The 72089-nt window shown below is 37.8% G+C and overlaps 5 protein-coding genes across 8 annotated transcripts in view; 4 read left to right on the forward strand and 1 right to left on the reverse strand.

Annotated features, from left to right (window-relative positions):
- LOC145575248 (uncharacterized) overlaps positions 1 to 780 on the forward strand; it is a 4536-nt gene extending 3756 nt beyond the window's left edge. Inside the window, exon 5 of the mRNA XM_081633139.1 lies at positions 1 to 780. This exon is cut by the window's left edge and continues 36 nt beyond it. Coding sequence (XP_081489265.1) covers positions 1 to 780 — 780 coding nt within the window.
- Positions 781 to 12034: 11254 nt separating this feature from the next.
- Positions 12035 to 13370, forward strand: LOC145575249 (uncharacterized protein At2g34160-like). The gene is made up of 5 exons (XM_081633140.1): positions 12035 to 12145; positions 12257 to 12305; positions 12686 to 12748; positions 12861 to 12925; positions 13233 to 13370. Exons 1-5 carry the CDS (start codon positions 12035 to 12037, stop codon positions 13368 to 13370), a joined length of 426 nt encoding a protein of 141 aa, XP_081489266.1.
- Positions 13371 to 15402: 2032 nt separating this feature from the next.
- On the forward strand, positions 15403 to 25212 carry LOC145574608 (flowering locus K homology domain-like). Of its 4 annotated transcripts, none has more exons than XM_081632437.1 (7): positions 15403 to 15530; positions 15885 to 16482; positions 21004 to 21259; positions 22108 to 22256; positions 22340 to 22618; positions 24355 to 24552; positions 24791 to 25212. In XM_081632437.1, exons 2-7 carry the CDS (start codon positions 15895 to 15897, stop codon positions 24980 to 24982), a joined length of 1662 nt encoding a protein of 553 aa, XP_081488563.1. In that variant the 5' UTR covers positions 15403 to 15530; positions 15885 to 15894; the 3' UTR covers positions 24983 to 25212. The 4 variants fall into 4 exon arrangements, with proteins under 4 accessions (XP_081488563.1, XP_081488564.1, XP_081488565.1 ...); XM_081632438.1 differs by having other exon boundaries at positions 24358 to 24552; XM_081632439.1 differs by having other exon boundaries at positions 24367 to 24552.
- A 1648-nt stretch (positions 25213 to 26860) lies between these two features.
- LOC145576357 (uncharacterized) lies at positions 26861 to 30938 on the reverse strand. The gene is made up of 2 exons (XM_081634125.1): positions 30722 to 30938; positions 26861 to 29504 (listed from the first exon to the last, which is right to left on the reverse strand). Exon 2 carries the CDS (start codon positions 29400 to 29402, stop codon positions 27126 to 27128), a length of 2277 nt encoding a protein of 758 aa, XP_081490251.1. The 5' UTR covers positions 29403 to 29504; positions 30722 to 30938; the 3' UTR covers positions 26861 to 27125.
- Positions 30939 to 64842: 33904 nt separating this feature from the next.
- On the forward strand, positions 64843 to 70668 carry LOC145576358 (myosin-binding protein 1-like). The gene is made up of 4 exons (XM_081634126.1): positions 64843 to 65158; positions 65630 to 66849; positions 67770 to 69294; positions 70230 to 70668. The coding sequence occupies exons 2-4, from the start codon at positions 65745 to 65747 to the stop codon at positions 70231 to 70233; spliced, it is 2634 nt and encodes an 877-aa protein (XP_081490252.1). The 5' UTR covers positions 64843 to 65158; positions 65630 to 65744; the 3' UTR covers positions 70234 to 70668.
- The last annotated feature ends 1421 nt before the right edge of the window (positions 70669 to 72089 follow it).

The following is a 72089-nucleotide window of genomic DNA, read 5'->3' on the forward strand; positions in this document are numbered from 1 at the left end:
CACCCTACAACTGATGGTCAGACTGAAAGGACCATACAGACCTTGGAGGACATGTTGAGAGCATGTGTATTGGAGTATCAAGGTTCATGGGAAGACCACTTAGACTTGATTGAGTTTTCATATAATAATAGCCATCATGCAAGTATTGGAATGGCCCCATTTGAGGCCTTGTATGGAAGGAAATGTAGGAGCCCAGTTTGTTGGAGTGACATAAGTGAAACGGTTGTGCTTGGGCCTGAAATGATTGAGGAAACTGTTAAGCAAGTGAAGTTAATCCAGGAGAAAATCAAAGCAGCCCAAGATAGACAGAAAAGTTATGCTGATGAGAAGCGTAGAGATGTAGAATTCCAAGTAGGAGAGAAGGTGTTGCTAAAGATATCTCCTATGAAGGGGGTAATGAGATTTGGGAAGAGGGGGAAGTTGAGCCCAAAGTACATTGGGCCATACGAGATTCTTCAGAAAGTTGGAAAAGTGGCATATAAGTTGGACTTACCCAACGAGTTGGAAAGGGTGCACAATGTCTTTCATGTGAGTCAGATCCGCAAGTATGTTCCTGATGTTGCACATGTGCTAGAACCAGAGACAATTGAGCTAGATGAGAGTTTGACCTATGAAGAAAGACCGGTGAGAATTTTAGATAGTAAAGTTAGAAGCACCAGAAACAAGGATGTGAAGCTTGTCAAGGTTCTATGGTCTAACCATAAGGTTGAGGAAGCTACTTGGGAAGCTGAGGCAGAAATGCGAAAAAAGTACCCAAACCTATTCATGGTGAGTGGTTAAGTTACGGGGACGTAACTTCCTTTTAAGGGGGGTAGAATGCAATAGAGTTTCGCGCTTTCCTTTTATGTCTTTATTAAGTGAGTCTTCTGAGTCAAGCCCTTAGGTTGTGCATGAACTTACTATATTTTAACTAATTTGGAGTATTAATTCAAGTTATTAAATAATTTTAAGTTTCGGGACGAAACTTCTTTTAAGGGGGGTAGACTGTAATACCCCTAATTTTTGGAAATATTTTCTTAATTAGTAATTTCTTTAATTAAATGAAATAATTAAATATTTCTAAATTATGATCTTGGTCGGTCCATACTTTATTAATTACCGTTATATTCCGTTTTTAATTTTATTTTCCGGATTTTATCTTAATAATACTCAACAACTTTAGCTTAATTATTATCTCATGAATTACAACAAATCTTAGTTTTGATATTATCTATATATTTTAACTTGATTTAATTATCAAATCTAATTATTTTATTTATTTAAGAATGATTTTCGTTTTTTATTTAGAAAAAAAAAACGAAATGAAAGGGCCGTGAGTTTTGAGTAGTTATGAAGTCATTGTTATCATTATCCTATTTTAACTTAAATCCCTTAATTTCTCTTAATTTATCTTAACCATATTAGCATCTATCCTACTTCCATCCCTAATCATTTCCATTGTATTTTCCCACATGAATTAACCTAGACTAAATTTCACTCATATTCATTTAACAAACTTACATTTATCATGTTCCCATGCTAATCTCAACCCTCCTTTAAATCTATCTTACTACCCCTTAAACACTATAAATAGACCCTCAACACTTCACAAATTCCTCACACCAAAAATCAGAAAACTCTTTTCTCTACTCTCAATCTCAAGCCCTCCTCTATTCCTTTCTTGTGCTCAACCAAACCACCATTTCTCCCAACCATACACTACCCTTCTCTCGTCAACAACTTGTGTTGACCCATATTAATATCGTTGCCGCAAGCTAGGGTGCTACGCACCCTTCTACTTATTGTAACTTGATTTTTTTTATGTATCCATAATACTACTATTATTTATTTATTTATTTTTACTACTACCCTAAAGATAATACTATTATACTTTTATTAATGTTATAGTTTTAATGTACAAATTATACGTACTAAGAATCATCATTTTAAAGGATTGGTTTATAAGTTAATAGTTTGGTAGTTCATGCACTAGTGGAGTATTATTTATAGTTTTGTGTTAATTTTGTTAACCTTATATTAATTAAGGTTATTTTAATTGTGTAGGAGGAGTCCCTCGATCGTGGTCAAGTTTAGTGATCGTACCTTAATTGTTCTCGTGATCAAGGTACGTATAGGTGGCTAGGCCCTTGATGCAATGCGTGTTTTGGTAAATGTTTGTTTGGATGATTGTTTGAGTAAACGTATGAATTTTTAAGTTAACGATGTTCATAATAAGTTGAAATATATAATTTCACGATTTAACGGTTTAATCTTTAAAAGTGTTGATCGATTTAATAAAAGTTGTTGATTTATAAATTACTTGATTCAATTAATTTGCAGCTCATTATGGGCCTGAGTATTTGGTATTTTAATTGTCCCTCTACCCGGGACTGGTTAAGTAAGACCATGAGCTTTGTATGATCTGGTCTTTCCTCGAGTATAGTATAACTTGCTTGGGGGGTGTGCACACTTAGGTGAGGAAAATTGGTTTAGGAATATATCAAAAATTGAGAAGTTTATAAATTGAAAATCTATTGGTTTGGAAAGCTTTTATTGATGAATATTACTACCCTTGGAAGGTTTAATTATTTTTGGAAAGTTTAATTTTGGAAATTGACTTGTGACAATTAAATTTAATGGGTTATTTCAAAAGTATGTTTGTCTAATAAAAGTATTTACATGTCTTGCACTTACACGTACTTAGCGTTTTTGCTAATCTGTTTTCCTTTTTGTTTTGGTTCGCCCTTTTTACCATTTTGGTAAGCAGTCTTGATTTCAGGTGTGAAGTTGTTTGTGCGCATACTAGAGTCGGGATTGGGATCACATAGTTAGGAATTAATTTTATTTATGGACAAGTTTTTATTAGTTTATTTTGAAACAGTTATTATGGTTACTCCTATTATTAATAAAAGTTAGTTATTTTTCCGCTGCAATTTGAGTAATTAATTAAGCCTTACGTTTTCACGTGGCGGTAATACGCCCAAGTCTATCTCTACGGTATTTGTATACGTATAAATATAGTATTTACGTAGAGGGAGATTTGGGGGTGTTACAGTTTAGTTTCATCGTTTGTTGGCTCTAATTTTTATAATTTGAGTTCTTTAAGTTTTTTCAAGTCTGTGATGGATTTTGTACTCATTACATTCAAAATTTCAAGTCTGTGCGCTGCTCCCATATTATTTGGGGTTCATAATATACTATCAATCATGAATTTCTTTCCTTTAAAAGAGAGAAATCAAGTTACTTGTTACCATGATATTACCTTCCTTTCGTTTCTTGCTTTGGTTTTGTTTTTTCAAGCTCCATAGGTTACAAAGAGTTTCTACCGTAGTCAATTACCCAACCTTCTCCCTTGGTGGAAAAAGGACACGGGGAATAACATGTAATGTAGGCTTCGACTCGCTAGAATCAAGGCGAGGCTATCTACACAATGGTTCCAACACTCAGGGGATAACTATGAAAGCAGCTTCTTTTAAGTTGCTTTGTTTTCTAGTGTTTATATGAGCAAGTGTTGCTCGTAACTTTGTTATAAAGGTCTTAATAGGCCTATTCTTATTGTTTTAGCGTGAACTATTTTAATGCATGCAGATTAATCCTTTATCAATAAATATATATAAAAGTCCATTTAATTTAATAGGGTATTTGGAATTATGGGTGTCGGTTTCTTTAATTAGTAAATAAATTGATTAAAAATAATACTTCGTATTAATAAGAAAAAAATAATTACGTAGAATCTTGTTGTAAATTCTTACATATTTTCAAAATATTAATATTTTATCATTTTTTATTGAAATTTAGAGATATTACCAATTTGATTTATATGTTGACACACGTGATGAAAGAGTTGTATCACCTAATTTGAACTATCAAAGTAAGTATCAAACTATCAACCGAACTCTAGCAAGTGTTTCTCCTTTTGAGAAACAAAAATTGGGCCAAAAAGGGGTGTTGTAGTTCCATAATGTCCAATAGCCCAAGATAGTTTCTGCCCAAATTTTTTCTAGGGAGTCCAGAATTAGAAGTTCCAAATTTCACGTTTGTCCCACCTTGGAAAAAATTTGATTTGCTAGTTGGGTTTTGTGTTTGATAATTGTTGCTAAATGAGTTATGGTCTTTGTTTTAAAGAAGAAGTTTCAATTTAACCGGTACAACATATGTCAACCCAAAATTTTTTTAGTATCGTTAATTAGTTAACAATAAATATTGTGTTATGAAATATAATAATGTATGTCCATTATGTATAACATTGTAACCTCCTAGGCATTATTACTTCCCTAAGTAATATCTTGTGTAACTCCTTTCAACTTACTGTATTCCTTTTGTAACCCTTGCTTATAATGACTTTTCATTGCTCTTGGAGAGTTACTATGTCCTCATGTATATATATATATATATATATATAAATAGGCATTGCTTAATAAGATATGAACAACGATTAACACTTCCATCTTGCTCTTGTATTTTACTATTTTTCTTTATTTTATAACATATTGACTATTTTTTATTAATAATCTTTTTACTTCCTGTCCCAAAAAAAAAAAAAAAAAAAATTATTATACAAATTCTTGTATGTGGTTGGCCACACCGCGTAGCAAACTATCATGATGGTTACTTCATTAGTGTTTTAAAGGTTATTTGATTAGTGTTATAGATGGTTACTTAGTTTGTGTTAAAAAGGTTATTCAATCAATATTACAGGATTACTCGATCAGTGTTGTAGGGGTTATTTTGTTTCCTACAAGTGCTCACATGGTGTGACCAGCCACGTATAAAACACGTTGATAATGTTATGATTTGAATAAAATTGTATAAACAAATTAAATAATACAACAAATAGAATAAACTAATAAGATTAATATTATTCGTTTATATTACTATATCAAAACTAAAACAGAATTGTTCTTCAACAATATTCCCGTACTAGCTTTTGATAATAATATAAAAAGTTAACTGTTGTGTGGCCTAGATAATGTACCGGGTTTTACTTTATATATCAGTATATATTATTTGAGTAATAAAATAAGAACTATATAAAATATAATATGTATAATTTTTTTTATAAAAAAAGCAAACAATAATAACTATTTAAAATAGATAAGCGTTCTCAGCCGAAGTTATATACAAAGTATTTAGCATATTATTATTGAATGTGAAATACAATAAAAATATAGCAAAGATGGTAAGAATGATAACTCATTTCTTATTTGTCTTGAGTTTAAAGCTTCAAAACTTGTGATAAACATTTATATTGTCATTAAAGTATGTTTCTAGTAAATGGATGATGTGACATATTTCTGATACATTAGAAAGGTGTCACTTGTCAGTTGTCACATATACTTTGTTAGGAAAACTGCTTCTTAGTGAGTTTCTAGGTCATGTACCAAGATTTAATTTTCGTAATTTTCTTGTTTAATAATGAAAATTTAATTTCACATTATAACGTGATAACTTATTACTTAACCCTTGAAGAAAAAACTATTAAAAGTTTTGGAATAAATAGTTTATATTAATATAATTTCATCAATGAATTAGTATCAATGAATTGAGGTATAGTGTTGCTTGTTTCAAAATAGTTTGAACAACTTTTAAATGAAGGGTTGGCATAAATTTGAAGCCTTTACCTAAGTACCTAAGAGGAGGGTGTCATGTGGCACAAAAATCTTTTTAAGAACACCTTTTAATATATTAAATAAAAGATAGTGTGTGGACTTGGCGTTGTATCGGGTTGTTACTTTGAAAAACAATTAATTAGTATAAAAAAAAAAAGAAAAAAAGGATTTAAAGAGAATAATTCTCTATTGCCTTGGAATTGTTAAGGCTAACGATCTGTTCTGATTTACTAAAATGAGGTGAACTGAACTAAACTGAACTGAATTGTTTATGAGAGAAGGAAATTGGGAAATGAACTTAATTGAATTTAACTGAAATTAAGCTGAAGAGAACGAGTCCTAATTGTCTTTTATTCATTTTTTTCGGGCTATGCTTATACTTAAAGATATCAAGTATTTAATAATGTGTAAAAAAACATAAATTCCTATTGGCTAAGATGGTAATAATTGTAATCTTATATCCATGAGGTTTGTTCAAAACCATGGGACGTTTTTTCTCATTAATAATAATGACATAAAATAATTGTTGTAATACTCAATGCTAGTTAAATGATGACGTGATACAATGCTAGTGCAGATTTACGTGGCAATGACCTAAGGACGCAACATGATTTCCTTTTTCCTGAAAATATGTTTTTGAACGTACGACCACAAACTACTCAACACTATTTGACCATCATCCATCAAGTGTTGGATTTTTCACGGACAGTTCAACTACCTGTAAAATATTGACAATAAGTGATTATCAATCAATAAAAATATGGGTAATATCATAAGCAATAGTTAGAAAAAGCGAGTCCATTTTAGAGTGTCACGGTTTCACCAATAAAAAGGGAAGTGGAGACTGCCGATGTTGTTGCCTAAATGATCTTAATATATTTTATTTTTTGAAAGGTAAAATACACGGTTTAATAATCTACCTATTATGGGAAAGGATCATTAAAATCTAAAAGTCCACCTATAAGAGGATTGGACTAATAGATTAGGATTAAAAAAAAAGAAGGTACAATTAAAAAAGTTAAAATTACAAACTAAAGCTTCTCAAGGAAACTATGCAAAAAGCTTCCATAGGAAGCTAAAAAAAATTTACTATAAAATAGAAGCAAAAAAGATCCAAATTTAATACTTCGTATGACCTAAGGAGGTTTGCCGACAATCAAACGGAGGTCGAGACACGAAGGCGATAGTGGTGGAGGCGGCTGAAGGAATTATGTCTTCGATAAGTGCAATTACTAGATATATTAAGGATCATTATTATGGAGATAATAAGTTCATTCTTTTGGGGCGTCATTGTCTGTTGCTAGATATGATAAATGAACTTTGGACTAGTCAAATAGTCCAAAGCCCAATAGAATGGATCCTATAAGGTGACACAACAAGGGTATTGGGTTAAACAAGTAAGAGGTCCATTAATGAGCCTCATGAGATTATGACAAACCATATGGAGTGTTGGGGTAGAGTAATTTGATTAGGACAAGGAGTTTGGGCTTGACATGGACTCTTATTTAGAGATATGATCTATAAATAAGATCCATGACTTAGATTGAAATAACAATTCACAAGTCAGTTAATTGTAACTCAAGCAACCAAGTCTCAAACCCTAATCTCTCTCTCTCTCTCTCTCTCCCCCCGTCCGTACGGCCGGCCACCCTAGGTGGCACGTGTGGTGCTTGTTCGCGGTAGATCGTGGTTAGTCAGTGTCTCTCTTCTTCGTAGAAGGCTGATTCAAAGGTTCAATCACAACTAACTAGCATTAGTGTAGGTTTAACCTGTGCCTGTGGACTAAGTAGAGGAATCACGTTTGGGGTTCTTTGTCTCCCGTTTTTCTTGCTCGATTACTAGTGGAATCATGCTTCAAAGGTATTATTAATTGTTCTTTATGTGTTATGCATTGTTTTGGTGTTTAGATGCTTATGAATATGATTCATGCAATTCCTCTTATAGTATCTAAAGTCCTACAGTGGCAGTGGTGACGGTGAAGGCGGCAGAGTCCTTGGAACCAAGGCCTTTTGAATTCCACCGACTTGAACCCTAGATTTCCAATCAACCACAAATTGAAGTGGATTGAAGCAGAGAAAACGAGATCAAAGGAAAAACCCATAATATCAAAGCCATGCATGATATAATAAACAAGACCTGAAAAATCTTGTTAAATTTCCAACCATTTGGTAATCATCCCTTTGAAACTAAAGATAGATTAAGAAGGGGATGCTTCGGAGGAGCAGCCGGTATTAGAGGAGGTTGCGCGTCGTCAGCAGCAGCGACGGAAACAATGGTGGAGGAAGTGGCGGTGGCGATGAAAATAAAGTAAGGAATACATGCTTTAAATCAAGAAAAAGAAGCCAAGAAAGAGAGATCATGGAAGAAGAGGAGAAAACACAAGAGGAAGATCAAAGGAGAAGAGAATCTGAAAGAGAAAACAAAGAAGAAAAACAAAGGAGGTGGTTTTTAGAGAGCTAAAAAAAACCCCTTTAGTTTAGTTTAGTTTGTATTTATCGATCAAGTTTTGCCTAAATGATCTTAATACAACCTGTCTTGTGTGCGGCTGACTACACTGTGTGGACACTTAAAGTAACCCCTTTAACATTGATTAAGTAACCCCTATTATACCGACTGAGTAACCTCTATAACATTGATCGAGTAACTCTATAACAATGACAAAGTAGCCCCTTTAACACTGACCAAGTAACCCCCATTACACTAGCGAAGTAACTCCTATAGTGACTGGCCACACGGTATGACTAGCTACATATAAGACTTTGTGATTTTCATATGTATGATCAATCAGTATATACATATCAAAGTTAGGCTTGTATAAATTTTAGAGAAAAAAATAGAATAATTCATATCATGCGTTTTTTAAGGTGCAAAAAATTTGACATGTACATCTTAATTGAGTAATTTAACTAGTTCTTACTAATTACTACATCTGTTACATATTAGTTGCAACTTTTACCATTTATGGGTGCTACACATTAGTTGCAAGTTTCCATTGTTTTTTCCTTTTTCAATAAATTTTTTTCAATGAAAGTACAAAAATACCTTTACTAAAGAGTTCATAAAAACAATTAGTTACCTAAATCGGATTTCATTAAATTCCTAATCTAAATTATTTTACATAATAATATTGTCACCCAATTAAATCAACAATCATAAAAAATCACTATCTATCTCCTATCTTTATCTCCCATGAAAAAATCTGACCATCGCAACACCCACCATTACCATCGTCGTCGCTATATCTAACCACTACCTTCAACGTTGTTGATGCTCATCGCCACTGTCAAAGTCGCCTCCTCATCCTTGTCATGTGTTCCTTTTCCTCTCTCTCTTCTTTTTTTTTTTTTTTGAAAAAAAAAATTGTTTAGATCTGATGGTTCACTACTAAAATTCGGCCAAATTGCGACCGCCTCTAATGGTCGTAAAAAATAGCAAAAACGGTCGCTAAAAATGATTGCGACCGTCAGCGGTCATAAAGGGGTGGTCGTTATTTACTTGGTCGCAAAAAGTCAAAATTACGACCACTTGGCGGTCGCAATTTTATTGTGGCCGTTTCCTTTATTTTCAACGACCATTTTAACAACGGTCGCAAATATTATGATTTACGACTGGAATAGCAGCGGTCGCAAAACTTACCATTTGCGACGGCTTAAGGCGGTCGCTAAAAATAAAAATAAAATGAAAAAAAAGTCGAAACACCCAGCAGATCCAGCAGGCAGCAGCACCCTCAAGCCTCAACCACCTGTACCACCCATCGAAACCCAGCATACATTTACACCCTAAACCCCCTGTACCCACCACCACCGCCAACCGCCTTCCCTAAACCTCGTCAACCCGCCACCAACGCCAACCGCTTTAATCCAAAAAACACCAGAAAACTAATCCCTCAAATTAAACCCAAATTACCAGAAAATTAAACCCATAAAAAATATAACCCACAAAATTAAACCCAAATTACCAGAAAATTAAACCCATAAAAAATATAACCCACAAAAATAAACCCACAAAAATAAATCCAAAAAGGAACCACAAAACAAACCCAAATTCAAAACGAAAATCAAACCCAAAAATAACAAATATCAAACCCAAAAACTAAAAAAAAAAAAAAAAAACGAAATCGAAAATCAATCCCAAAATGAACAAAAATCAAAAAAAAAAAAAAAAATCAACATTCGTGGAAATTCGAACAAGAAATGCAAAACAAATTCGGAAAAAAATCAAACAAATAAGTATAAACACGATAACATACCTTAAACCCCAAATAGACTTCGAATTTCATCTCAAAATTGGTTTGGAAGGGCAAATTGGACCATAAAAAGTCTAGATCTAGGCTTTTCATGGTTCAATTTGAGCTTAAAAACCGTTAATTAACATGTTCAACCATAAGATTATGTAGGTGGAGATCGTGGTGGTGGGCTCGTGATTGTAACGGTGGAGGTCGTGGTGGTGACGCGGTTGAAGGTCGTGGTGGCTTAATGAAGAAAGGAGATGAAGAGATGAGAAAGAAAGAGGAGATGAAGAGAAAGGAGGGCGTGAGAAAGGAGAAGGAAAGAGAAGATGAGAGAGAGAAAAAGATAGGTTGGGGGTGAGAAAAACGGCTGCTTCCAACAAAGAATAGGGTTAGGGTGGGTTATGCACCACTTTTATACTCCATTTTATTAAAAAAATCATAACTTTATTACGACCGCTCTTAGCGGTCGCAAATGGCGACCGCTTTTATAAAGGTCGTAATGGTCGCAATTTGCGACCGTTTTTGGTGGTCGCAAATGGTCGTAAATTGTGACCGTTTCTATAACGGTCGTAATTGTCGCAATTTGCAACCGTGTGTGGCGGTCGCAAATGGTCGTAAATTGCGACCGTTTCTATAACGGTCGTAATGGTCGTAATTTGCGACCGTTTTTGACAGTCGCAATAGAATTGTTTTAATTTAGAATTATTTTTAACATGTATATTATTTTTAAGAAATTGTTAAATACTTTTGCGACTGTTAAATAGCTTAAAAACGGTCGCAAATCTGCGACCGCCTTTAAAACGGTCGCAAATATTATATTTTGCGACCGTTTTAATGACGGTCGTAAAAAACGGTCGTAATTTGACCGAATTTTAGTAGTGGTTTGAGGGGTGGGTGCAGTGGGCTAGTCTGAGGTGGCTCAAGACGGTTTCTGGGTGGATTAGGGTGACTGAGGGTGGTTTCAGTGTGGTTCAGGGTGAGTAGGGGTAGTTTTAGGGCGATTTAGGGTGTATGTGGGTGGTTTTTGGGGTGAGTGAGGGTGGCTGTTCTGGGATGGTTTGCGCTGAGAAGGTACAGTTTTAAGGAGGTTTGAGTTGAGAAAGGGTGGTTTTAAGGTGGTTTGAGCTAAAAGGAGGTGGTTTTGGGGTTTTTCGAGCTAAGAAGGGTTGATTTCGGTGTTGTTCAGGTGAAGAGGGAGTGGTTTTACGGTTGTTCGTGTGTGTAGGGGTGGTTTCAGGCTGGTTCGGGTTGAGATGTGGTGGTTTCAAGGGTGAAGTGGGTGGTTTCGAGGTGGTTGGTGTTGGTCGATGGTGGTGCGGTGGGTGTTGGTGGTGGTGTTTAATTTATTAATTACCTTTACTCTCTCACCCCTATCTTGCTTAATTACCTATCTTTAATTCATTAATCAACCATAATGAAATTTTATCTTAAAATCCGTGTCGAGCTCAAAGTTGCAACTAATTCGAAATGGAGATAGTAAATCATTTTGTTTCAAGAAGTACATTGTCCATTAAATTTTGGCTAACGATGCAACAACAATAAATTAATAAATAAATAAAATAAAACAACATTGAGTAACATCATTGGAATTGATATCAAGTACTCCGTAATACTTTCACTTTAATTCTTCTTAACATTGTAATGATATTTTTTTAACTATGTATCGACAACGATTGTTTTTTCGACGAATAGGTGCAATTGTCATAATCAATATTCATTTGAAATCGTTTAGGCTTTTTATTCTAACTTCTGAGATACTTTAATGAAGATAAGAATTGTGCATATAATCAAGCTAAGGGACAAAATTTACAAGGACAAAATTCACATGTAGCCTTTCATTTAGAGATAAATTGTCTATAATAAGCCAAAATGCTTAGATTGGACACTATATGCAATATTACAAGAAATGTAAGATAAATATTTTCTTCATACACTATTTAATAAGTGCTTCTAAATATGATTAATTAATAACCCCAAAATAACTTATATTTAACCAAACACGTGGTAGATGAATACTAAGTAAAAAAAATGCATATGTTCCCACCTTTATTAATAACCAATCATTATACATTCTATAATAGAATTTAATTATTAACCCTTTTCATAATTTTTTTACCAAAATCAAGTTGAAATTCTTAAAAGAAATTTCTCTCTCATTTCTATCAGTAAAAGGCTAACAAGAGGATAAAACAAGAAGGATACAAAGAGAGAAAATATGGCATCCACAGAAGTGATTGTTGTAACTCCCCTTTCACCCACAAAGAAGAACAGAATTCAAGTATCAAATACCAAAAAACCTTTGTTTTTTTATGTTAATCTTGCAAAGGTTAAATATTTTGTTCTAGTTACAACATTTTTATATTAATTATGTCATATTTAGTATTTACCTTGTAATGTTAATTAGTGTTTATGTGTTTGTTGTGCCTTATTGGTGTAGAGATACATACAACAACATAATGAGGTCGAGCTTTCTGCATTGGGCATGGGTACGTTCTTGTGAACATATAAATTCTTTATAATTCCTTTTATTGTCCTCCAATTGGAAAATAATTAAAAAGGAAAATGATTCAAACTTTCTTACTATATTAGCACTTATAATTACACTTATGTATTTATTTACTAGGTTTCTAATCATGATTCTCAATCATATATGTTGTCTAATTATATCACTAACAACTTGATAATTTTATAGTAAATGTATATTCAATTAAGACCACTTTATTATACTACCTCTGTTAACTTTTAGTTGCAAGTTTGGGATATTATTTATGAGATATAAAATATTCCTAAGTTGCAACTAAAAGTTAATGGAAGTAGTATTTCAATTATCAATAAAATATTCACATTTTGATCTTGTGTATTACAGCAATTACAACTGTTGTCACCATTGCTGAAATTCTAAAGAATAATGGTTTTGCTTGTCAAAAGAGTAATAAGCTTGCTCTACCTCTTCACTTCTATCATTTTAACTTATATTGTTTTTCATTGATTTTTAGTGTATCTTTCATGTACCTATTGTTTTTTTTTTCTTTGGAGAATAGAGGTATGTACATCCACTATTGGCATGAAAGATGAAAGTAAAGGTCGGATGGTTCAAAAAGCCAAGGTAATTTTTCTTTTGCCTTTTAAAAATATGATAATCAAATGCAACATGTCTTTCATTCACCAACACAAATCAATTATTATTAGATTAAGAAATTATTATTAGCTTTTTCCAAATAATGGAAAAATTATAAGTACAAAAAATGTCAAAGATTATTTTTTATAAACGATTGATGATATTGCATTACTTGTAAATGTCTAAATGGTTGTCTAGTACAAAAGATGTCAATGATTATTTTTATAAACGATCGATAATATGGTTGTCTTATATTATAATTTTACCAATGACTTATCTTTGTATATATTTCCAGATCGAAATAGTGTTAGAGAAAACTGAAAAATTCGATTCTTTGATGTCTCCAAGAAGTAAAAACAAAGATGACGATACTAAAAATGTAGACAATAATGACAACAACAATATTAACACGGCTCGTGACAATAGTCTATGAGCATGCATTTCAAGTGCTATTTCAACCATTGCTCCAGTTTCTAGCAATTTTTAGCGTACCATTATTCTTACTAAAGGTATAGAAAGAAAACATACCATATTTTAGGGTAATATATGCACATTAGTGACATTACTTTGGGAAATGTCACTAATGATTGTTGGTTGCTTCTTTAGTGAAGCTTATATGTATTCATTTATAATAATTTATTTTGCCTTTCACTTCTATTTTTGGAATTGTACAAGTCACTATTGATGACTAATGACGGATCAATGATTGAAATAAAAGCCTTTATTTTTGTCTATTCTAATTAAATTTTCTCATTCTTAGTTTACTAATCATTTTCTATATTGTGTAATGATTCACAATTAACACATGTTTAAAAGTTTATTGCACATTGTGTTTGTAATCAATGTTCTAATTGCACAATTAAAAATTACAATCCAAATTCCGATTACAAGCTGAAAAATCATCAAACTTTACACAGTTTTGAAAACTATTAAGTTTTAACAAGCAAAAATTTGTACACCACTGAACATAAAAAAGATAACTGACCAGCCATCATTTCATTAGTCACCCTCTGAAATGGATTAGGGCTTATCAACTATAATATTTGGTTGTTGGATTGTTAAATACTTAAAACTTGTTAATTATTCACAATACATGCAATAAGTATACGAGTTAGAAACATATACAACGTAATTTGATTTGTAATCGGATTAAAAGATTTAAAGAAAAAGCTTTATTTAGATAAAATAAAATAGATTATAATCAATAATGATGTAAAAGAAACCAAAAAGACTAAGATGGTCTAACCATCCTCCCATTCTTCCAACTCGAGTAAATATTCAGCATAATTGGAGGAGCTTGTGATGGACAAATTAGTGCTTTTAAGTTAATGAAGCTCGATATGAGTCAGGAATTCGACCTTTGTTGCTAAATGCGGACTCTCCATCAAACTAAAATATCAAAATTAGGGTATTTATATTGCCACAACCTCATCACTCAATTATTTCTCAAAGCTCAATATTCAATATGGGCAATCAAGTAAGGCTATGTTCATCTTATTTTCACTTATTTTAATAAAAATAAGTTCAGATAAGGACTAACAAGTTCAGATAAGATAAGTTTGAAAAAATAAGTTCAGATAAGTTGTGATAAGGGCTTATCAGGGCCACCCAAGTTCAATTTAAAACTAAAATAAGTTCTAATATTCTAATAAGTTTTGATAAGGGTTAATCAGGGAAGTTCAATTTATAACTAAAATAAGTTTTAATAAGGGCTAATAAGTTCAGATAATTAAAAAACAGGTGAATATAATGCACCGTAACAAATAATTATAAAAGTTAAAACAAACTCTTATAAATAGTGTGCGCACATTTATTAATATTAATTGCATCATTTATTGAATTCTTAAAAATAGTGTGCGCACATTTATTTTTCTTCATTAATGCTACTCTGTATCAATAATTGAATTTGTGAGTTGTGACATAAGACCAAATTAAGATTTCCGAACATGACTAGCTATAATGCGCACATTGGCCACTTGAAATAAGGTGATCTGGTCTTGATATTATAAGATTTAGTTTAATTTGGTCAGAATGTTTATGATCTCGTTTATATTTATCTGATGTGGTGTAGACCAGGCTAGTCTAGTTTGATATCATTGTTTAACAAGTCTATATGATCTGATATGAATTTTTCTGGTTTAACCTGAATATTTCTAATCTAGTCTGATTAGTATTATTCTGAATATAAAATCTAAAATAAAAATTTGTAATAGGACCTTGTTCACTTCATCTTACTTTTACAGAATTGAAATTAATTTTCTTAAATATAAGTATTTTTATTGAAATGAAACTATCAATATTAAACTGAAATTAATTTTACTGATTGTCTATTATAATTTTCTTTACAATAATTTGATTTTTAATGAAATAAAATTATATTTTTATTAAAATGAAATTATTTTTATTGTGAAATGAAGAGTTTCCCGAGTTTAGTCGGGCTTTAACCTAGGCTGCATATATATAATGAACAGCCCTCGCCCGTGACAAGCCGCTAGACAGCACTCACAAACAACGTTATCTCTTCTTCGTCTTGAATCTTCCTTGCTCTCTTTTCTTCTTTCAAATCTCTCTCCTCCATTAAAGCAGTTTTAAGGTTAGATTTTGTTTTTAATCTTCAAAAATCAATTTTACAACCTAGGGTTTATCGTTACTTTTATTCAATTAGGGTTAGGGTTCTTCTACGGTGGATTGAAAGATTATAACGATGCTAGTATAGTCAATCTAGGGTTCTTCTAATGTGAACTATTGAACTATTGGTTGCAATTAATGAATGATTTTAACTAGAAATTTTACTATCTAGTGTTAATCGTTGATTTTATTCAATTTAGGGTTTTGCTAGAATTTCGTTGCTAGTCAATTTAGGGTTTTATTTGTTTTTTATTTTATTGAATTGATGTGGTTTTCTGTCAATTGTTATATTGATTTCTTGTTTGTAATGTTGTTCTAGATTTGTAAGAATGGCAGAAGCAGAGCTAAACTTTGTTGAAAACAACGAAGAGCAGAATTTTGCGGTGCAAGAATCTGAATTGCATCATGTTGGTGTTGATGAGTTTGAACATCAAATTATTTCTGGGAATGTGACTGAAGAGTATAATTTTGGTGGAAATGAGGCTGAGAATCAAAGCTTGGCTATGAACGAGCAAAGTTTCGCTGCGAACGAGCCCGGAAACAATTTTGTTGAGCAAGAATATGCTGAAAATGAGAATGAGCATACATTAGAGGGAGAGCAGCCTATTCATGAGTTGGGTGAGGATCAGTTGAAAGAAGAATTCCCTGATAATGAAGTTAATGAGATGGGTGATGCTCCGGTTGATTCGAGTTTTGAGAAAAAGGACGAACATGAAGAAAATAATGTGGCGGCAGGTGCAGGAGTAGAGAAGAAATGGCCTGGGTGGCCTGGAGAGAGTGTTTTCAGGATGTTGGTGCCCGCCCAAAAGGTTGGCAATATCATTGGACGCAAAGGAGAATATATTAAGAAAATCGTTGAGGAGACCAGGGCGCGTATCAAGATTTTGGACGGTCCTCCAGGGTCGCAGGAGAGAGCTGTAAGTTTTTACGTCTTTCTCTAATTTTTGAACCAACTATTTACTTGCTCTTTGGTCAGTCATTTGCGTCGTTGGCCTTGATGCAAGGTTGATTACATACTTTATTGTCTGTATCCCGTTTCATATATTAATATGAGAACTGTATTGACTTATGCCATTTTATGTGAATGATCTCTAAATTGGATAAAGCATATAAGATGGAATGTGGCATTGACATTGTTCAAGATTATAGTGTGTGTAGGTGTTGGCCACAATATCGAAATTTCTTGTTAATGCACTCACTACTCCACTAGGTATTTTATTCAAATGATTGTAGTAGGCGCTAACAAAATCCGTAAACCATATGATAAAATACTCTCACTTCATTATGACCTACTTATTCTTAGCGTTTGTTGGTTGATTGCATAAGAAACAATAACAATCATATATAGCTGACTAAAATTATTTTACATCAATTTACTAACAAAAATGCTCTGTAATTACAGCGCTTTGTTAAATTTAATTATGGAAAGATGTCTCAAGTAATTTGCCAAAGTACAACAGTTAAAGATTTTAAAGCTTATTATTGGAGAAAAAGGCTGATATAAGACATTTGTTGGCTTCCATATCTGGAAGCTTACCTCAGATATTGAGATTTTAGTACCTGAATAACCAGATTTATGATGCTGGAATCACCGGATCATGCTAAGAACTTCATAAAAAATTGAAGATGGAATCAAGAAGCCTATCTCAATGAAAAATGAGCAATGTAATGCAAATATGTAAGAATAAAGTGGAATCACCGAATCACAATAATCAACACATAAAATGTGAAAAAAGTTGATGTTTTGCAATAACAAAAATGAATATGTGCAGGTTCTGTTGGCAATTATATAAGGCTACGATACCAATGCCATCCCAAACATGAAGCATCAAAGGTCCAGATTGCAGAGATCAGCATGAGCATTACAAGTGCTGAAAAAAGTTTTTATTTGGCTAAAAAGAGTTGTACTTTGTAAGAAGCTCTGCACTGTTTTCTGGAAATCAGTACCCTGGATGGCTGATGTCATGTCAAGCATTATACATCTCTGTTGAAGAACTCCCTCTATCATGTTTATGATCAATGACCAAGTCAGAGGTGCTTTTTGAGCTTCTTTCACCCATTGTTAAACCAAGTTAATTAAACAAATAAGAAGTAAAAACTGAAAGAACCCCCACTAGAATCAAGATGCTCAAACTAGTTATGACAAATGTCTGGAAAGTATACTAATTTAAGTTTACAACTGCCAGTTGCCAGAGTGATTGGTGTTAAAAAAAATAATTAAAGGAATAATCATAAGGTATGATCTTAAAGCTAGGCTAGTAAATAATGTAGCTGGCTGATTATCAACAAGCAAACTTATAATTAAACAATTATCTCATTAAATTCTAAATATATAATACCAGAAGTGAATCATATTTCACCCTTTGTGTCTTTTCTTGATATATAATGATCCTGATGAGAATATATATCTTAATTAAATTTTAAATTATTACTTCCTTAATATTTGCAAAAAAAGAAGCTTGTATTTTAAGTTCACATGCTTCATTGTATAGGTGTTTATTCAGTAGGTATTTTATTCTTATCCATGCACATTGCATAGAAATGGTTTTGTGGTAGATGCTCCTATTTTTGGTGTTTGAGGAGGTGGTGGGGGATTAGGTGTGGATATGTTAATATATATGTTCCATTTGGAAGGGGGGTGTGTCGTGTTGGGGGGTGGCCCTTTTTGTTGGGTAGGTGGACAAGGGCTCAATGAATTCTTTCTTATATGATTACTAATCCCTCTTTTCCCATTTGCCTTGGCGTTTATCAAGGTATATAGTTTTTGATGGTAAGTTATTTGGTTATGATGTGATATTGGTTAGTATTGATAATGTAGATATCAAGGAGATAGTGGGGTATTCTATGTATAGAGCGAGGGAGAGTATGGGACTCTTGTCTTTTTAGTGGTGGTGAAGAGGAATGTATTAAAAAATATGTTATATCTAAAAAAATTACTTCTCTAAATGATTAATGATGAACACTGTAATGGTTTGGTATTAAACAATGTTGGTTATTGTTGAAGCTTCTAAAAGTTGACTTTTTGTTGAGGAGACTAATTCTAGGTTGAACAACATGAACTGTTTAAGACTTGGTATACGAACGGAGAATATTGGGTTCATCTCTAACTTACTAAAAGAAATAATGGACTAGGAGCAAGATACATGGGTTAAGGGTCTGTTCTCATTGGATTAATTTCATTTCATTTCAGTTCAGCTTAGCTCTAATAAGTTCAGTTCATGTCTAATGATATTGCTAATGATATAAAGCCAAATTTCATACTTTTAAGCTTATATTACAACAATGATAATAATAATAATAATAATAATAATAATAATGACTATTATACAGTTATACCATATTTCACTTAATGACTATTATACCATATTTCATTATTTGAGCAAGGAGTAAAAATAGGATCAAGTTAGTTTTTAAATAAGACCGGCCCAACTCTTTGTTTTATTTTATTTTATTTTATTATTATTTTTATTATTATTTTTTTTTTCATTTTGAGAATTTTTTAAAAAGTTTTTTGTGTTCCTTTGTCATTTTAATATTTTATTTTTTTAATTATATAGTATATGTTTTTAAAATGTTCTGGGGTTCCATGTTTTTAATATATTTTTCATAAATATTTTAATTATATATTATATTTTTCTTAAATATTTTAATATGTATATTTGTATATACACACATATATAATAATAAATAAGCAAAGATCATTAATCCGTAGTTAAAAATCACTAATTAATAAGTTCAGTTCAGTTAAGCTCTAATAAGTTCAGTTCAGTCAATGAGAAGAGGCCTGACTCATTTCACATGGGTTTTAAAGGAAGATTTAAATTAGGAGTAACTCATGGGAGGAAAGATTATTAAGTGATTAAGCTGATGTTTAGGTGTTTGAGATTACTTGCATGCTTCATGTGGTGCATTAAGTTTCAAGTGTGCTTGCCTTTATATGTATTGAACCTGCATGCAAACCTGTGTTTGTGTGTTATGTTCTTGTATTGGGATGTATGCTTCCCTGTACATTCACTTCAGGTGTTTGGTTTATTACATATTTCGTAGATTATATGCTTATGACTTGGGCATTTAAGTGCTTAAAACTTGTTGCTGGATTTAGTAGACAGCAAATGTTGCTTTCACTTTTTATCATATCCTTAAAAATGCTGAATTGGTTCTTGTTTATGTAAATCTGCTGCTTTGGAAAACTTGTAACAATGATGTGGGCTCTAATTGCGTGACTGTTTTGTAACATTGTTGGGGCACCAATGCACTAACGCTTGCTTGGCTTATATTTCACTGTGTGTAGCTGTATAAAATCAACACTGACATTTAAATAGCTTAAAATTGCTTTCTGGGCACTGCGTGGTAACTGTTAGCTGAATTTTATTGAAAGTTTTGGGAAAACTTGTTGAGCTGTCTGAATTATGTAGAGTGATGTAGAGGGAAACAAGTATATTACAAACTAGCTTTAAATTTGAGTAGCTTGTTGCAGTATTTCTCATCTCAGCTATGCTAAAATTTGAGAAGTTACCTAACTAAAAACTTGTAGACCAACTGACAAAGCTATTATTTTACTTTTTCAAGCTGAGATATTCTGCCATATAGTACTTTTGTGTTCAAATGCTAGCCATTCTATCATTGTGATGTGAGTGGTTTGCTTTGACTTTTGATAATACTTTTGATTGTATAACCATGCTTGATTAAATATGTATTTTACATCTTTATGAAACTGATAAGTAGGTGTTCTTTTCTATGTTTAGGTTTAGCAAGATGGATTTTATGACGTTATATGGAAGCTAAGATGTATAAGAATTATGAAAACTCCGTGTATTGTTAAAAGCTCACTTGCTTGAATTTTTTGGTTGGGTTGGTTTGCAAGAATCTTGATTTATTCTTCTTATCCTGTGGTCATTGAGAGTTTCGTGGGTTGTTTGTGAAAACGTCATATCACTATGTTCTATTGTTATTGTTTTATTTTGATCGTTTGAGTATTCTTATTAATGTCTTCTTGTTTCCCCCTTATCCTGTGATATCCTTTCTAAGTTTTCCTGGATTCCTGGGAGATAAGATATTTTTTTTTTGATAAAATCAGAATTTCTAAAATGAGTTATTTGTTGTTAGCTAGCCTAGGATAAGTGGATAACAGAAGTGGGTTGGTGATGTTATGCCATGGCCTGGTGAGGAATTCCTATTCTGGCATTTGTTACTAGATCTAAACATTGCCTTGTGAGGAACTCCTATTGTGGCATTTCTTACTAGATCTGAAATTTTTATAGGCTATGGAGTCGCCTGTAATTTCTACTTTATTCTAGCTCTCTTTTGTTGACCTTTCCCACTTGCCCTCAGTAAAATTTATTCTTGGAAAAACCACTGGATTTAAAATTTGGGTTCCTGAAATGTTGGTGAAAAGGGGTATTTATCCTTTCTTAATGCTTTTATGTTTCTGCTTATAGGTGATGGTTTCAGCTAAGGAGGATCCTGATGCTTCTCTTCCTCCAGCTATGGATGGACTTTTGAGGGTTCATAGACGTATTGTTGATGGACTGGATGCTGATGTTTCTCAGGCTCAGGCTCCTCCTGCAGGAAGCAAGGTTTCAACTAGGTTGCTAGTGCCTGCCACCCAGGCTGGTAGTTTGATTGGAAAGCAGGGAGCCACTGTTAAATCAATTCAGGAAACTGCAAACTGTATTGTTAGGGTTCTTGGACAAGGTACTATATGGCATCAATTCTTAGAAGCTATTCTGTTTAATTTTCTTGAAGGCCTTGTCAGTATAAGGGAGGAGATCCAGTGAAAATTACTTAAAATGAGAAGGATCAAATCCTCCATTATTTTTTTTAGTTAGAATGTGACGATGTATATATGCTTCCTTCACTCTGCTTTAATTGCAACTGACTAGTTACTGCACTATTACTTTGTTTGGCCAAAGGTTCTCTCTATCTCTCTCCGTAACTTATGGGCATACTTTATTTTATTTTTATCTCTCATACTGTTAACAGGTGTGTGTCCCCAGACCCCCCACATCGCCTTTAAGAAAATGGAGGAAGTATTTCTTTGAAACATAATGTATGCACATTGTAATTCAGCCAAAAACACTTTGCTCTTTGGTTGTAAAACATGGAGGTTTTTTTTTATTTTATTTATTTATTTAAAATCTGATTTACACTTCTTTATTTTCCCTACTGCAAGTCGTATATTATCCGACTTTGGCCTTTGGCACCTATTTTATCCTCATCTCATATTTTAACAGGTGTGTATCCCCCACATTGTCTTTTAAGATAATGGAGGAAGTATTTTTTTTTTTTGAAACAAAATGTTTGCACACAACAGTTCCGCCAAAATCATTTGCTCATGAGTGAAAAACTATGCTCATTTAGTAGGAAAAACATGTCTTATATCATCTGATTTACACAATTTCTTTTTCCTCGTGTTATTTTATTTTTTTATTAAAATTTCCTTCCGCAAGTCTTGTAGACTTGTGTTAGATTTTTGTCTTTGGGTTTTATTTAAACATTTTATTTTGGCAAACCATGCTAAATCTTACTGTGTATTGCTGCAGAGGACCTTCCTGTTTTTGCTCTTCAAGAAGATCGAGTGGTTGAAGTAGTTGGGGAAGCTGTTGATGTTCACAGGGCAATTGAACTGATTGCAACACACCTGAGGAAGTTTTTGGTTGATCGTAGTATAATTCCTGTTTTTGAAAAGCAGGTAACCACTCATAGATATTGTCATTTTTATCTGTTTATTTCAAATATGTATAACTCACTTGGAATGGGCCTTTCTTCATCCAGATGCAAGCTTCAAGTGCTCCCATGGAGCATATGCCACCTCAGCCTTGGGGTCCCCCTCATGGTCTTCCACCAAATGGAGGAGGTGGACACGGCGGTTATGGTTCTGGTATGCAATATATGCCACCACCACGTCAACTTGACAATTATTATCCACCAGCAGATATGGCACCCCCTCCGGATAGGCAGCCTCACCAAGGAATATCAGCATATGGAAGAGAGCCTCAAATGAGTGTTCATGGTGCATCTAATGCTCAGTCTACACCATCTATGATCACACAGGTCTGTCATTAAAGAAAGTGATTGTACTGCTTTGTTGTGTTAGATATGAATATGGACTGATGCTGTTGGGTATACTCTCATGTCAATGCTAACTATGTATAATGGTTACTTGTTGGAGAAGTGCTGGATTGTAGTTTGTGATGCTTAACTGCTTGTGTGTAGTTTGTCTAGGTTATAATATTCTTTGAGGGGTGTTTGATAGTTAATAAAAAGTTTAGTTTAGTGGCTGTTAAGTGTGGCCGTGAGATTGTCTCTATAAAAGGATTTAGTTAAGAACCCAAAATCTTGCCAGTGTCGCCAATTTATCAGCAGCTGCCACATCAATCCTTTCCATGCATGGTGCTGAGAGAATTTTGTGCTCTTTGAAAGCGGACTTACAATTTTGTTTCAAATATCTTCTTTTTCTTGATTATTTTAAAATTGCAACACAAATAACTTACAACAACTCTGGAGTTCCAGAATTTTAGAATAATTTATCAGCAGCTGCCACATCAATCCTTTCCATGCATGGTGCTGAGAGAATTTTGTGCTCTTTGAAAGTGTACTTACAATTTTGTTTCAAATATCTTCTTTTTCTTGATTATTTTAAAATTGCAACACAAATAACTTGCAACAACACTGGAGTTCCAGAATTTTAGAATAATTGACAACGTTCGACTTTTTGCCATAATCATCTACTACTAACTTTTACCATGTATTAATACTAAAATTACAAAACTCTAGTGATTGAAAATTTGAAATTATTGTCAAACTAGTAATAATATATTTTCATAATAGTAACTTTTTTTTTTTTTTTTTTGGTAATTTTTACTAACTTATGTGGGCATGTTTATCTAGCCAAACCCGTCAATTATTCTAAAATGGAACAGAGTATTAGGGTAACTTCAGAGCCCAAATATAACACTTATCCCCGCCTCCCTCAAATCTGTCAGCCCCACAACCCTCCCTTCTCCCTCGGGCACCATCTGCATGGAAAACCGCTTTCCCACTCTTATCCTCACCAACTTTGTAAATAACACTTACTAATATTGAAACTACCTGCTGTCATTCTTCTTACCCTATTATCCATCCTCACTGGAACTGATGAGGGAGAAATAGCTTGAGGATGAGAGAAAGCAGAGCAACCCTCTCTCTTGTTCCAACTAAAAATCTAGATATATTCCTTATTCTTTTCTTCTTCTACACTAGATCTACTTCAACAACTGTTGTAAAATGTGCAAAAGAAGGGAATATTTACCTGTAAGAGAAAGGGGAGAGGAATAATGTACTGGAAAAGGGATTGGCTAGGGGATAATAGAAGAAGGGTTGAGTGCCCTCAGAAAAGGGTCAGTGTAGAGGTGGTCTGAAAAGCCGATTTGGGGTGGGGTTTGGGTGGTTGGGCAGGTGTGAAGCTAGATCCTTGGTGAGATTTAATTAGGGACGGGTGGTTTATTATAAAGGGTGGAAAAACTCTCATTCTTTTGTTTCATGTGCCAAGTTGCCAACAAGTATTGGAATTTTTTATTATATAGAGGAAGTAGTTTGGTCCTTAAATCTGGATTGCTTAGATTGAGGCTATCAAATCGAACAAGGCACTACATTGAGTGGATGACTTGAGATTGATTTATGCTAATGCTGTTAGAGCTTACTAGAATATACCCAATTGCCCATTGGGCATGGTTTTAGTCGTCTCCTTTTATTAGTGCCCATCCTCAGCATGAGTTTCCACAACTTATAAACTCTCTTCTCACTTAAAGCAGATCACGCAGCACATGCAGGTCCCTTTATTATATGCAGATGCTGTGATCGGTACCAACGGCTCCACTATAAGCTACATTCGGCGTGCTAGTGGTGCTACTGTCACCATACAAGAAACAAGGGGTGTTCCTGGAGAAATGACAGTCGAGATAAATGGAACTGCATCACAAGTTCAAGCAGCTCAGCAGCTGATACAGGTAATGTTTGTAATGACTTGTTGATGTACAGTCTGTTTTTTAGTGTCCTCTGAGCTTATTATTTTTGTAGTTTGTTGCACTAAAAAAATTAGGTCTGTAAAATTATCCAAGCAACATATTTAAAGTTCTTTTTAGTTATTTTCTTGTAGTTTTTCTTGTGTCCTTGCTAAAAAAAGTCTACTCAGCATTTTTCCTAACTTGAGTGAATGCTGTTTAACGTCTATGCATGGTTTTGCAGAATTTCATGGCAGAGGCAGCGGCAGCCCAAGCACCATCCCAAGCAGGCGGTGCAGCAGACCAGGGTTATAGCCAAGGTTATAATTCGTATGCTGCTCCTGCTTCAGTGTATGGCTCTGCACCGTCTAGTGCTGGACATGCAAGCCAACCTGGAGCGTATGGATCAGTGTATGGTGGAAATTATGGCTATTAGATTGGCAAGTCACTTTGTTTATTTAGATTTAGTGTCACCGAATAACTAAATAGGAAAGGCTGTATTACTATTTTAGATTCCAATTATAACTATAAACTGTTTTTGACTGCTCAAGTTACCATGTGTTTGCGACATTAGCTATACTAACTTTTAATTCAGGTTTTTGTGTGAACGTATGGACTCCAATCGTAGTCACCCATTCTATGACAGTTTTTTTGGGTTAAAGAAAATTGCTCACTGTGTCTATATATATCAAGATATATCCTATTAAATATCAAGATTTTAATATCTCAAAAATTTTGCGTAATCCCCATCTAACTCATATCTAGTCTTAGGTTAAACACAATCGACAGGCACAGAAATTAGGATATAGCAATATCCCCCGTTTAAGCGGAGGCAAAAGTGGTACAGTCCTGGGTACTAAGAAATAGCTTAAGCTCTAGCTCATCTAACGCCAAGATGGACTTGTAATAGTTAAGAACTAATATGTATCAATTCTTTCCGAAAATTCCCGCAAGGTTCCTAAAAGTATATTACCAAATAATCTTTATAAATAGCTTACTGAAAATGATTTATATAATCTGTGAGGAACTAAGGATTGTCGAGATTGGTATTAAAATTGGAACTTTCTTGGAACTTCGGGGGTGTCTAGGGTAGATAATAAATGGATGGAATGGGAATTGATAAAAATGACATTTTTGCCATTAATGAGAAGAATGAAAAAAAAATGTTAGTAAAGTTATTTTTGTAAAATTGTTATTTATTCTTTATATATTTCCGTCCACTATCCAATCAAGGTATTGACATATTTTTATGTATACCCATCAATTAATTCCTAATCCCATTCTCACATTCCAAACGTCCTGTTCGGGTATATAGTACTTCCTCCGTCCCATAATATAGTTCTTGTTTTTATTTTTTAATAGTATGTAAAGACCATTATACCCTTTTTTTTTTTTTTTTTTACTTTGTACATTACTCTTGAATCTTGCCATCTCTTGTACTTTTTTCTACTCTCTCTAACTTTTGTCAATAATTGTACTTTTCACTTTTATTAATGTACTTCATCCGCTTTCTCCTCCTATTTCTTAAATACAATGAACACAAACATAAATTATATATTGGGACGGAGTTGGTAAAAGTTTGGTATCTTGTAATTTTGTCTTGTAGGGTTACTTTACACAGCAGCCAAAGTGTCGGAATTTCGCACCAAAACCCCCTTTTTTTTTGGGTGTCTTGTAAAGGTTATACAATAGGAGGTTTGAAGGCTACATCTATGCTTTTACAAACCATAAACATAGTCATAACTGCACCTAGGTTAAGGATATGCTTACACCAGAAACAACATTGTTTTGCATGTCAAAAGGCCTAGATGTACTAATCGTAGGAGATGTATAACAAAATGAGATCATGTACTTGGTCTCTGTTCCCTTGTTATAATGGTGGCCAAAACTATACATCTTCTCTCTTCATCTATTCCTATATACTACAAAGTACTGAGTAATTAATAAAGGAGATGTATATCAAGAATGATTAGGTGAGTTCAGAGCTTTGCTTAGGTAAGTTCAATCTTCAGGTTAATCAAGAGGTAAACCCTGTGCATCGCAGATTAAGATCAACAATTCCAATATCCAATTTTGATGGGAACAAGATGAGTTATGAATGTGATATCACAAAGAACCCTTCCTCAAGCTAAATCTATTAGGGTAAATCAGTAAATGTGTAATGGGAGTAACATTTCATACATAAAGGTCCATCTAACTCACCCAAGAACCTGGAAAGAACATTCATCAGTCTTTATATCCACTGCACACAACATCCATAGAAGCCGAGAACTACAATATCAAAGATAGCATGTGTGGCCTCATATTTGGAAGTCTATACTATCTTTATTGTGAAATTAACATGAACAAGCTCTTCCACAGTAATTGTATTATTTGTTATGAATAGGTATATAGCAGCTAATGCTTTGTTCACATATTTTCCTAATAATAGGGAAGAGACCAATATAGACAAGCTATTCTAACTAACTAGAATGTTGCATAAAAAAAATATAAGGCTTACAAGAAACTTGAAGTTTCTATTTAACTAATATATAGAAACACATGACAATCACCTGATTTGCCAATCTTCAGGTAAAAATCTATATAGGTGCAGCACAAGTAGTTCTGAAATGACCTGTTTGATTGCAACGACTACAGTGCACAATCCGTTTAACACGGCCACGATCTTCAGCTCGAACTCTTTTTTTTCTAGGTCTTCCAGGAGGGCGAAGAGACTTGGGTGGGTTAATGATAGTCCCATCAGATTTGGTAGCAGGGTTAACGATAGTCCCATCAGATTTGGCAGGGTTAATTATAGGTCCATCAGATCTGGTAGCATCCGAGTCCTCTTCAGACAATTCTTTCCACAATGACTTGTCTGGAATTGGATGTATAGTCTGTGAGTATGCCTTCCGATAAGTTGCAACAGTGAAACAACTTTCTGTAAAACGATGTACATTCTGCCTGCAGGAAAGTAAGGCAGACACAGCATGGGCACATGGTAGACCATACAGTTGCCATCCCCTGCAAAGACAGCAACGATTTCGAATATCCACGAAATTTGATCCTTCATTTGTTATAACTTCAAACTCTGCCTCATTTGCACGAAGAACTTGGAAAGAGCGAGCATGCTCAATTGCCTCATCAACACGCCTTTCAGCAGTAGGAACGAGTATCGATGTCCACTGCATGCTGGTCTCACGTCGTTCATTAAACCAAGTCATTAGCTGCCTCCGTATGCACTCCATCATCTGAATGATTGGGAGCCCAGAAGCTTCAAGAAGCCAAATATTTAGAGATTCAACTATATTTGCAGTCAGATGCCCAAATCGTGTCCCCTCAAAATATGCTGTAGCCCACAAGCGGGGTGGAATTCTTCTAATCCAAAATGCAGCATCTTGTGACATTTCCTCTATTTCCAAAACTTTCGCCTCAAATTCAATTATGGTAAGAGCTTGAGCAGCTTCCCATAAAAGGTTGACGAGCATTGTGTTATTAAACTCCTTCCGAAAGCTTTCACTTAAATGACGCATGCAAAATCCATGAAAAGCAGTAGGAAAATTTGCTTCCACTCCATCAACAATACCCTTATGCCTGTCTGACAAAATGGTAAGCCTTGGCATATTTTCAGTATTAGTCTCAAGCAAATTGTGCAGTTCTGATAGAAACCACATCCAATTCTCATCGTTTTCCTCGTCAACTACACCAAATGCCAAAGGAAAGAGAGCACCATCCCCATCGAAACCAGTGGCCAACAACAAAGTTCCCAAGTACTTACTTTTCAAATAGGTCCTATCCAGCCCAAGAAGTGGTCGACAAGCATTTAGGAAACCATATATAGATGCGTGGAATGATATAAAGAGCCGCTGGAAGCAGCCATCTTCTGGACTAGCATAAACAGAAGCAATACTGCCAGGATTTGTGCGTTTAATTTGCTCGCAATATTGTGGCAGAAGCCGATAACCTTCTTCAAAAGATCCACGCATAGCTGCCATGATACGCTCCTTTCCCCGCCAGGCCTGCTTGTATGACAAGGTGATCCCATGTACCCGATGGATCTCTTCTAGTATCTCCTTAGGCTTGCAGTTAGGATTCTCTCTCAAACGTTGTTCGACAGAATTAGCCACCCACTGAACTGATGCTTGCTGGTGGCCTAGGTGACCTATGCCATTGCAGGTATGGAGCTCATAAAGGGTCCTGATTGTGAAAGTAGGTGCCCCAGGAAGCTTGGCAGCATGCACACGCCAGGGGCATCCTTCAGCAGCACACTTGGCAGTAAAGCGAGTTTTATCAGATTTTATGGTCTGCATTTCAAAGTGTAGAGCAATTGCCATGTCCCTTAAAGCTCTGCGACAACTCTTGACATCTGGGAATTCCTGCCCTACACGAATCTCATGGCTAGGGCTAACAACCAAAGAACGGGCCTGAATAACATGACTAAGTACATATTCTGGCTCCTGCACACCCATGTCATCAATAGCTTCAATTCCCATCTCATGGTTTTGCTCAATATCTAACTCCAAATCCTCATCCAGGTCTTGATTGCCGGAAACAGTCAGCTCATTGTGCTCTACCATACCTAAATCATTGTTCTGCGAAGAAAATTCATGGCTTTCATTATTAGGTTTATGCTCCATATGCAAGTCATTGCTTTGCTCATAATGATGCCCATCACTCGATTCATGGTCATGGCTCTGTTCCAAAGCCAATTCATCATGGTTGTGGGCATTTTCTAAACCTAGTTCCTGCTCATGCCTTTCTCTCAAACCCAGTTCATGTTCATGACCTAGGGAATGATTATGGACAAGGACCAGCTGCCGGTCATGACCTAAATCCATTCCATGACTTTTCCCAAGGATAACGTCATGATTTGCCATAATTTAACGAAGAATTACAATTTGCAAACTTCACCAATTCAACTATGCACGCAAGATGCTGAACACTCTCAATAATGTCCAGTCATCAGTGGCATCAACAACCTATGAGACAAGAAGAATTAACTGATGAAGCTTTCTATAACCAAAGAAGCATACAACATAAAAATCTAAAAATAGGCATATAGTCAATCAAGTGAAAGAAATCACAACAAACCCCAAGACACACCCTGAGTGAAAGAAATCACAACAAACTCCAAGACGCACCCTGAGTGGAAGAAATCACAACAAACTCTAGCCTCTTCTTTAACCCTCACTCGTAGAAACACAGATCGATAAGCACGCTATGTGTGCGTAGAATTGAATAAAAATAGATGTTCAACAACTCATATTACATTAGCGTTAATAATAATACTACCTCCGTTTCCTATGATGTGCAACAAAGGGGTATTATTTGTGAGACATAAAATATTCCTTTGTTGCATATAATAAGAAACGGAGGTAAGTAATAAAAGAAGGGGTGTTTTAGATCTTTTTAGTAAGAAACAAAACTGCTCAAGAGTTGGCTTATGAATTATTATGTCTAAATGCATCATATTGCATGCTTTACATTTCAAAACACATACTTTGGTATACAACAACTCATAGTATTTAACATTGAAAATCTTAAATTTTAAAAGGGTATTCTCTATATTAAAAAGTAAAAGGTATTTTAGATAATTTAGGTGGACACCAAATTCCTTAAAGGATGTAAGATAACAAAGAAAAACTTCCTTTCACCTTACTAATTCACACTATGCAAAAGAACTCGAACCATAGTCAACATTCCTCGACTCGGCAACAAGATGAGATCTTCGATCTTCAAGGTCCTAATTCAGCTACCTCAAAAGAGTAGAGTACTTCCTGTTCCAGTCTAATTAGTAGTAAAAGTTTTTGGCTCTCTGGGAGTGACAAGACAGAACTAAATCACTTCTACTATAAATATGATATGTTAAAAAGCTAATTAGGCTGAAAATAGACTAAAAAATGCTGAAGTAAAAAACCAACACATGTTATAATAGTTAATTGGCAATACAGTTACAAATATTAACATTCAGCATAATAAACCCATGATTTGTAATTCATATAACAGCAAAAGTTAAAGTCACAAACTCTAAAGCATATAAATCATTGTTGAGATACCAAAAAACAAAAACAAATCAAACACCTTAAAATTCATTCAACGAGCTTCAGTTAGACAGCAAAATTGCTCAAAATAATGAAGTGGGGTTTACCCAAAACAAAGAAAAGTAAAGCAAAATGCACGAAATTAACAACAGTACCTCAGAATTGTAGAACCCTAACCCAAGAATTAGGGTTTTGATCCATCAATTGAGCATAAAAAAACAGTGTAAATCATCAAATTCGAACTGGGTATTTCCTCAAATCTTATAAACCCAATTCATGGAACACAGAAAGAGAACAATCTCGAACAAATCGAGGTAAGAAATTCCCAAAATCAGAAATTGGGATTGATGGAAGGAGGAGGAAGACGAAAAGGAGGAGGAAGACGAAAAGGAGGAGAATTAACAGAAATTCGAACGAGGGAGGAGAGAGAAAATTGGCGGGTATAGTGATGAAATCGAAGAAAAGAAAGAAAAGGGTAATGAAGGAATTGATGGAAAAATTGGGGGAATTACAAAGGGGCAAACAACAAAGAGGAGATGAGAAGAAGAGAATACACAACTTAGCAGGGTTGTGTTGGGAATTGCCTAGATGCAGTGTAGGGTTGAGAAAATGATTGAAAGGGCATTTTGGTCAAAATGTTGGATTTTATTCATCTACAAATTTGGATTTACACTATTGTCCCCTAATTTTGACACATGTATATCCATGGAAAATTTAGTCTTAATAATCTCATTTATAGCCGATTTTTTTAAAAATAACTTCAACTTTCGATTATTCTAAACTAATTCCAAATTTAGGGTGCGTTTTCATTTATTAGGCTCAATTGGTGATCAACTTGTTATAACAAGTTGCATGTACACTTGTCAACACGTGATTGCTCCAAAAAATTAAAAAATAAAGTCAAATAAGCCTGATCCTCCCAGCCCCACCATTGCCAACCACCCGTTCCCCAACCCTTCCACCCTCCCCCACCTCTGCCACCCCCCCTCCCTAGCCGCGACCACCCCTCTCAACCACCTACATCACCCACAACCATTCCAAAACCTACTCCAACATTGTCAACCCAAATTCCTCCTTTTTTTTACCCCTTTTCATTCTTTGCGGTGGTGGAGGATTTACGATGGTGGGTGGGTTCATTTTGGGTTTTCCGGCAATGGGGTGCTTTGTTTTGGGGTTTTTCAAAGGGGGTGAGGGTTTCATGGGTGGGGGTTTCATGGTTTGGCATTTTTCGGTTTCAAGGGAGGGGTGGAGGGGGGAGAAGGTGGTCAATTTCAAAGGTGCCAATTACCGAGGTGGCTGAGAAAGGCGAAAGGAAAGAGGGGGAGGTGGTAGTTGATGGCTTGGAGGGAGGTCAAAGGGGTGGTGGTTGGGAGTTGACGTGAGTCAAAGGGAAGAAAAGCAAAAAAAAAAAAAAAAAAAAACCTATTTAACAAGTTATCGGTCACTTGGGCCTGATAAAAGTCAATACTCCCTAAAGTTGGGATTATTCCAAATATTCAAAGTTGAGATTATTTAAATTATAGAATCTGTCAAAGGTAGGATTGTTTAAAGAAAATTGGCCAAAGTTGAAATTATTAAAGCCTTTTTTTTTTTTTTTTTAAGAGGAGAAAAAAAAAAGGAATTACTATGTGTAGGGAATATTTCAAGCATCCCACACTTGAGCCCCATTGTAATAATACACTTAAGCATGGTGGCGTCCAAAGGGAAGGAAGCTAGAGCAAAAGAGTCGCCAACATATTTTAGGAACTTGTAAACCGTTCACAGGGTGAAGGTTACACCCCTTAACGATCTAAGAGATCGTTAACTCCAATAGGTCTGGAACCATGACTGGAAGTTCGGGGATGAAGGTACAAATCCAACCTAAAAGAGATTGAACCTGCCCTAAAAATAGGCCTCTAATTTATTCTTCTCGTATTCATGTGCGCTTTATGATTAACATACAATCAATAGATTAACCCTAAATCTGTTTATCTATGTTGGTTGAATATTAATGCACAAACAAAACTATTATTGGCGATCACTTGAATTATAATCATATTAGCCTAAACAAGATTATTAATTATCTTATTAAGCGTGATTACAAGTACAAATTCCCTTTAAACATGCATAAAAGGTGTGATCAAGCAATAACAATAATAATCATCAAGCAACATAATAAATAATGATCATCAATCATCATAATCTCAATCTCAATAAAGCTTAATAATAGCAAGATACTAGGCATGATACTAACAAGATTAATAACAAACCCTAGCATGTCACTAAACATTAAAGATCAAAGCTTTATTCCTAGCATGATACTAACATGATATTAGGAAAGAAATAGGAAGCATCACAATAAACAGAAATATTAGAAATATTAATTAACCCTAAACATGATACTAGGAAGCAATAAGACATCTTAACATGATACTAGGAATCAAAATAACAATCTAAGCACGATTTTTATATTAAAAGATCAATAAAACAATTAAAGTACTTACTTGGATGCCTCGTACCTCTTTCTAATAACAAAATACACGCGTTAGTAACTTCAAGGAAAAGAAATAAACCAAACAATTAAACTAAATAATTGAAATATGGATTTGGGACCAAACCCTTAGAAATTATAAACCTTTCACGTCTAGGGCGAATGCAACTTCGAACTTGGCTAGGTGTGTCTAGAACTTGTGTATGAGGAATTTTGAGAGAGGGAAGGTTTAGAAAGAGAAGAGAGAGAAAGCTTCTAGCTTTTAGAGAGAGAAAGAATATAGAGAGATGTGAATGATGATGATGATTGTAGATGATTTTAAAACAGGTTGATACGACCCCTATTTATAAGAAAAATAGCACGGGATAAAAGAAAATCATATTCGGAATAAAACTCCTCCTGTCGCAAACGACAGGAGCCAGCGCCAAACAACGAGCTTCGTCGCCAGGCGACGAAGGCCAATGCTAGGCGACGAAGGTCGGCGCCTGGCGACGACGCCGTCGTCTTGCGCTGGTCCAAAAGTCAACGCGCTTTTCCACGCGTAATTACCCTCAACACCGGTTGCAGGTAATTAAGCGTCCGAGCAGTTTTCGAAATCAGATTTAATATATTTTATTCTAAATAAAACATCCTTTTTTTCAAAATAATAGTTAATAGGCCCTCCTCTAGATCATCGGGCCACCTTTGAAAATCATTGGGCCTAATCTAATTTAATCCATAGTTTCCTCACAAGTCATCGGAATTGGGCCTATAATATATCATTGGAAAGCTCTTTTTGAGCCCAATCCAACTACACTATTATTGAACCTTTATTATGGACCAAATCAAATTGGACTGGCTATTTTTCACAAAATAGGAGTAAGAAAAGAAATATTTTAGAAAACAGAAAGAGAAATATTTTAATAAAAACATCCTCATCATTAAACTTTCCACACCTTCACCTCGTTTGATAATCAAATGACGTGAAAGGTATTCATCACTGGGTTTGGTTTTGGGGAGACACATTTGGGTGTCTACAGAAGCCCCCACTTTGACTGAGTTTGGAGAAACGCAAGTTTCGAAAACGAAAGTCAAAGTAACGATAGGGACGGAGAATGATTCAGAACGTTCTGCGATCCTAAATCATTCTTGTAACGCCGATACCTGCAAACTAGCATTAGTTAAAATAGATAAAAGAGTTAAGAAACGTGTATCTTGCACCGTCGAGCACACGTCTCTAGAGTCACTGATTTTGTTTGACGATCTTCCTCAAGCTAGGGGATACCGCCTGAAGACTGCTACGCCCGCAACTGCCTCCAAGTTCCGCTGTGATAATCTTTCGCAAGCTAGGGAACACTATCGAAGATTTCTTCGCTTGAAACGACCTTCTACCGACTTGTGACCATCTTCCACAAGCTAGGGAACACGATCGAAGATAACTTCGCTTGAAATCATCTCCTGCTTCTGACAACCTTCCACATCCTAGGGAACGTCATCGAAGATAACTTCGCTTGAAGTCATCTTCAGTTTTTTGACAACCTTCCACATCCTAAGGAACGTCATCGAAGATAACTTCGCTTGAAGTCATCTTCAGTTTTGCGATAATATTCCGAAGAAAATTACCGAAGACCAACGCTTGTCGATCCTTTAAAGCTCGCTTGAACTTTGCTGCCGTGATATTTGCTGAATTTTCTGCGGTGCCAGTATGTCGGGCCTTTCTGCTGCTTGTGAACCATTATGTCGGTGCCTTCGTTGTTTATGAACTATTATGTCGGTGCTTCTGCAATGAGCCAATGTTTAGGCGCTTTAAGCTAAGTGAGACGATCTTTCAGCAGGTCGATCACTTAATGTAATCAAGCCGATTATCATGTCAAATTGCTTATAGGGGCTAACTGGCGTACTAAGGAACCCGAAATTGCTGCATAAGGTCCACATAACCATTTATGAGGGCCACGCTTTCTGTCGCCGCACCAGCGCACGCTGTAAATTACTGCCGCCGCAATTCTGCTCTGTCACCGGTCGATAGATGTTGTCGCTAGGCGACAGCCTTGTCGTCTGGCGTTGGAGTCGGGTCTTCCTTATTTTGCCCTTGCTGCTGCTGTTCGTGTTTGCGCTCAAGTTTGCTCTGAATCTTCAACTTGGTTGTTTCCTTTCAACCAAATCTTGCTAAAATATTTTGCAAATTAAAGCTCTTCATCTCTGATTCACCAATCCATGTAAGTCTTGCTCAAACTCCTGATTTCTCGGAAGAATTTCATGCGTTTATATTCGCGGTTTTTCGAAAAAAACGGGATGTCCTTGTTCGTTTGCTCTTTGGAAGTGATAGCTTCCTATGCCTTGAAACTCTGTCGAAAACCCTGTCCTTCAGGATTTTACCGAGTCTGAGGTGCTTGATCAAAATTCGGATGTGCTCGATCAATCAGGCTGATCGTCAATCTAACTGCGATCAGGCCGACTCTAGTTGATTTGCTAAGCCATTTGCGTCTTTTTGCTTCAAATCTTTTGTCCCTGCATTTATATTTTGGACTATAGGACTTTGCTCATATTTTGTTTAGGGGTTGACCTAAGGCTTAGTGTTTCTTGACTCATTGCATAATACTTAATGTGTTTTAACACATGTGACTTGTCATGACTCGACTCAAAGCGTTTTGACACACATGGCTTGACACGACTCAAGGTGTAAACTTGACTTAATACAATTGACCGACTCGAGGTCGATTCAACTCGACTGTGACTTGTGTGTGCAAAAAATTGTAATCAATTTTTGCGCAAAAAATTTCTGTCATTCTTATTATTAATGGAGGGTGTCCGACTTTCTCCCAAAAATAAAAAAAAAATTGTGACTAACATAAGCCTAAAATTAAATAAGCTTAAATTAATCAAAAACATATTTGAAAAAAAAAATCAAAACATAAAGTCAATGCCCGAAAATTGAGTCGTAATCGAAAAAATCATATGGTTGAATAGCGCGAATAAACTAATCGTCGAACCGCCTTTCTGTCGCACAACGCTGGTGTCGTCGCCAGACGCTGATTTCGTCGCTAGGCGACGAACCTCGTCGCCAGGCGTTGTTCCTGTTGTCTGGCGACGGACTCTTTTTCTCTGAATCCGTTGGAAATCAAACTGCATCAGTTTTGTCAATAAATAGCCCCTAAATCCGTCAAATCCTGTTGTAGACACCCAAATGTGTCTCCCCAAAACAAAACCCAGTGATGAATACCTTTTGCGTCGAATGATTATCGAATAAGGTGAAAGTGTGAAAAGTCAAGTGTTGCGGTTGGTTTTTATTAAATTCTTTCTTTCTGTTTTCGAAAACAACTCTATTTTATGAAAACAGCCAATCCAGTTTAGTTTGGTCCACCCAAATGTCTTTATTGCTTTCTAGTATCATGTTTAGGGTGCCTTTTACTCTTTTCTAATATCATGTTAGTATCATGTTAGGGTTAAAGCTTTGATCTTTATTGCTTAGTGACATGCTAGGATTTGTTATTAACCTTGTTAGCATCATGCCTAGGATCTTGCTATTAATATTATGCTTTAACATGATTATTTTAATTATGATTGTTTTTATGATTATAATTATGATGATTATTATGTTGCTTGATGTTTATTTATTGTTATTGCTTGATCACGCCTTTTATGCATGTTTAACGGGAATTTTTACTTGTAATCACGCTTAATAAGATAATTAATAATCTTGTTTAGGGCTAATATGATTATAATTCAAGTGATCGCCAGTAATAGTTTTATCTGTGCATTAAATTCAACTAACATAGATAAACAGGTTAGGGTTAACCTACTGTTTGCATGTTAGTCAAAAAGCGCACATGAATACGAGAAGAATAAACTAGAGGCCTATTATTTAGGGCAGGTTCAATCTCTTTTAGGTTGGATTTGTACTTTCATCCTCGAACCCTATTTGGTTCAAGACCTTTTGGAGTTGACGGTTTCATGGATCGTTAAGGGGTGTAATATTCACCCTGTGAACGATTTACAAGTTCCTAAAACTTGTTGGCGACTCTTTTGCTCTAGCTTCCTTCCCTTTGGACGCCACCATACTTAAGTGTATGATCACAATGGGGTTCAAGCTTGGGGTTAATGCTTGAAATATTCCCTACACCTATATATTTCGAATAGATTAAAAATAATAGTTATAGCTTTAATTCTCTTTAAGCAATCAGGTCCAAGAGTTTTAGTCATTTTACTCGTGAGTGGTGCCATTCTTTGACTGTTAAGGAGAGAAAAGAGCTTGATTCTTTCATATGGGAGGTATCTATGGTATTAAGGGGGTAGATATAGATATGGATTTTATTCATACCGCCTTAGAATATTGGGATTCAGACATACATTGCTTTAGACTAGGTTATGATGAAATCAGTCCTTTACTGGAAGAATTTGGTGCCATTCTAGGCTTTCCCTCCATGGATCTTGCGGTAATTCCTAATATAAGTGAGTATTATTATAAAGATTTTGAGATCTTCTTTAATGTGAAGGACAGAGATCTAACAAATATTGTAGATGGTAGCGTAGTTAATCTGAAAGAATTTGCACGCCACTATTTTGATAGACCCTATTCTGAGTCTTTTCATGTTTATAGAAGAAGGGATTTTCTCTTTTGCATGCTTAGCCAATATCTCCTCACTAGTGGTAATAATCGTGAGGGTCAAGTAATATTAGTGTCTGTGATGGAACAAATTGAATCAGAGAGGAATCCAATGCCATTAATTGTTGGAGAGACAATGCTTAGTTTGGATGAATTAAAGAAAAATCCAAAAGCACCTTTTCGAGGCTCTCCAATTTTATTACAGGTAGAACAATAATATTTTTGATTACAAAAATAAAAACATGTATTTTTGTATAGTAATACTAATTATTTGCGTTGAATTTTTGCAGATGTGGCTAATGGAGAGCTAGAATTAATTAGTCCTCCTGATAACATTGAAAAATACACTCCCAACTGCTTTTAAGGCGAAGGAAGCGTTTCTCTATAAAGATGGGTCGCTGTGAGTGGAGCAAAATATTCGCCTCTCGTGATTTTGCTATCAAATGGATCATCCCATGGTGGAAAATTGAGAAGATGGTTGGTGTCAACAAGCAACCCTTCTGCCGTCTTCCAAGCTTAACCAAGATGACTTTTTTTTATCCGTGCAGGGTAAAAAGGCAGTACGGTCTTACTCAAACAATTCCCTCTAGAGATCTTCGTCGTCCTTATGAATTCCCTGTGTCACAAGAAGTAGAGAGGTTTGACACTAATTGGAGTGCTAGGCCTTTATGGGAAGTGCTTACCCAAAAGGTTCCTCCTTCTTTGCCCAAGGATGTGAAGAATTGGCTTCTTAATAAGCCTAAAAAGGACAAGAAGAAAGATCAAAGTAGAACCAATGTGAAGAATCGTCTAGGTGAAAAGATAACTCCTGTTAAGGAACGCTTAGGTGAAAGGGTTGAGTTTAAAACACCTACGATGCCTAAGAAGAAGGACACTACTAAAGGCAAAGAGAAAAGAAAAGCTGACTCTACGGAAAAGAAAGTTTGGGTAGAGAAGAAACATGGTGTTCTAGCTAAAGGAGAAACTATTTACTCCAAGATTGAATGTAAATCCTCTAAAGGATGCTTATTAGCTAAGGTAATGGACGATGAAGAAGAAGCTGACAAGAATTGGAAGAGAGCCAAGAAAGAGAAGAAAGATTGAAGCATTGCTTAACTTCCAATTTATTAGACAAAATTAATTTTTAAGTCAATTTATTTTATTAAGCTTTTATTTATATTCCATCAATAATGTAATTTTACTTTACTTTATTTTATTAATGCAATTTTTAGCTTTTTAAATTAAATCAACTTTTACTTTACACTCTTTATTAAAGCAATGAAAACACTTAATTATTTTTCTGAAAATATTCGAGTACGGAAGTCGAAGATTTCCGAAATACACTGAAATTTGCACTCTTTCGGGTTGCCCGTACCATCAAAGGCACCCACAAGTACACTTTTCACCTTCGCAGGCTGAGGAGTGTTAAGGATCTCTTGAGAAAATGGAGGCGAATTGTCTCCAAGGTTTAGCATGCGCGTCTGCCATTCAATGGGCTGCGGCTGAGCATCTGGTTCGGCCAAGTAAGCAGCTTGGTCGAACGGCTGACCGAACTGCCCATACTGTCCAAAGACAGCAGGGTTAGTCGGAGGAAAGGTGTTAAAATTCTGGAGAGGTGGATATTGAAACGGTTGCACTGGAGCAATTGGGACTGGTGTTTGAGTCCGATGAGCTTGACTCCCAATGGTCCTGGCCGTGCTGGTACGCTTGGAGGAGGTATGGTTTGAGAGATCATCCGGCATTGAAGGTGTAGAGGCTGTGTCCGAATAAGCTATTCGTTCACGCTGCTTGTGCCGAAGGTAATCCCTAGCATCCTTCCAACGCCGAGACGACTCAGTAATCTCTTTCTGAGGCCGTCTGGCTTGCCCCCCAGCCGACTGCGTTTTGTCAAGGGGCCGAGTCATATCTGCCCTTGGCACCCTCGGCACACGCTCATGCCGGCGGTATGGGGTATTCCCAGCATCTTCGGCACTGGTTGCTTTGCTCTGGGTCTTCTTTTGCTGGCCCTCTCCTTCTCTCCTGGGCGGCTACCTAGAAGAAGATGGCCGCTTACCCTCCATTTCCTTTCGGAGCTTGTTCTAAGCAACCAATAGCGAACCAGTAGTAACTGGACGGTCCTCTGCCTCTTGGAATGAAGCGATCAAAGGGTCGCTAGAATGAATTGTTGTGACTATGTCCTCAACAAAGCCATCCTTACCGGGGCGAGGGCCGACACCTGGTGTCTGGCCATCCATTGCCATAACGGACGAGTATCCCCACAGACAGCGCCAAATGTTTCGGGGTTTTTGGAATCCCTTGGTATACTGGTCACGCTCTGATTTGGCAATGAGACGTGGACGCCTGCAAAACACGAATCTCCGGTTATCGGAGATTTGCCTCCGACGATCAAGTTAGTGACCGGAAACGGAATAAATGTAGAGAGAGAAAGTAGAGAGAAGTTGGAGCCTTTTGTGCTCTATTAAATGTTATGTCTCAATCCACCCCTCCCATCAGCAATGATTGGGGTATTTATAGGGGTGGGGATTTGTGCCCTTTAGGGTAAGTGACCTATAATTTAGGGCCATTGATTGGCTGCGCAATCAGCGAAGGACATGTGTCCTCTAGGGGCGCCATTTTGCGGCATTCTAGTTGCTTTTGGGCCTCCTGATGTAAGGAGGCCTTTATGACATATTTGATTTCAGGTGCTCTCTTATTCATAGTACGTGTCATTGATATGTCCATTTTATATAGTGATTTACCCCCGTCCCTTGGTCATAATTAGTAGTGATTTTGGCTATTTCGAGCCACTTTTATTACTAATTGGTGTTTTCTAGTGTTTTCGTAGTTTTGGTTGAGTTTTGTAGGAAATTGCACTTTTGGAGCATTTTCCTGGATTTTCGAGTAGCGACTACGAGCATTAGAGGTGCACGGCCACTGATTGAAGCCCAAGGTCGGTTAGAAGAAGCAAATCGGTGATTAAGGGCTTGGTATTGGAAATCCCGAGGCGTTTGGACCGAGTTCAAAGACCCAAGGAGGAAATCCGATTGGGATTAGGAGTAAAGGCCCAATCAAAGTCCGTTATTGGTGCCCAAGAGCTCCGCCCAGGGCGAGCAAAGAAGAGAAGAACATCGCGCCCGGAGCACGCGCCCGACCGGGCGCGAGTGGTGATTTTAGCAACAAAAAGGCGGGCCCGGCCGGGTGGTACGGCGCCCGACCGGGCGCGAGTTTTAGGGGGTTTGTTTAGGCTCCGATTAGTTTTGTTTAGCGTAGAATTTCCTTTCTTAGTATTTTGATGTAATTTATTTAAGTAAGTTTAGGACTTCTTTTACATACTCTTACTACTTTTCTCTCTCTACTTAGATTTTCTCTCTCTAAACCTTTACTCTTTCTCTTGTTCTTAAACTCCGTTTGTAATTCCGTCGATTCGGTACGATTTCTATATTATTAATTTTAGTATTTTTATTCCTTCAATTCCTTATGACTTGTTTAATTGCTTTGTTTAGTTTATTTCTAATCATGTCTGAGTAGTTTACTTTCTAGGGTTTATGGGGATCTAATAAATAATATGAAGGGGTAAATTATGATTGCTGATTGTTAATGCTTAATTAATTTCCTATTGATTGATTTAATGCTATGCAATTAGATTAGGCGTGATGTAATTGTATGAGTTTGGAAATATTGATTCGAGATTCGAGAGATGAGAATTAATGTTTTAGGCTTAGTTTCAATAGGCAGACTAATTTATAAATGGTTAAGTTGAGATTCGAGAGATGAGATTTAATACCGATAAATTAACTCTGTGATTGTAATACGTAGCGAAGGCCCTTTATGATCTGATTGATTGATGCGTTAATGGTTGATTATTATGTTTTATCCTGGAATGTTGTTTATTAGTGAACCTGTGCCCTAGGTCTTTTAATATTTGATTTCTCCTATTTTATTCTCCCTGCTCATATTCTTCGTAGTATAGATCTTTAATAACAACAAATTATTACTTAATAATTTAGATTACTTTTAATTAATTAGGAATAAATTAACTTGTTTCCCTGTGGTTCGACCCTTCTTCCCTATCTACTTTTGTTAGAGGATTTAGGTAATATTTTTGATTAGGGGATACGACTTTACCCTGTCAGTCATCTTCCTATGGTGACACGTGTCGCCCTTTTATTGGGCCACGTGTCATCACGGGATTGGACCACGTGCTTGGGGTATTTTTTACCCTAAACATTTGCCCCTCAGAGGTGGTGGCTCGTCCCAACTGGGCCGCCTCCTCTGATATTCACTCGTTCGAGTACCTTGGGCACATTGGAAGTATTTCATATTGTAATTAGGAGCCGGACAGGAGCATCCGTCCGCCTTATCGGGCTGAACGCCTGGTCGGAATGGCCTGTCGCTCTTTACGAGCCTGGCTGAATCGTTCGGACAGAGTGGGCCGAGCGGCCTGGAATTGGGTTGAGTGCCTTGATTGCCTTATCTTGGCTCTTTTAAGGAATATTGCTGAGTGATCGGTCGGTCATCAGCGGCCGAAGAGACTTTTTTCTGACATTTATCTGCATTGTACTTTCTAAGGAAGTGGTTCAACTTCCGAGGTACATGTAGAGAGTTACGGGTGTTTATGACGCCCGTTCGCATTCCGTCATAAATAGTAGGGAATTTACACGGATTCCGTCAAACAGAAGAGTTTAACCGTTTGACTTCTAGGTTAAATTCTTTGAATTTTAATCCTTTGGCATTCTTTAGGTGGGAATGATTTTTACCATTTTACCCCTCCAACTTTTGCCTATAAATAGCAAAGGTTTGACCTTCATTTTTTACTTTGGATTTTCTTGATTTCTAGAGAGAAGTCAGAGCATCTGGAAAGAGAAAGTTACTTCCTCCCAGATTCTTCAAGAGCTCCGCCGCACATTCGAGTTTTCCGTTCAGGACTTTGAGTTTTCCGGCCTTTCTTCATCCAAGACCTCCCAAGCACTCTTCAAGTTTTTCAACCTTCTACTCGGACGAAGGTAACCGAATACTCTTCCTGTCTTCTTTAATTTTCTTTTCATTTTTTGCTTAGTTTCTCAAACATCCTGGATCAACACTCGGCCTCGTCCGTTTCTCCTCATGAGGCCGTCTGTTTGCCTGGGACTGAGGAATCTAGAGTGGACGGAGACGACTCCTCGTCTTTATGAAGTGGGTCCATTTCTAGTGCGTACCAACTCACCCCCACCTATTCTTCTGTGTCCCTACAGCCGAACATAGCGCGTACGAGGCAAATGCACGACCTTCATGCCGCTAGAAATTCTGATGGCACTCTTGTTCAACCTTTGGCCTCTATGATCCGAACAACTCGGATGTGGGGACCAACCCCTCAAACACAAGCACATACACCACCACTACTATTGATGGTGGTGCGTTCTCAGTGGTCGAGGTGGACACCTCTTTTGAAGAGCTCCAGAATCAATTAGGTAGCTCCACTTCTAGGAGGGGTCCGAGTGTAAACCGCGCTTTATTTGCTAACTCGATCCTTGGAGTGAACGAGTTACCGACTTCCTTGCCTCGCTCTCCTCCTAGGACAGTCGCAGGTTGACCTGAACAAGATCAGCCCGAGCAGTCATTGCACCACCACCATATTCTATTTGGCCAAAATGGCCACAGACTTCGGTGGCTGCTCAGGCACAATACCAAAATCAGCCAGGCCCTTCTGTTGAGGCCGGGCGAACTCTTGCTCCCCCCTTCTCTCAAGCTCTCAGGTCGGCAAGACCTAGGGTCGGCATAGTAATTGCCGAACCCACCGACTCCCTCCACCCCGTTCCATTTGGAAGTCACAGTTCTGGGGTTGGGGCAAAAGACAAGGGTAAGGCCCCTTTAGTGCCCGAGGAACCAAGAATGGATGAGCTAAGGCAGGGCTCGGTCGGAGGAAGTTCCGCTGAGGCGGATGAGCTGGACAGGGTTTTATCTCAAGACTTTGGTTCAGCGAGGGACCCTGAACCTCAACCGGCCAAACAACAGGCTGAAAATGATGTCGCCGAGGCAGAGGAAGAAGAGAATGAATTTAACAGCCCTTACGGTTGTATGATTGGGGAGGTAGCCCTAGCGTACCTCACTAAACGGTTTGAGGAATGGAGGGAATTTCTCATGCTGGGGGGAAGTCTTTCGGATAAGGCCGCCTCGAACCTCTGGGTCGGTTGCTGCCTCGGACGACCCTAGGATCATCCGCCGAGGCTTCAATGTATATAGGGCAACCCTTGAGGTTGGTCTCCGCTTCCCTCTTCATTCTTTCGTCCAGAAGCTGCTGGAAGAATATCAAATCGCCATGGTCCAGCTTGCGCTGAACAGATTGGCCAATATTTTTAGATACTTGGTGACCTGTCTAAGGATGGGTTTCACCCCTAACTTCCCAGTCTTTTGTGCCATGCACAACATGGTGAAGCTGGACGCTTTCTCGGACGGGTGGTTTGTCCCGGCCAGAGTTCATGGTGTGCATGAACAAGCCGTCCAAGTAGCGCGACTGGAAGCAGAGGTTTTACCTCATAAAGATGGGAGACAAGGAGTTCAATAGAACGATGAACAATTTCAACTCCTCCCCAGTTCAGCTTGGAAGAGGGGATCAGCGGCCGACTCGCCCCCCAATTCACCCGGACCATGTTGATCAGCTTGACTATTTCAGGGTCAAGCGGGTATTTAGAGAGGGGCGACGGGTGCCTGTTATTCCCAGGTGGATCCCCTTGGTGAATTGGTTAAGGGATCCCCTGTTTATGTCCTCATTCGGCCTGCTTCGAAACTTCCCTCCAGGTTGACTTTTGCATCATGCATCATTAACTATGCTTTTACTTAGAAAATTCTTCTAACTCTTTTTCTCTTGTTTGTAACAGAGCAAGCCATGTCTCAGCTTGATCTGGCACAGAAGGGTGAAATGGACATGAACGAGTTCAACATGGAGCGCTACAAGCTCATGCGAGCTCAATATGAGGCGGCAAAGGGGGTACGGTTTCTCTCTTTGCCTTGAGTTTTTACTTCTCTTTTTTTTTTTGTTGCATCTGACTTTCTATACTTCAGTGGACTTTGTTTTTAACTTGAGTCGGTCGCTGCATGTTTTCCACTTTTGGCCGAGTGAATTTGAGTTGTAGGTATCTTGCTACATTCCTACTCGAACGGCTAATATATTAGCTGAAACTTCACCCCTGGCCGAGTGAACTTGAATTGTATATTCTTTACTGCAATTCTACTCGGCCAGGTTCTTTAAGTACTCATGCCGAGTAACTTTCTGTTCATGCTTCTTTCCCTTAATGCTATTCGTACGGTGGTTTCTAACTGAACCCTTTTTTTATCTTTTCAGTCAGCTACCCCTGGACCTGCGAGGAAGCGGCCGGCGCCTGCTTCGAAGGATGATGAGTCGTCCAAGGCTCGTAAGGTTTCAGCGTTCAGAACGCCGGCAACCAGGGCAAGGTCGCGGGTTGCGTCGGCGCAACCTAAAGGAGAGCAATCCGAGCTGGTTCTTGGTGGGGACTCCAAGCCCTCGGAGCCACCTTCGTCCGAGGTGGCCCGAAATGAGCCCGTCCGCAAGGACGGAGGGGATGTACCAACCTTGGACAACACGGCCGGCCAAGGCTTAACTCCACATGTTGAGTTTTTGGGAACTAAACCTTCTGGTTCCCAAACTGAAGGGGAGCTGTCCTCTCCGCCTAAGGCGGCGGAGCAGACTCAGCTGACGCCTCCTCCTGAGGGGCGTTCGCGCTTTGCAAATCTCTCAGAAGGTACTTGTACCTCTTCGTCCTTTCCTTTCTAACTGTTTCTTTTCCTCAGAGTTCTAACTTGTTTTTATTTTGCAAAAACTTCTGAGGATTTGGACGTTCGTCCCCCTGGTTCCTCTTTAACTAGGGCCGAACACAAGTCTGTCCGAGACGCTGTTCAAAAGGCTGTTCCGGCCGAGACTCAGGAAAAATACCAGGGTATCCATGATGGGCACCTCGGTCCAATGATCAACAGTTGTGTTGAGGTAGTCTTCTGGTTCTTTGGCCAATTTATTTAGCCAAATTTCTGTTATTTTGTTTTCCTTTACAAATTTTTCCTATTTGTCCGTAGCTTCTCCTTAGGATCTTTGCCTTCCAAGACTGGCGTCCGAGGCAGAGACGCGAACTTGAGTCGGCCTGGGCGGATCTCCATAAGCTGCAGGATGAGAACACCGGTCTGCTAGCTATAGAGAGGGCTCGCCATCAGACGACGATGAATGCTCTGTTTGAGAAAACTACTCGGCAGAATGAGGACCTCGTCAAGATGGGCGATGCCCTTAAGATGGAGAGGTTGGCGAATGAGGCTCTCATAAAGGAGAGGGATAATGCCGTTGCTCTGGCAGCCAGCAGACAGGAGGTGGCCGAGGCCTCGGACCAGATGAGGACCGAGCCGGAGACCAGCCGGGAAGCCTTGAATGCAGCTCTTTAGGCTGCTGCGGACGAGAGAAACCAGGAGGCCGAGCGTCTAAGGAAGGAGGTAGAAGAGCTGAAAATCAGCTAAGTGCTCCAAGGCTTATTCCTCGAGCTGATGTCGTCCGCATCGAACAGACGACACTTACTCGCCTCAAAAACCGTTTTGAGGACGCCTTTGCCATGATGGTGGAACCGGACGAACTTGCTTATTATTATGAGCGGTTCACCAGAAGGCTAGACTTCGTCACCATGAAGGAAGAGTGCGAAGTTTTCGGTCTGCCCTTCTCTCCCTTTATCGAAACTCCCAGCTACAGTGATAACGAAGCCGAGGGTGACGATGAAGAGGCAGCCGAAGGTGAGGCCCCCCTTGATGATAATGCGGCCAATGCCGATGATGCGGCCAATGCCAATAATGCGGCCAATGGTGATAATGGGGGTAATGATGCGGCCGAGTGAGGAGCCTCTTCTGTAGCTTGTTTTAAGCTTTTTGTCTTTAATCTTTTTATTTTATTTCTGCTATTTCTGAATAATTTTTTATTTGCTGCCTGTTTTGAGCGGTTGTTGTAAGGATTTTGCCGCCTTCTGAGTGGTTTTAATTTATGCCAATTTGCCGCCTTCTGAGCGGTTTCCTGCATTTTCGTACTTAGCAAAATATTTTTTTATTTTTTTATTGCTTATTCGTATGAGTACTGAGGGTATGTCCCTTTATTCGGCGTTTTCCTTGTCCAAATTCCGAGTGGTTTGATTAACTTAGTAGATTTATACCTTGAAGGGTATGACTACTAGTAAGTTAATTAAATCATATATAATGATTGCCCTTGGATTAGGTGAACGCCGAATCAATTTTTAGAGTATACGACCTTTGTTGGTAGTTGGTTGAGTCGTCCGTTGAAGCTATCGCTCGAACAGACTCAAGAAATTCCAAGTATGATCTCAACTTATGAACTCCCATTCATCGGGCTCGGTTGCCTAGGGACATCTTTGCCCTTAGCTGGCCAATTTATGCCTTAGGCAATTTTTTATTTCCCTTTTGGTCTACTATTCGTCCTGATGGGGTCGAATGGTTAGACTGGCCCTAGGCTTGTTGGTCGAGTAGCTAGTCAAATTGTGCCCATGCCCACATTCAGCAGTCGGCATTTTATTAGAACGCGGCCGAGTGATTTGGTTAAGGATGCCCTTTCCTGACTTTTTAGTTGGCCAATGACAGGCTAAAGTCGTAATCACCTAATCAAAAATAATACCTAAATCCACTAACTATGCAGATAGGGAAGAAGGGTCGAATCCACAGGGAAACTGGTCTTTCTATTCCTAATTAATCTAAGCAATCTAAATTATTAAGTAACAAAATAATATTAATTGAAGGGAAACTAAACTATGAAGATTAAGGGTAAAGAGAAAATCAAGGATTAAAAGCCTAGGGTATAGGTTCACCAATAAATAACATTCCAGGGTAAAACATAATTATCAATCATCAATGCATCAATGAATCAGATCATAAAGGGCTTTTGCTACGTATTACAATCACAGAATTAATCTACCGGTATTAAATCTCATATCTCAAATCTCGAATTAATATTGCTAAACTCATGCATAAAAGACCTGCGCAAATCTAGTTGCATAGCATTAAATCAATCAATAGGAAATTAATTAAGCATTGACAATCAACAACAATAAATTACCCCTTAATATTATTTATGGATCCCCACAAACCCTAGAAAGAAACTAGTCACATATAATTAAATCTAAACTAATCGAAGCAAATAAAGAAGACATGATGAATAAAAGAAATTAAAATACTGAAAATAATAGAGTAGAAATCGTTACCAAAGTTGACGGTAATAAAAGATTGAATTAAACCAAGAGTTGTGGAGAGAGAAAACAAAAGAGAAAATAATACTAAGAGTTTAATTAAGGGGAGAGAGAGAAAAAAAGTTAGAGAAAGAAAGAGAGTAAGTAGTCATAAACTCGCTTAACAAAAGCGTACTTATACTAAGCTAGAAAATCCTAAGTTAAAACAAAGTAAAACGACGTCTGATCTCCCTCCAGAAACACGCGCTTGATCGGGCCGCCTTTTTCCTTGCCCTCTGATTCTGAGCAGCTGCCCTATCGAGCCAAAGGTTGCCCGATCGGGCCCAGCTTTGCTTGGACTTCGATTGGGCTTCACTTCTTAGCCCACTTTGGATTTCCACTTTGGGGCTTGAATACTCGGTGTCCAATGCTCGGTATCTCATATGTCGAGCCCTTAATCATTCTAACCGGCCTTGGTCCATGAAAAGTGGTCGCGCTCCTCCAATGCTCGTAGTCACTCCATAAAATCCCGGGAAAATGCTCTAAATGTGCAATTCCCTACAAAACTCAAACCAAAACTACAAAGACACTAGCAAACAAAAATTAGTAATAAAAGTGGCCCAAAAGAGCCAAAAACACTACCAATTATGACCAAGGGACGGGGGTAAAATACTATATAAAATAGACATATCAAACTCCCCCAAGCCAAACCTTTGCTTCTCCCTAAGCAAATAGCTCATCAATGAATACATAAAACACGCCTCACCCCAATTAATCAAAATCAAGAACAACCAATTCAAGGCAAATCTAACAAACATACTTCAACATCAACCTATCTCATCTGTCTAATCACTCATCCTCCCCAACAATTATCAAATAGAGCAAACCCCAAGAGCATATATAATTCAAGACTAGTGCTCACACACTCAACTCTCATTTATGTGGTGAGTAAAAGATGTACTCGATCGCTCTCCATCCCAACCCCTTTAATGCGAACAATGCCCTCCCAACTCACAACACTCGTGTGTTTAAGAAAACATACACTTAACCTAAATAGTCGACTCGGAATATGTCAAGTCATTCTTTGCATTGATAAACAACTAATTTCACATTCACACAACTCTACGCACAAAGGTCGGAAGGTCTTTAAAGCTTGTAATGTAAGGCTAGGGGAAAGGGTAGGAAATATTTGGGAAAATGTGAGAGTAAAGCCATGCTTAAGGGAGCCATATCCTAATAAAACCAAGGTAAAAAAAAAATAAATAATGACCAATCATCTCCAACATAACTCAACTCCACAAAAAATTCACCAAATAACTCCAATCATATCAAACAAATCCCAACACTTACATTATCACTCACAAAAATATAACAATGTAAACTGAGTGAATAACAAACTTTATTTTCCAAACTTGAATTTTCCGTTGAAACCCATCATCTTATTTTTTCTTTCTTTTGACAACCTCCACTTAGAACATTTGAACATATGACAATTTTTTGTTTTTGCTCTTTTTTTTTCTTTCTTTATATCTCACATTGTAATTTCAACTTTTGAACACTTTTTTCGATTTTTTCCAATCAATATATAAGAACAAATAACTCCTCATATCCACCCACATTGTGCAAATAAATAAGCACACTACAAACTCTCTCACCTCACTCACTATTAGCTCCCCCAAGCCAAGCTTGGGATTAGTAACCAATGGGGCTTAAATAGGCTTGTAATGTGGCTAAATAAACAATAAAAAGTCAAGGCAACAACATGGGTAACAAGAAGGGAACAAATGTATCTAAAATCATCTGAAGGTCACCTAAAAGAACAAACGCCTTCGTCCTCCTCAATGTGCATAATATTGAGTCATACAAACATTACTCAAAGTTGCAAACCAATACTTAAATCATTGACATGCCAGAAACTAACACACATTCCTTACCAAATCAACTAGTAAAGCACTATATTCACAATTAGTTGGGCAAAATTGACGCATGTTAAGGCATCTAAGCAATCAAACTTCAAATCATGGCAAACCTATCCACAATGCTCATCATCATATACCAAGAATCAAAACAATTTTCAAGTATGGGGCACAGAGAAGCATGATTTACAATTAATTAGAACGTATTTTTGTATTTTTAATTTTTCAATTTTTTTTGAATTTTTCATTTTTATCAAAGCAGTAAAACTATACTAGAAAGCAATAAAAAATAAACAAACCATACCTCAATCCAAAAACTCCCCTAAGCCAAAATCAGACAATATCCTCATTGACTCAGGGATTAGCCCGGCGTGGCTAAACGAAATCTGGCTTTTAGAGAGAGAAAAGGTAAAGAAAAGATAAAAAGAAAAGAGAGAGAAAAAGGAGAAAGAAAGAAGAAAAATAGAACGGGGGAAGGGGGAGGCGCGCCATCTCGCCCGGTGGGGCAGCCTTTCACCTAGTCGGGCGAATATAGGAACATAAACTTGCTAACCTCACGCCCGATCAGGCGGTTCCTCGCCCGGTCGGGCGATTTTGTGTCCACGATGAAGCTCTTTTACGCGCCCAGTCGGGCGCCATCTCGCCCGGTCGGCAAAATTTGTCGTATACGGACCTCTTCTCGCGCCCGATCGGGCGGATGTTTGCCCGGTCGGGCGAAATTAAGGCCACAATCTTTCTTCCTCTCGCGCCCGATCAGGCGCGACTTCGCCCGGTCGGGCGGATCTCCCGTGGATTGAACTGGGGGTTCCTTACTACTACTTGCAATGGGCACCTCTTTGGCCTTGTTTTGCCTTGGTACCTCACTTGACTAAGCTATTGTTACTTGATCAGGTGGGACTCTCATTACGAGCTTAGTTGTCGCAACCTGCTCACTTGTCTCCACTTCCTCATCTTCAAAACCAAGCCCTTCACAGTATAGGGCTCTTTCTAATGCATCTACTTCCTCTTTCCATATGCTAGTTTTTCCCATAGAAGATGCAACACAAGATACCGCCTCCAATGGATCTTTAACAAGAGCTTGGGGCTTATTAGAACAATTATCAACCACATCAATACTAAAACATTTCTCCTCTGTCATGGGGCTTTTAGAAGTATTATTCAAATTAAAAATAATTTTATCATCCCCTACTGATAGTGTCAGTTTACCGCATTTCCCATCTATAATTGCTCCTGCAGTGTTAAGGAATGGTCTACCCAAAATAATTGGAGTTTGCAAATCCTCAGCCATATCAAGAACAACAAAATCAACAGGTGTATAAAATTTACCTACTCTAACAGGAACATCCTCTAAAACACCTAGGGGGTATTTAAAAGAACGGTCGGCCATTTGTAGAGTAATATTAGTAGCTTTTAAATTACCCATATTTAGCTTTGAACACACAAACAATGGCATGACACTAACGCTAGCACCCAAATCACATAATGCATTGTCAATCATTAGATTGCCAATATGACAAGGGATGGAAAAACTACCCGGATCTTTCAGTTTAGGTGGAGATTTATTTTGTAGTACGGCACTACATTCTGCAGTAAAAGCGACTGTCTCTACCTCACTAATAGACCTTTTTCTAGTCAGTATTTCCTTCATAAATTTAGCATATGCAGGAATTTGTGTAATTAGTTCTGTAAAGGGAACCGTTACCTGCAAATCTTTCACCATCTCCAGGAACTTACCAAACTGCTTATCCAAATTTGTTTTTAAATGTCGATTGGGGAATGGAAGTTTGATAACTGGCTTTGGAGCATTACTACTCTTGTCTGGAGCTGCTACCTTCCTTGGAGTTTACCCTGCAATGTATTATAAGAAATATTAGTACTACTCTTGAGCCCTGTAGGACTATTAGCAACATTGTTTGGTTTAACAGAATCAAGATTAGCATTTTTCATTAAAACAGGTTCATCATCCTCTAGGCATTGGGGGCTCATCATAGTGTGAACCACTCCTCAGAGTAATTGCAAAAGCTTGATCTGTAGGGTTGGTTGGCTGCGATGGTAGGGCTCCCTGTTGACGGGCTTGTATAGTAGAGGAAATCTGCGCAATTTGATTGTTTACAATTTTATTATGGGCTATGATTGAATCAATTTGCGCATCTCTACTCTCCATGTGTTTTTGCATACTAGCTAGCATCGCTCTAATTTCTGTCAAAGCAGGGTCAGAAGATGAGGAGGGTTGTTGTGGTTGGTTTTTCTGGCTAGCATTGGGATGGTAATATTTCTGTTGTGGTTGTTGTGGTGCCTGTGATTGTTGTGGAGGTGGCGGGTTTTGAACATTGGTGCTTCGGTAGGAAAGATATGGATGGTTCCGGAACCCAGGATTGTAGGTGTTGGAGTATGGGTCATTCTGCCTATAAGCTTGAAATACATTAACTTTCTCCACGGAACTCCTGCAATCTTGTTCCCAATGACCTACAATTCCACAATTTTCACAGAAAGCCTCATTAGAATTATTATTAATAGCATAAACATTAGCTATATTGGTAGTGCTAAGATTATCTAATTTCTGACAAATAGAGGTTAATTGAGCTTGCAAAAAGGATACAGAGTCAACACTATGTTTCCCTTTGTTAGCAAAGCCTCTAGGATTCCCATATTGAGAATTGTGGATTGCCATATCTTCAATAACTTGACCTGCATCATCAACATTAAGGTTCATAAACCTCCCACTAGCTGCGGAATCTAAAATTGTTCTAGATAAATTTCCAATCCCATTATAGAAGGCTTGGATCAACTGCCACTGTGCTAAATTATGGTGGGGACACTCTCTCTGCAGATCCTTGAATCTTTCCCAAGCCTCATATAAAGTTTCATCTGGCTCTTGGGCAAAGTTGTGAATTGCGCTCCTTAGCAAAGATGTCCTCTCTGCAGGGTAATATTTATTATAGAAATTCAAAACAAGAGTCTCCCAGTTAGTAATACCAAGTGCATTTCTATTCAAACCATTAAACCATAATTTAGCTTTTCCACATAAAGAGAAGGGAAAAAGGATCTCCCTGATTTGGTCCTATGTGACCCCAGCTTGCCTAATAGTATTGCAATATTGACAGTAGTCTGCAACATGAAGATTTGGGTCTTCACCCTTAGCTCCACTGAATTGCTTTCTTTTTATCATCGTGATAAATTGGGGTTTAATCTCGAATTGCACTCTATCAAGAGCCGGAGTGGGAGTAAGGTGTGGAAAATCCGTCAGGGACGGCTACGAATAATCGCTGAGCTTCGTAGGTGCCGTCATCTCTGATTCTAAATCTAAAGGAACTTTTGAATCAATAGAATCAATTGGAGGGTCTCTGTGATTATCGTTATCCCCAGAACCCGCCAGGATTTGCTTGTAAAGATTCTTTTGTCTATGGAAAGAGCGCTCGATTGCAGGATTGAATGGAATATAACCTGATCTGGAACACCTGGGCATAAACAAAGAACTAGACGACAAATATGAGAAATGCCCCAAAGAACTCACTTTATCTGAGACGAAGGAAAATAATCTAGACTACCAAAACAATTAGGAATAAAAAATAAAACCGTTTCCCCGACAACGGCGCCAAATTTTGACAGGCTAAAGTCGTAATCACCTACTCAAAAATAAAACCTAAATCCACTAACTATGCAGATAGGGAAGAAGGGTCGAATCCACAGGGAAACGGGTCTTTCTATTCCTAATTAATCTAAGCAATCTAAATTATTAAGTAAAAAAATAATATTAATTGAAGGGAAACTAAACTATGAAGATTAAGGGTAAAGAGAAAATCAAGGATTAAGAGCCTAGGGTATAGGTTCACCAATAAATAACATTCCAGGGTAAAACATAATTATCAATCATCAATGCATTAATTAATCAGATCATAAAGGGCTTTCGCTACGTATTACAATCACAGAATTAATCTACCGGTATAAAATCTCATCTCGACTTAACCATTTAAACATTAACCTGCCTATTGAAACTAAGCCTAAATATCAATTCTCATCTCTCGAATCTCGAATTAATATTGCTAAACTCATGCATAAAAGACTTGCGCAAATCTAGTTGCATAGCATTAAATCAATCAATAGGAAATTAATTAAGCATTGACAATCAACAACAATAAATTACCCCTTCATATTATTTATGGATCCCCACAAACCCTAGAAAGAAACTAGTCACACATAATTAAATCTAAACTAATCGAAGCAAATAAACAAGACATGATGAATAAAAGAAATTAAAATACTGAAAATAATAGAGAAGAAATCGTTACCAAAGTTGACGGAAATAAAAGATTGAATTAAACCAAGAGTTGTGGAGAGAGAAAACAAGAGAGAAAATAATACTAAGAGTTTAATTAAGGGGAGAGAGAGAAAAAAAGTTAGAGAAAGAAAGAGAGTAAGTAGTCATAAACTCGCTTAACAAAAGCGTACTTATACTAAGCTAGAAAATCCTAAGTTAAAACAAAGTAAAACGACGTCTAATCTCCCTCCAGAAACACGCGCCCGATCGGGCGAAGGGCCACCTGATCGAGCCCGCCTTTTTCCTTGCCCTCTGATTCTGGGCATCCGCCCGATCGAGCCAAAGGTTGCCCAATCGGGCCCGGCTTTGCTTGGACTTCAATTGGGCTTCACTTCTTAGCCCACTCCGGATTTCCACTTTGGGGCTTGAATACTAGGTGTCCAATGCTCGGTATCTCATATATCGAGCCCTTAATCACCGGCTTGATGATTCTAACCGGCCTTGGGCCATGAAAAGTGGTCGCGCTCCTCCAATGCTCGTAGTCGCTGCATAAAATCCCGGAAAAATGCTCCAAATGTGCAATTCCATACAAAACTCAACCAAAACTACGAAGACACTAGCAAACAACAATTAGTAATAAAAGTGGTCCAAAAGAGCCAAAAACACTACCAATTATGACCAAGGGACGGGGGTAAAATACTATATAAAATAGACATATCAGCCAACACATGGCTGGTGGTGGAATATCTAGTGTTTGGATTTTCACTCGGCCGATGCTGATCATCGTTCGATTTAGTGTGGCCGAGCCAATCTGTTATGTTGGACTCTCATTGAGGTCCTACTCGGCCCACACTTCTTGCCCTTCTTTGGAAAGACCGAGTTTCCATGTTGGGGCAACATTGGTTTCTCTTTTCAGGCGGCCGACAGGCTTATTTTGTGGTGGCCGACCAGCATATCTGTGAGCCACCATGTTTTCAATTTCATTCGGCATTTCCAGCTTGCTATAATTATGATCATATAGACAATAAAATTAACAACAATGCTTGAATTTTCATTAATATTTGTCAAAATTTTACATTGTTGGTGGCCGTTTGGCTTAATTACATCATTCAGCCATGAAGGCTTAATTAAACTACTTGGTCATAAAGACTGATGCAAAATTTGGACGGTAAGCTTTAAATAAAGTATTTTTTCATATTGTCCGTATTCCATGTTCGAGAAATAGGACGACCATCCAAGGCTTCAAGACGATAGGTTCCATCTCTCACTTCTTTGGTAATCCGGTAGGGCCCTTCCCAATTTGGGGTCAATTTCCCATCTTCGTTAGCTCGGCCTACCGCTTCCATTTTCCTTAGAACTAGATCCCGCATCTTTAGCGGACGCTTAGACACTCGGCAGTTATATGCCCTTGTCATCCTCAAACGATAGATTTCGTGCCAGAGTGCCGCTTTGCCCCTAGCTTCTGGAAGGAAGTCCAGAGCGGTCTTCATGGCCTCCCAATTGGCCGATTCATCATATAACATCACCCGAAGGGTAGGCTCGTACATTTCAATTGGGAGTACTGCTTCGACACCATAGAAAAAAAAGAATGGGGTCTCTCCTGTGGAACTTTTTGCTGTTGTTCGTATGGACCATAACCATTAACCAGCTCATTTGCCCACAGGCTGCCTGCTTTTTCAAGCTTGTGCTTGATGCCATTGGAGATTAACTTGTTATAGGCCTCAACTTGGCCGTTGGCTTATGGTCGGCCAACCGAGGCAAAGCAATGAGTGATGCCCTGGTCTCCCAACCATTATTTTAGTTGACACGTTTTGAATTGGGGTCCATTATCGAACACCATTGACTGGGGCACTCCATAGCGAGTAATTATATTATTCCAAATGAAAGTGGACACGTCCGTGCACTTAATTCCTCGGACGGCCTCGACTTCAACCCACTTTGTGAAGTAGTCGACTGCTACTAACACATATCGCCTTTGTCTTGACGCTGGCGTATACGAACCCAAGATGTCCATGCCCTATTTTGCAAAGGGGAGCGGACTACTTATGGCCGACAGACTGTTGGCCGGGTGATGAATTAGGGTTGCAAACTTCTGGAATTTGTCACATTTCTTCACCATCTGCATGGCGTCTGCGTTTAAGCTCGGCCAGTAACACCCTAGGTGGGTGGCCTTCTCGGTTAAGGCTCGTCCTCCAATATGCGAACCGCAATGTCCCTGGTGGAGGTCGTCCAGCACATCATGCCCCCTCTATGGGGTAATACATTTCAGGTAAGGTTTCACAAAGGCTTTTTTGAATAGCTCCCTGTTCTTCATCTCAAACCAGGCCGCTCTCTTTTTCATTAACCAGCTCTCTTTCGGATCAGCCGGAAGCAATCCATCCCTCAGATAGGAAATAATTATGTCCATCCAAGTTGAGCTTCTATCAATGGTCTGTACTGGCTCGGCATCAATACTCCTCTTTTCCTTCACTTCCCAAAACACCGATCTGGGAGTATCACATGATGCCGAGGATGCTAATTTGGAGAGGGCGTCCGCTTGATGATTGGACGAACGGGGTACTTACTGCAGAATAAAATGCTTTAGGCTCTCGGCCTCTTCTTTAACCATTATCAAATACATCATCATAACCGGCTCCCTAGCCTCATAGTCACCATTCACTTGGCTGACAATTAGCTGGGAATCCGAGCTCATATCAATCTTTGTTGCTCCTGTCGCCTTACACATTCTAAGGCCGGCCAGGAGAGCTTCATACTCAGCCTCGTTGTTAGAGGCTTGAAATTGAAATCTCAGCGCATATTCAAACTTATCTCCTTCGGGAGACTGAAAGATAATTCCAGCACCGCATCCGGTTGTTGTTGCACTTCCGTCCACATAGACCTTCCATATCTGATCCCCGGCCGGCTTTAAGTCCGTCCTAGTCATTTCTGCCAAAAAATCAGCAAAGGCTTGCCCCTTGATCGCTTTTTTGGGTTCGAATGTGATGTCGAAACCCCTAAGCTCCAAGGCCCACTTAAGCATTCGGCCACTGGCTTCCAAGGTTGCAAACGGCTTCTTAAGCGGTTGATCAGTATAAACAACAATCAAGTGGGCTAAAAAATACGACCGCAGCTTCTTAGATGCCATAAACAAGGCCAAACCAAACTTCTCGATGGGCGGATACCTAAGCTCGGCATTACGCAGCACGTGGCCGATGAAATAGACTGTGATCTGAGTGTCATCCCTTTCAACAAGAAGGACGACGCTTAAGGAGTGATCTGAAATAGCGAGATACATGTATAGCCTTTCATCTTTGAGTGGACTGACAAGCCGAGGCAGTGTATGCAGATGGCTTTTCAGCTGTACGAAGGCTTCCCCGGCTTCTTCAGTCCACTTAAATATAGCTTTCTTCTTGATAGTCTGGATTAAGTATCAACACTTATCCCCTGATTTTGACAAATATCGGCCGAGTGCAGCTAAACAGCCAGTCAATATTTGCACTCCTTTGATCGTCCTTGGCGACATCATGTCTAAAACAGCTTGAATTTTTTCAGGGTTGGCCTCAATTCTTCGCTGATCGATCAAAAACCCGAGAAATTTACCGGACTCAACACCAAAGACGCATTTCTTTGGATTTCGCATCATCTTATGCTGCCTGAGTTCGGTAAATGTTTCTCGAAGATCCTTGAGATGGTCGGCCGACTCTTTTGACTTGACTATCATGTCATCGATATATGCTTCCATATTCCGGCCGATCTGATCTCTAAAAACTGTATTGAAAAGTCTCTGAAAAGTAGCTGGGGCATTCTTGAGACCGAACGACATAACTTCATAACAGTACAGTCCTTGTTCGGTCACAAAAGCATTTTTTTCTTGATCTTCCTCCCACAATGGGATCTGGTTGAATCCTGAGTATGCATCCATAAAACTCATAAGGGCATGTCCGGCCGTAGAGTCGACCAGTCGTTCAATTTTTGGCAAAGGAAAGCTATCCTTCGGACATGCCTTGTTGAGGTCGGTATAATCAACACACATTCTCCATGTTCCATTCGGTTTCTTAACAAGAACTACATTGGCTACCCAATCCGGGTAGTAACATTGCCGAACGAAACCGGGGTCCAGCAGCTTTCGTACTTCAGCTGCAGCCGCCAGATTCCTCTCTTCCCCGTGATTCCGTTTCTTCTGACGGACGGGCTTAACAAGTGGATTAACAGATAACTTATGCACAGCCAGGTCTGGGCTAATACCCGACATTTCACCTACTTTAAATGCAAACACATCTTTGAACTCTCTTAGCAGATTGACTAGGTCGTCCCCAAGCAATCCTACAGCAATAGTGTCTACCTTAACCGTCCGATTAGGCCGATCAGGATCCAACACTATATCCTGGTGATCGCCGGCCGGCTGGGGCCTTAACTCTTCTGGCCGGCCGACGGTCATTAATTGTTATGCTTGCTCTTTCTTGGCCGCCTTTCTCTTTTGGCCGACCTAGTATGGTTGGTGTGACCCTTCATCTGAGTTTGGTTCGGACGACTTTGCTCGACCATGGATAGTCGGTTTCACAGCCAATTGATTACACTCTTTTACCATTTGCTGACTTCCCTGGATCAAGCCAATCTGCCCGTTCGATCTTTCAAACTTCATCAACATAAGGTGCGGCACAATGACTGCCTTGGCTGTGGTTAGAGTAGGACGGCCGAGTATGATATTATAGCCTGTTAGCTCTTTGACCACTAGGAAGCAGACCACCATGTCCCTTCCTGCCCCTTTCTGCCCCAGCCAAACCGGCAAGTCAATCTGGTCGGCCGGGTGGATAATTGTCCCTCCAAATCTAACCAACGGGTGAGAGATGTCCTTCAGAGCATCTTTTGGGAATTTCAAATTTTTCAGACAGGAGAGGCTGATGATGTCGGACGAGCTGCCTGTATCGATCAGTATCCTCTTAACCTTCAAATTGGCTATCTTTAGAATAAATACAATTGGATCATTGTGCAAGGCCTTGACCTCTCCTCGGTCAGCCTCACTCATTGTTACCTCTGGGAAAGGCTCGACCTTAACTCCTTCGGCATGCATTACTTCTTTTCCCAAATTCCGTGCAACCTGCTTAATTCCCCTCATGGTTGGGCCGCCTGCAGCAAAGCCGCCTGATATGACAGCCACAAAACCAGAGTCCGTGCTGTTTCCATCTTTTTCCTTCTCATTTTGCTTTTTCTTCTCAGACTTATTGTATGTCCGAGTGTACGTGAACTTGGACTTCATCACGTACGAATTGAGCATGCCCTTCTCGGCCAGCTTATCTAGCAACCTCTTTAAATTGTTGCACTCGTTTGTATCATGCCCCACGTCCTTGTGGTAATGTCAATACTTGTTTTTGTTTATGTATTAGACCAAGCCTCTCATCGGGGTGGGCTTCTCAAACTCAAACTTATCTTTAATCTCCATCAAAATTGAATAAGAATCCTTGTTAAACTCATACTGTGGTTCGTACGTCTTTGGCTTCTTTGACTTGGTTTCTAGGTTATCAGACACCTAGACTTCCTTTCTCTTGTTCTTTCCCTCTTTCTTTTTCCCAGTCGAGTCTTGCTAAGAAGATTGTTTCTTCTCAGCCCCCTTGGTCGGTACTTCAGCTTTAGTGAGTGAACAGAAGTCTGCCGCCTCAATATAGGCTTCGGATTCCCGCAGAACGCCTGCGTATGTCCAAACCTTTTTGCGGACTAAGTCAAATTTGAAACCATTATGCCTTAATCCCAGGAGAAATTCCGAGTAGGCCATTTCATCCGGCAGATTATGAATTTGGGCTTTTTCTTGATTAAATCTCTGGACATACGAACGCAAACCTTCATTCTTGGCCTGAACAATTGTAGCCAAATTAAGGCTAGTCTTCCTTGGTGGGATGTTGTATGAAAAGTTTCCAACGAACAACATGCTTAATGTAGTAAAACAGTTGATGCATCCGGTCGGCAGACTGTTGAACCAGTCCTGCGCCACACCCTTGAGGGTGGCCGGGAAGCATCTGCACCAGGTGGCATCATCCACATATTGCAAGTACATAAGATTCCGATACGAAGTGACGTGCTCTTCCGGGTTGCCCGTACCATCATAGGCACCCACAAGTACACTTTTCACCTTCGCAGGCTGAGGAGTGTTAAGGATCTCTTGAGAAAACGGAGGTGTCTTGTCTCCAAGGTTTAGCACGCGCGTCTGCCATTCAATGGGCTGCGGCTGAGCAACTGGTTCGGCCAAGTAAGCAGCTTAGTTGAACGGCTGACCGAATTGCCCATACTTTCCAAAGACAGCAGGGTTAGTCGGAGGAAAGGTGTTAAAATTCTGGAGAGGTGGATATTGAAACGGTTGTACTGGAGCAATTGGGACTGGCGTTTGAGTCCGATGAGCTTGACTCCCACTGGTCCTGGCCGTGCTGGTACGCTTGGAGGAGGTATGGTTTGAGAGATCATCCGGCATTGAAGGTGTAGAGGCTGTGTCCGAATAAGCTATTCGTTCACGCTGCTTATGCCGAAGGTAATCCCTAGCATCCTTCTAACCCCGAGACGGCTCAGTTTTCTCTTTCTGAGGCCGTCTGGCCTGCCCCCCTGCCGACTGCGTTTTGTCAAGGGGCCGAGTCATATCTGCCCTTGGCACCCTCGGCACACGCTCATGCCGGCGGTATGGGGTATTCCCAGCATCTTCGGCATTGGTCGCTTTGCTCTGGGTCTTCTTTTGCTGGCCCTCCCCTTCTCTCCTGGGCGGCTGCCTAGAAGAAGATGGCCGCTTACCCTCCATTTCCTTTCGGAGCTTGTTCAAAGCAACCAATAGCGAACCAGTAGTAACTGGACGGTCCTCTACCTCTTGGAATGAATCGGTCAAAGGGTCGCTAGAATGAATTGTTGTGACTATGTCCTCAACAAAGCCGTCCTCACCGGGGCGAGGGCCGACACCTGGTGTCTGGCCATCCATTGTCATAACGGATGAGTATCCCCACAGACAGCGCTAAATGTTTCGGGGTTTTTTAGAATCCCTTGGGATACTGGTCACGCCTTGATCTGGCAACAGGACGCGGACACCTGCAAAACACGAATCTCCGGTTATCGGAGATTTGCCTCCGATGATCAAGTTAGTGACCGGAAACGGAATAAATGTAGAGAGAGAAAGTAGAGAGAAGTTGGAGCTTTTTGTGCTCTATTAAATGTTATGTCTCAATCCACCCCTCCTATCAGCAATGATTGGGGTATTTATAGGGGTGGAGATTTGTGCCCTTTAGGGTAAGTGACCTAGAATTTAGGGCCATTGATTGGTTGTGCAATCAGAGAAGGACATGTGTCCTCTGGGGGCGCCGTTTTGCGGCATTCTAGTTTCTTTTGGGCCTCCGGATGTAAGGAGGCCTTTATGACATATTTGATTTCAGGTGCTCTCTTATTCATAGTACGTGTCATCTTCCTACGGTGACACGTGTCGCCCTTTATTGGGCCACGTGTCATCACGGGATTGGACCACGTACTTGGGGTATTTTTTACCCTAAACAGTTATGGTTTTATTATAATCATGACTCCTAATGTGGTACATGATGCTGTACTATTTTTATCACCATTATGAGCTAGAATTTTGTCACTATATAAGTGGCATATATAGGTTATGATACAAGTTCGGCTTGCTCCCAAGATAGGTCTAGAGAAGGTGGAAACTCGTTCAATTTGTAACACAAAATACTTTTTATTGAAAATTAAGTCTAGTGGCTGAGTGAGTCAATTGAGTGTTGATCAAGTGTCATTGTGAGACAATTATTATTTATTCTCTTTATTATTTAACCTGGGGTGAAACATGTTAGTGTGCTTATTTCCTAATCGTGTATATGTACTTAGCTTTGTTGATCGGTACATTATTTGAGCTTGTAGCCTTGTTTTAATTATTTTGACCTTGTAATCATTTTAATGTTTCATTTTTATTCACCCTCTGTGTTTGTAATAAATATTTTATTATATCACATAAATATTTCACAAATGAATAAGGATGGAGCAGATGAGTAGAACCAATAGGTTCAATAGATATGGGTATGAGTGAATCCAACCTTCACAACTTCTATAAACACGCAGCAAAAACACGAAAAATACTTTCATTTGTTCACCTCTAAAATTTCAACGCGTGCTAATCCTGAAAGGTGACTGCTTCATGTCTACTGCATCGAGATAGAGAGGAATCATCTTATACAATAGTGGTTCACTACGTTTTCGGGCATTGTCATTTTGTTCTTTCCAACATGGATTTATAATTTTTTGCTTATATTAACATTGTAACTTGTATGAGTTAATGAGACATATTAATGATCAAAACTAAGATGAGGAGTTCGAAAAACCCCAAAACAATAAGAGAAGGTATTGCATCAGTCCAGACTGACCAAATGTTTCGTCTGTTTAACGGGTTTTTGATATTCTCTATTGGCTGGATGATATCCTCTAAGCTATTGGATATATGATATCATGGTTGGATAATATCATATAGCCAATAGAGGATATCATCCAGCCATGATATCATATAGCTAATATAGGATATCATCTAGCTAATATAGGATATCATCCAGCCAGTAAAGGATATCATAGATACAATCATAAATGATATCATATAGCCAATAGAGGATCATCCAGCCAGTAGAGGATATATATAAATTATTTGATGGAGGATATATATAACTTGTTTGAGGATATGTATAATTTGTTTGACGATATGTATAACAATGGCGGAACCTCCATTGAAGAGCTCATATTGAAGGTCATGGGTATTATAGGAGTTTATAGGTACTATATGCGGAAAAACATGAATCATATTCATAAGCACCTAAACCAAGATCGCATGCATAACACACAAGCCATATAATCATACCTTTGAAGCGTGAATTCCACGAAGCTATTCGATCGGCAAATTAGGGAGAGAATAGAGCCCCAAGCGTTGCTCTTCTACTTAGTCCACGGATTCGAACGAGCCGTCCACCAATACTAGATTGGTCGAGTGAAGGAGGAAACCCACAATCACCACCTTTAATAGACAAACCCCGACCACCACGAACCACCACAACCGGCGTCGGGGAGGAGAGAATCTTGGTTTCGTGTTTGATAATTAGGGTTTCAACTTAACAGTAAATTGTTCTTTCGAAGGCACCTAGTCTACTTATAATCATATTATAATTGGATTAGGCTAGGAAGCCCGAAACATCTCTAAACCCTCCTTATGGCCGTCCACATTAGGGGATGAGGCCCATCATGGGCCTCGTCCTCTCATGCTCGATCTAGGCCCTTTGTGTGGCCTTATATGATTCGTCCAATTGGCTTTGGCCTATTTTACTAGCCCAAAGATCGTTAGTACCTCTAGTTATGATATAACGACGATCCAAATGAACTAACTTAATTATCTCCATAATTTGATCCATTTATATGTCTAGTAATTGCACATAACGAAGACATAAATCCTTCAGATATAACATAACTTGCTTATTTCTCAACCAAAATACATGCATCTGTTATCAAAATGCTCACAATTCAACATACAATCATATGGGACAATCAATTTCAACAATTATACGTAATTAAGAAAGCGCCAATTTGATTTTTCGGGCATTTTTTGAAAAATCCGATAATCTCAAGCAATTATCAAACAATTTAAGCATAAATTATGGACAAATATAATCAACAATCTTTATTTTTTCTCTCCTCTCCAATCTCTTCAGTTCTCTTAAACTTTCTCTCTCTTCCGCCACGAATGACTTCGCTTCTCTCCTTTGCCGTAACCACCACCATCTTATCATCGGGTGGAAACTTGTTCTTCATCGCAAGAAGATGACGATGATATATTGCTAATATATTTAGGATTTTTAAGATGAGGAGGAGATTGAAAAATCTGTTGTAGTTATAGCTACCATTAATGGATGATGTTTGGTGGAGACAACGGAAGATATGATGAAAAAATGACACGCATAAAACATTGGGTGCGGCTTCCAATACTTTGTGAAACAATAAAATCAAGGAAGCTAAGCTTTTTAGAACAAAGGCAAGTTGATGTGATACTAGTGACATTGGTATATGAAATTATGGAGCTTTCTAAGGAATAACATGGTTTATGTTACTCCTAAATGAAGTTTTTCATGTGGCTTTAATTAAGCGTAATTGTGAATGAGGCTTGCATGATAGCTTTATTTATTCAACGAATAGGCTTGCTTGTTGGGCTTGCATTAATTTTTTTGACAAAAAAGTAATTTTAAGTATCAATTCGACGGAATTATTTTCAATATGTGATGATAATTGACTGCTAACAACAAAACCAATTAAAACAAATGAATTTGGCCATCAAATAAAAAGTGTTTCTTTATCTTCTTCCGTCTCACATTTTCACTCATAACTAGATTATAAGCTTACCTTTAAACATTCCCTAAAGATTGCCAAAAGAATTAGATCATCTCTCTTCATGTTTTACGTTTGAAATCTAGAATTTTATCTATCAATCAAACGTATGTATGTTATTGGTTATTTTAAAACTTGGCTATGTACAAATCAAATATGCATATTAATAATGATATGTTACAATATTGTCATCAGAATTAAATTTTGGTAAATGTGCAAATTAAACTATTAATACTCATATAAAAACACATACAAATAATATATATTTTTATATATAAGTAATCAACAAAATAATACTCATATAACCTAAAATAACAAGATTAATTATTTTTAAATCACATAAAAGTCAACTTCGTAGCGCACATAGAATTGAAGTTGGCCAAATTGCACTACCATTATTGAACTAATCATGATCTCCACCTAAAAATAGTTACTAGGTTCCATCCCAAATCTTTCATTTTCATCTGAAAGACATAAAGAAAATCCACAAATTCATGACTGAAAACAATATATTAATGGGACCATTACCAACCAACTAAGGTGGCTTCATTACTTTCGCTCAGCCGACTTTTTCCTTAGTCGGCATTTTCCATTCATTTGATCTTTTGACCCATTTTCATTTTTTTGATTTTCATGGCTTCATTTGATCACTACGTGCAGATCTGTCTTCACTAATTATAACCCTTGATCATATTTTAATTGCATTCTCTCTCTTCCAATCTCAAGACTCAAAAAGTGGCAGCTTTTTTGTTCATCCTCCATTGCACTGAAACTGTTTGATGATTTGCTTCTGATAAAGAGGGTACAAGAACAGAGGATATATGGTTTCTGGGTTTTTGTTTTCTGCACTGAATTTGTAAGAATTTGTTCCTGTTTGTTGTTATTAATTTGCAAATTTGGTAATTTTTCATGGGTTTTGTACTATTGTTTGGTGGGGTTTAGAATTTGTAGACATATTTGATGATGGATTTTGGAAATTGTGATTTTATTATCATATTCTTTCTTTTTTTGGTTGATCATGTTAGAATTTCCTCTGTTCAGATTGATATTTGCATGGATCGTGACTGAGGAAGTTTTGTTGCTTTCTAGATTTTGATCCTACATGGGATTTGTATTTGATTTACTGTTGCATTGGCAATTTGACATCATCTTGCATGAAGGATGTTATTTGGTGATTTATATCTTAGTTTATAAGCTATTGTATCTTTTATTGTTTAACCATGATCATGTTGTATTGGAAAGAAACTTTATTGTAGATAGTGAGTTTAGGTTTTAAGATTGATGGTTTTATCATCTGATCTCTATTATTGTTTTCTTGGTTCATTAGAACATGTGCTTCAGCTTTCCACCGGTGTTACTGAATTCAACTTGGGTCAGTTAGCGTGCTTCAGCTGATTTTGTTTCTGTCCTGTGTTCTGCATATGATTTTGTAATCTGCCGGGATGGACAGAATATTTCGGTTGTCATCCGAATCACAAAAACACCATAGGTCATTTAGGACGGTGTTGGCATCAGCTCTACTTGAATGGGTGCTTATTGTTTTGCTTCTTGTTTATGGGCTGTTTGGTTACTTGATCACAAAATTTGCTCGTTATTGCGAACTGCCTCTCCCTTGTTTGCTATGTTCAAGGATTGATCACATTCTTGGAAGTGAAAGGGTTGGATTTTACCGGGATATGATATGTGGAAAACACAAGTTGGAGATCTCATCTATGGTCTACTGTCATTTTCATGAGAAGCTTGTTGATGTTCGTGGGATGTGTGAAAGTTGTCTCTTCTCTTTTGCTACAAAAGATAAATCCAATGCTGAAACATACAGGTTATTAGTTGGTAAGTTGGGAGGAGAAGATCTTAGTGGCATTGATGATGACTCAGTAATTAATGATCAGAAGACCGCAGGCTTGAACATGAAGCATTGTTGCTGTTGTAATGAGCTGTGGACCTCAAGACATCATGCCCAAACATTGCTTCAGACTAAGTCGCTTGGGTTTGATGACACCGACCCTGACTTGCCTATGAGCAGGGAAATTTGCCGAGATCTTTTCGATTTGAAAAAGGAAACTAAGTCACAGCAACCATCTGCTGAGAGTGGAAGAAAAACTGAGGTTTCTTTGGATCAATTTGGATACACAGAGCTGAAAGTCACCTCAGATGCTGAATCAGATATTCAGATGTCTGATGCTGAAGACTCAAGACCATTGATGTCTCATGATCCTTTAAGAGACATCATATTAGATTCTACACCAATTAAAACCTTTGTTTCTGTATCCGAAGATGATCTTGTCTGTGACATGCCAGTTGATCTAAAAATTATATCACCTGAACCCTCAGAAACATTACATCTGGCGCAATCCAACATCATTGATCTCCATGACGACCCATCAGTAGCACCTGCTTCTGCTATTGGTCATGGATTGGAAGAACTTAATTGGCAAGAGATTCATAGTAATCTTCATACATCTGCATCAACAGATCCAAAACCTTTGAATGATGTGTTGAAGTCACAAAATGATGGAAATATCTTTATCAGCACTCCAGTAGATGGATGTAAGTGGAGAAGATTTGTTCCTTGTATTTTCCTTAATTATCCCATTTTAAGTTTTAATCTTTATTGCAGTGCTATATATAATTACCCCCCCCCCCCCTTCCCCTTCCTCTGGTGCCTTATTGGTCCTTGTGAAATTTTGAGATGAAAGTAATTGGAAAATTAGAAGAGAACTAATACCACTTTGTTAGTTTGTTACTATAGTGTCAGCTCATTGTGATAATGTTCAGTTCATATCGTTAATTCACTTGAAATAAATTTGAGTTGCTATGTTTCATAGGGTTTTAACGATTTTTACCATATAATTTCTTTCCACCTGTATCAGTTTTAAGCAGAAGATTTTAAATAAACTGACATGGTTTGTAATTATATCAGAGAATAATGAACACGTAATCTGGAAATCTCTGAAGTGAGATATTTTGTGATGGAGGGACTAGGATTCTAGGAAGCGTATCTTATTGTCTGCCTTTTGCCTTAGGCTTGCCAATATCTACAGGTGTTCCTGGCATAGATTAAACCCTGATACCTCTGACTTGCATAAGTGGTGGATTTATATAGTGCAAAGGGTAGACACTTGTATACCCTGTGTACAAATATGTTGATGCATATCTTACTAATGATAAGGCTCTAGCAGTCTAGCTTGCTAGCAATTCCTTTACTCCACTCTTAACTTATCTCTGGAAGGTCATGGGATCTAAGTTCACAATAGACTTAAGTTTTCTGTTTTACTTTTCTAATATTTCCCCTTTTTTAATTTGCTCAGTTTTCTAATACCTTTTTTTTCTTTAAACATGGGTATTACTTATGAGCTATAACATTGTTTTAGTTTCAGAGGGCATTTATTAAAACAAAATTGAACTATAATATTTTTTTTAATTGTGCTCACCCTATTTGACAATCCTGGATCTGCTTCTGCTTGCAGCAAATATTGAAGATGGAATTGCGGGGGAAAAAGTGGATGTCAACGACTCAAATGACTTGGAAATTAAAGAATCTGGCAATGCGCAAGCATTGGGACATGGAACTGACAAAATTAAGGAGATTGAGAGCTTGCAAAGTAATACATGTCTTAACAGCTCAAAGGCGAGGTCTGAACATAAGGATGGTGGCTTGCAAAAGCCTAGTCATTTGGATCTTGGTGATGCATATCAGCTAGCTATCAGCAGCAAGGGTAGGCAGTTGTCTGGTAAGCTGGCCGAGCAGCTGTCTGGAAAGGACTCACCAAGAGTCAGTGCAGATTTAAAAATTTTGCTCTCACAATTGTCTCGAGGATCTGAATTTCTTTACAATGATATATTGAGCCCTGGGGTCTCTAGGAATCTTGATGAGCTCAAGGCTTATGATTCATCTACCTCTGTTGGGATGAAACTTTTGCAAAAGAGGCGCTCACTTGAAAGAAATGATTCTAAGACTTCCCTTGATAGAAATGAATCTGGAGTTGACTCGTTGGACTTTAGTATTGTTAGTGAAATTGAAGGAGAAAGTGAACTTGATCGGTTGAGACGGCAACTTGAGCATGATAGAAAGTTATTGATTGCTTTGCTGAAAGAGTTGGAGGAAGAAAGGAATGCTTCTTCTATCGCTGCAAATGAAACAATGGCAATGATCCAGAGACTACAGGAGGAAAAAGCTGCCTTGCAAATGGAAGCCTCACATGACCTAAGGATGATGGAAGAGCAAGCTGAATATGACATGGAAGCTCTTGATAAGTATAACGACCTTGTAACAGAGAAAGAGAAAGAGATTCAAGATTTAGAAGCAGAGCTTGAGTATTACCGAACCAAATATCCAGATGAGTCACTTTTGGAGAATGTTGGGGAGTCGACTTCAAATGCATGTACTACTGACAGTGAGAAAAGTAGAGGTGCTCCTAACAATTTTAATGCCTTGGATGAAAACACTAAGATTGGTTCACAAGATCAATTGTTAGTGATTGAAGATGAAAGGAAATATATTTCTGAGTGTCTAATTAATCTAGAGAAAAAGCTTAGTGCTTTCTGCTGCAATAAAGCATACTCAGACTTGACGAATGGTCATCAATCAGTAGAGCAAGGGCAGGATTTATGTGAACCGAAGCTGTTTGAAAGGAGTCAAGTGAAGATAGAAACTGATGAGAATGGCATAATATCAGAAAAAGTTGGCTTCATTCCCACAGGAAGCCATCAGACTTTGGTAAGACGTGCTCATTCTTTTAAGAAGTCCAAGTCTGCTGGAGCTGAACAAGGAGCAGATATGCTTAAGGAAGCTGATATTGTAGCACTTGCTAATGAGGTATCCAGTCTTAGTGAGAGATTACAAGCACTCGAAGCTGACAAGTCTTTTATTGAGCATTCTATCAACACACTTAAAAATGGAGAGGAAGGCCTAATACAGGAGATCGTATCTCACCTCCGAGAATTACGGAAGATTGGGATCAGAAGGAATGTTAAATTTCACCCACTAGAAAGGTTAGTGCTTTATTGATATTCTTCGTGTCATGTATTATGTCTGTTTTCTTGCATGAGAGGATTTGCCCATTAGTAAAAATCTTGAAATTGTGTTGGGACCAAATTACCTTTATGTTGATCTTGAGTTCCACTATAATCTTGAATCTTTCCTAGAAATAGATGTGTTCCCCTATAGCTAGGAATCTAAGTATTTGCAGATTGATATTATATGCTGCTTATCCTCTGCATTTAGCTGAACCCTGTTTCTGTTTTATAGAGAACTCTGAAATCTGAAAAAGGGGGCTTCTTAATGTATCTGCTTTACCTGTACTGAGCTCAAAGATAATTTTTTTAATTATAAAAATCAAAGTTTTGAATACATCCCTTCAAGCTTAAGTCAAATACCTTGTAATGGCCTGTAGTCTGTGTTTTAAAATTACACCCTCTGTCCCTTTTTCTTTTCTTTTGCTCTTTAACCATAGGGCAGAATACTTGATTGATTATAAAAATTTGAGGAAATGAACTTGATCTTGCATAATGAAGTTCAAGCCATGGGCGCATTCAGTCGTGCTTTGGTGAAATACTTTTCATCACATCTCAAAATTTGGATCTTTGTTGTAAATTTCTAAACTCACTTCTGGTCCTTTTACATTTATATTCAACTGTTTAATTTCTTCCTTGGAACTAATCAATTGTCAATTTGTATTTCTTCAACGGTGCAACCATCTCCTACTAGCCTTTTTGTAAATTTTAATGAAGCTTTGACTCTACAGACTTCTTGTATAGCACATGGTAATAGATTAGCTAGTGCTGAGTGGTTTTGCATTAGTTTATTTAAAAACATTCTAAGATAGTACCTGTGACTATTAATCCCCGATCAAAAGGAATTTTCTTGACTCAACATATTTTTGCAAGTATTGTTGAAATGGGCACTTAACTTGTCTCTTATCTTTCAGGTAATCATGGCAGAGGTTCTACTATGCTCATCTGACCAGTGACCGCTGTAAACATTGCAGTGGAAGCATAAGCCATTGTCTTTCATATTTCAAAAATCAAAAGAATTGAATCACTTGTTCACTTCTGGGGCGTATATATCTCAGCTTGAAGAGTTCCATCTTGCAACTAATTTATTTGTGCATAGTTTTTGTTTTTCCATTATATTAATTTCTTCTTCTCGGTCTTTTTGTTATTATAATGATAGTGTTGAATGTATGATAACTATGAATCATACTCTTGTTACTAGATTTTAGAAGTAAAAGAGGAGATAGAGAGCTGTTGTATACTTGCATTGTTTAATTTATGGGTGTAAAGTAAGCAGAATACATAAAGGTTGCCTGCTTGCCAACCTTGTATATCAACACTATTACGAATACACAGAGTTTAGTTTTGCAAAAATCTGTTAACATTGTATTCATGATGTTAAACTTCCACTGCTCCACGAACAGCCGGCAGGGGAACAGAGGAAGTTTCTGTTGCTCTGAATGTGAAATATCAGTCTCATTTTGGGACTACGGCTTTGTTGTTGTTGTTGTTGTTGTTTCAGTCTCAGAATTAGCAAAAAACCTTCAAATGTCCAGCTTTTCTTTCATGAATAACCCCAATCCCAAATTCCCAATCCCCCTTATCTAGTCAGTTGTCCAATGTGAATTGCTATCAAGATATCAGATGTGTAAATCTCAAGATTAACCTATTTTTCTTTGTTGACAGTGCAATATCATATTTTTAGTTTTTACACAATTCTGGTTTCATAAACAGGGTAAGAAGAGATTTTATTAGATAGGTCATTTATTATAATTTTCAGCTGTATATGAGGAAGATGATAGAAATAGGGATATAGATATTGCATTAAATTATGACAAAACTCGAATTAAAATGAGGATATCAATATTTGTATGATTGTAATCTCCAACACTAATCTAAGCTATTAGTACTTCGTATGATGAAAAAGTTGTTACAACACTTTCAATTACACTACTTCAAACCTACCACGAGTACCACCCTCAAAGTCAACCTCAAAATCAACAACACACTCTTTTATATTGAAAAAACACAAATTCTAAAAAAAAAAAGTGGGTACGTTAATTTATTACTCGTATAAAACCTTATTATATACTAGATTAATCATATTAGTCTTTATAGTACGCAATCATGCATCTATAAAAAATTACATATCATATCATATCATATAACTAATATAATAAAGCTAAACTTTTAACCAGGTCACGAAATAGCGACATTTGGCATTCCAATTTTTCGCCAAGTGTCGTGCGACCTTGGATAGATTTAAATAGATTTTATAAAATAAAAATCGTCAAGTGTCGCGCCACCTTAGATAGATTTCATAAGATAAAAAAAGTTACTTAAGAATTCCATTTTCAATCAAATTAGGATAGAATTTTAGAATAAGATTGTTAGTTTAGAGTTTTATTTTCGATAACATACCAAATAATAAACTTATAATTAGGCCACAAAAAAAAAGTTAATTTAGAGTTCTATTTTCAATCAAATTGAATCTAATATATAATTAGGCCACAAAAAAAAAAGTTAATTTAGAGTTCTATTTTCAATCAAATTGAATCTAAATAGGCCTTAATTCACACTACATGCACTGCCAATTAACCACAAAATACATAAAAAAATATATTAATTGTTTCTTTTCATAGTCACCCAAGCTTCATGGCTTCACAATGGAGATGGAAAAAAAATTAATCTTGTCACCGTCATTGATCGGAGGTACAAGAAATATGTACCAGAATTACAAAGAAACGATATAGTTTACACACTACGTAACTGGGGCTAAACCAGAACTACAAAAA

This window comes from Chenopodium album, chromosome 13, assembly GCF_948465745.1.
Source record: "Chenopodium album chromosome 13, dcCheAlbu1.1, whole genome shotgun sequence".
NCBI classification, from domain to species: domain Eukaryota; kingdom Viridiplantae; phylum Streptophyta; class Magnoliopsida; order Caryophyllales; family Amaranthaceae; genus Chenopodium; species Chenopodium album.

What these genes read in the sequence shown, in the direction of transcription:
- LOC145575249 (XM_081633140.1), top strand. Translation starts at nt 12,035, where the DNA reads ATGGCATCCACAGAAGTGATTGTTGTAACTCCCCTTTCACCCACAAAG. An exon ending in TTTATGTTAATCTTGCAAAG is followed by an intron (nt 12,146 to 12,256) that starts GTTAAATATTTT and finishes TTATTGGTGTAG; the next exon opens with AGATACATACAACAACATAA. An exon ending in TGGTTTTGCTTGTCAAAAGA is followed by an intron (nt 12,749 to 12,860) that starts GTAATAAGCTTG and finishes TTTGGAGAATAG; the next exon opens with AGGTATGTACATCCACTATT.
- LOC145576358 (XM_081634126.1), top strand. Translation starts at nt 65,745, where the DNA reads ATGGACAGAATATTTCGGTTGTCATCCGAATCACAAAAACACCATAGG. An exon ending in CAGCACTCCAGTAGATGGAT is followed by an intron (nt 66,850 to 67,769) that starts GTAAGTGGAGAA and finishes TTCTGCTTGCAG; the next exon opens with CAAATATTGAAGATGGAATT.
- LOC145574608 (XM_081632437.1), top strand. Translation starts at nt 15,895, where the DNA reads ATGGCAGAAGCAGAGCTAAACTTTGTTGAAAACAACGAAGAGCAGAAT. An exon ending in CAGGGTCGCAGGAGAGAGCT is followed by an intron (nt 16,483 to 21,003) that starts GTAAGTTTTTAC and finishes TTCTGCTTATAG; the next exon opens with GTGATGGTTTCAGCTAAGGA. An exon ending in TGTTAGGGTTCTTGGACAAG is followed by an intron (nt 21,260 to 22,107) that starts GTACTATATGGC and finishes GTATTGCTGCAG; the next exon opens with AGGACCTTCCTGTTTTTGCT.
- LOC145576357 (XM_081634125.1), bottom strand. Translation starts at nt 29,402, where the DNA reads ATGGCAAATCATGACGTTATCCTTGGGAAAAGTCATGGAATGGATTTA.